The sequence below is a fragment of the Myotis nattereri genome (assembly GCF_964212035.1).
Source record: "Myotis nattereri genome assembly, chromosome: 15".
In the NCBI taxonomy this organism is placed as follows: domain Eukaryota; kingdom Metazoa; phylum Chordata; class Mammalia; order Chiroptera; family Vespertilionidae; genus Myotis; species Myotis nattereri.
This window is the reverse complement of record NC_138090.1, coordinates 49,753,970-49,811,738: the sequence shown is the minus strand read 5'-3', so window position 1 is coordinate 49,811,738 and position 57,769 is coordinate 49,753,970. Positions and strand designations below refer to the sequence as shown.

Genomic DNA, 57,769 nt, shown 5'->3' with positions numbered 1-57,769 from the left:
CCAGCAGGCTTCATGGTCCCCAGGGTGCAGCAGGGTCAGCGGCCACTGGGGGCCACCCTGCGGGTGACGGCTCCATTGTAACCGCACTTTCCCTTCCAGGAGGAAAACAGTGCACCCTCGCCAGTCCAGACACATGGCCTCTGCCCGCGCTCCTCTCCATTAAGTCCAGGCACATCTCAGTAAGCTGCCCGAAAGGGATAGAGGGGCGATGGGGTTTGTGGTCGTGGCTTTCTCTTCACCTCCAACCACTGCCTCCCACAATGGCCCTGCCCCTCTCCCCCCCCCCCCATGAGGCTCCTCGGGCACCGCATGGCACTGAGAGGGTCAGATGATTGAGATTTACAGAGCGAGCGAGCGGCCTTGATCCAGGGGAGGCGGGAACGGGACTCCGAAGCAGCGGTGTGCTGGTCAGTGTTGAACGCATCCAGGCGGGGGCAGCCCTACCGGGTAGCATATGCCAGTTCCCACGTGAAGTCACCTGACACCAACTTGGGAGGTTGATGCACACTGTCCCGATGCAGTTAGTTCACCTCCAGAGCGTATACTTGTAAAGTGTAAGCGAGCAATTAGGAAGGAATGAGTTTTGAGTCTCCTCTTTTTTCTTTATATTTTTATTGATTTCAGAGAGGAAGAGAGAGGGAGGGAGGGAGAGAGAAACATCAGTGACGAGAGAGAACCATTGATCAGTTGCCTACTGCACGCCCTGCACTGGGAACTGACATGTGCCCTGACCAGGAATCGAACCATGACCTCCTGGTTCATAGGTTGAAGCCCAACCACTGAGCAACCCTGGCCGGGCAAGTATCCTCTTTGTTTTTAACAAAATTAATTGTAAGTATAATTTTTTAATAATGGCTTGCAAGTCAAAACCAAAAAACGATCTGAGGATTAGCCAGTAGACTCCATGAACTGTTTTGCGCCAGCCCCAGCACATCACTGCTCCCTTGGAATTGTCTAGGACAGCGGTTCTCAACCTGTGGGTCACGACCCCTTTGGCGGTTGAACGACTCTTTCACAGGGGTCGCCTAAGACCATCAGAAAACACATATAGAATGACATATTGTTTTTGTGATTAATCACTATGCTTTAATTACGTTCAATTTGTAACAATGAAATTGGGGGCCACCACAACATGAGGAACTGTATTAAAAGGTCGCGGCTTTAGGAAGGTTGAGAACCACTGGTCTAGGAGCTTTAAGAGTCTGCCCTCAGACTCAGGGCAGCAGCTGAGGACTCCCAGGAGCAGAATCCTCTTCCTCAGAAGCCAGGCAGAGCTGTCCCCAGCTGCCCCGTGCGTGTCCCACAGCTCTCACCCCGTTGGCAGTGATCCAACAGGGACTCGCCCGGGCACCCCCACACCTTGCCTCCAGACACTGTCGTGGTTCACCCGTGAGCTCCAAAGACTTCCCCAAGGCAGGAACCAGACCTGGCGCGCTGCTCCGCGGGGCCCGGGTCCAGCGTGGCGCTGTGGGTCACGTCAGACCCCTGGTTCCAAGGACACGGACCCCAAGTCCAGTGAGGGAAGTGACACTGACAGTGGCAATGTCGCTCACAGGCCGTGTGAGCTCCTACTTAGATCTTGATCAAACAAACCAGTTGTTAAAGTTTTTGAGACATTCAGGGAAATGTGGACATCGATTCAATTCCACTGTCAGTGTGATACTGGTATGTAGTTTTATTTGTTTAAAAGTAAGTCTTGCTCTTGCTGGTTTGGCTCAATGGATGGAGCGTCGGACAGTTCACCATCCTGGTCTCTGTGCTTATGTAGACTTGACATTTTCCATAATACGCGTTTGGGAAGGGAGGGCCTGCCCTCCGCGATCTCCCAACCGCTCTGCCTCCACCCCAGGACCCTGGCACGGCTGGTCTAACAAGGGGATCAGGACAAAGCCACCACTACTCGCCTTGACGATGACTTCTGTCCCAGGCTAACCGGAAGGCCATGGGCGCTGAGAGAGCCCCTGAGAGCCAACCTTGCAGTGAGTGTCCCCCTCCCCACACCCCCCTACACCCCCAGGCTTGGTGGGGTTGGAAACGGGAAGGCGGGGCAGGAGGGCTCTGTGAGAAGGATGCCCCTGCCCAAGGGTCAGGCAAGATCAGGGCATCAGTAAGTCTACCCCCCGCCCTCTGCCCCCTCGCCTGTCCAGGTCTGGACTTCTGCCGGGGGCCCTGGGCATCCCCGGGGCAGGCGCCACCCCCTCTGAGACTCGGGGAAAGTTTTAATACCCCCACTCAGGGTCTTTGGGCCAGCTCAGAGGAAAGAACGCACGCCCTGCCCTGGCTGTGCAGCTGCTGTCGCCATGAGCGGCCCTCGGGCCACGGAGGCCCCAGGGAGCCGGGCCAGGCCGCTGGCTGCTTCACACTCGACCTGAACCCCATTAGGATCATCCTTGTGGTTCTAGAAGCAAACCAGACACGGCAGGGTTTCCTCCCGTAGACCGTTTCTGTCTGGAAGGATTGACATTTTGTCTGGAAACTCCATCATGAAACCGGACTATCCCACCATTAACTGAAGCAGACATACTCGACCTGGGGAGGCCCAGGCCTGTCCCCCCAGCGGCCACGCCCCCGGTTCTCACAGTGTGTCTGCGGCTCCTACCCACAAGCTCAGGGAACCTATTCCAGATGTCATCTAACCCGTCCCACCTCACTCCATACCCTACCTTTAGCCCTAATGCCCGTCTCAGTATTACCAGCAGCGGCTCTGAAGGTCTGGTTATTTCTGCCAAAGCGGTCCCCAAATGACTCAATCTCCCGTCCCCCAAACCACCTCTGTCCTGTGGCCTTCCTGCCCGCTGCACCCAGGTCCCCACCCTGGACCGTGTCCGGTCACCCTTGGGAGTTCCATCCACCCTCGCCCTGACCCCACAAACAGCGGGCAGTGTCTGCAGACACCTGTGGTGTCACAGCCTGAGGGGCCGGTCGCTACTGGCATCTGGTGGGTAGAGGCCAGTGACGCTGCTCAACACTCCACAGTGCAGGGGGCGACCCCCACCAAGATGGCCCAAGTGGCAGCAGCGCTGGGGAGGAGAGCCCAGCTGTGGCCGGGCAGGGCGGGAGCCTCGCTGCTGGGGCCAAGCACAGGCTGCCCTTCTCAGGGGGCGACTCCCAGCCTGGGCCGTACACTGTCAGGTTATCCCTGGACCTGGCTGGTGGCTCAGCTGGTTGAGCATCGCCCCACATGCGAGAGATCTCAGGCCCAGCTCCTGGGCAGGGCGCGTGCCTAGTTTGAGGGTTTGACCCCTCAGATTGCGTTCGGGAGGCAACCAATCTGTGTTTCTCACATCGATGTGTTTCTCTCTCTCTCTCTCTCTCTCTCTCTCTCTCTCTCTCTCTCTCTCTCCCTCTCCCTCCCTCTCCTCCCCCTTTCCCCTCTAAAAACCAATGAACATGTCCTCGGGTGAGGATTTAAAATATATGTTGTTGTTTTTTTAATTTTTTTGTTTTGTTTTGTTTTTTTATTTTTTTTTAAGTATTTGGCACATGGGACTGAAGGACACCTGTAGTCATTTTATCGGGAGCAGGAGACTGGCCAGGTCCGCCCTAGGGAGAGCCCTCCTCTAACTCGAGGCTGGCTCCTGAGTCCCGCCTCCTGAGTCCCTCCGGCCTCCCCCCCTCCCACCCCCGCTCCCTCTGACTCCTTGAATGGGTGTCTTGGGGAAGGCCTCACCCCACTCCTCTTCCTTGAGTCCAGGAGGTGAGTGGGGTGTGCCCAGAGCCAGAGGGACTTTGGAAAGCAGTCCTGTAGGGGGCAGACCAGGGGGTCAAGTCAGGGCCCCCAGCGGGGCCCCCAGCCGCTCCTCACTCAGACCGCCCCCGGGAGCCCTGGGCTCAGCTGCCGCCACCGATTCCGTGTCCTTATTTGCTCCGTGTGGGACTTTGCCATGAGGCCGCGGAGCACTGGGGCCCCTGGGCAGGGGGCACTGCCCATTCCCACCGGGGGGAGGGGGGGCTCAGGGGACCCGCCTTCCCCGCCCTGGGCCAGGCTCCGCTCCCGCTGGGGTGTCTGGGGCTGGAGAGCGTCTTTGCTCGAGGTACAGCTGCTGTCACTGCCAGTGAGACCTAACCTGCGGCCCCGCCTCCTCCAGGTCACTGAGTGCGGCAGGCGGGGGCTGCCCTGGCCACCCCTCGCCACCCCTCGCCCCAGCTCCTCTCTGTCCAGCGCAGCCTGTGAGGCCCCGGGAGGCCGAGCACCGAGTGGAGGGCCCTCGGGGCGGGCGTCCCTGGGACCGTCCCTCTCGCTGCTGTTGCCCGACCGTGCCCTCGGCCTCCGAGCTCTGTCCGCTCGCCGATTCGGTTTCCTTCCTGGCCGCTGCCTCCCCGCCCCCCAGCCCTGCATCATGTGTTTCTGACTCACTTGGATGCACACACAACCCCCCCCACCCCCATCAGACCACATCCCTCTCTGATTTACTGCTTGGACTTTCCAGCCCTCTTCCTGCTGAGGATCTGCGGCCCTCGGCCTCTCCTCCCCCCCCTCCCCCCCAAAAATCCCCCGAACTGGCTCCCCACCCCCACCCCCTGCTGGGGACCCGCCATGTTCCCCCTGACAGAGCCCTCCACAGCCACGATGCCCCTGCTGCCCGGGTGGGACTCCCTTTTTTCTTTCGTTTTTTTTTTTTTTAATATATATTTTATTGATTTTTTACAGAGAGGAAGGGAGAGAGATAGAGAGTTAGAAACATGGATGAGAGAGAAACATCGATCAGCTGCCTCCTGCACACCTCCTACTGGGGATGTGCCCGCAACCCAGGTACATGCCCTTGACCGGAATCGAACCTGGGACCTTTCAGTCTGCAGGCCGACGCTCTATCCACTGAGCCAAACCGGTTTCGGCCTTTTTTCTTTCTTTTTAATGTTTTCACTGATTTGGGAGAGAGAGGGAGGGAGAGAGAAACATCGGTGTGAGAGAGAATCATCCATCACTTGCCTCCTGTACACACCCAACCAGGGATGGAGCCTGCAACCCCAGCCCCTGCCCTGACTGGGAATTGAACCGGCAGCTTTTGGGTGCAGGGGATGACGCCCAACTGTCCGAGCCCCCCGGGCCAGGGTCCGTGTGGGGATTCCTGGTAGCGGGTCCTCTTGTTCTCAGGGCCGGAAAAGTGCCCCAGAGATGGGGCGGCAGAGACCAAAGGCAGAGGCAGGAACTGCTGGGCTGTTTCCAAGGTGCCCGGCCCCTGAGCTGAGACCGAGCGTTCTCCGTGCCGGGATGGCCAGGCCAGGCCCACGGGCACTCACTCGGGCCCCTTCCACACACACACACACACACACACACACACACACACACACACGCGCGGTGGCAGCAGCTGGCATTTCCCGAGGAGCAGGTTCTGGCACTGGCCCAGGTGCTGGTCATGGACTGACCGGCTTCACTCCCTCGTCCTCCCACTTGACCGCTGTAGATGGACGCGGGCCGGGACTGAGGCGGGCACAGAGGGACTCAGGCGGGCACAGAGGGACTCAGGGGCTGTCACAGGGAACATACAGCCCGAGGCCCGAGGCCCCTGTCCCCTGGCCCAGAATCCAGGAGCGGGGAGAGCACAGAAGGCAGACACAGGACCCTGCCACCAGGGCCCAGGAAAGGCCCTTAACATGGCTCGTTTCGCATTGAGTTCCGGCCCTCCCACCGCCCCAGACTGTCTATTTGGGGCGAGAGGAAGAGGTTAGATTGATTTGCTTCCTCCCGACCCCTCTGCCCCCTCCGCCCCCCTCCAGCTTCAACTGGGCTCTGAGGGACTCAGGAAAGCAGTTTCATTTCCCAGAGGGAGGGCGGGGCTTGGCTGATTTAAGGACCAAGGAGGCGAGGAGGCGGGCAGAGGAGAGGCAGGGCTGCCAGTGCGCCATCCTCGGGCAGCTAAGGTACAGAGGAGGCTGGGAGAGGTGGGCCCACAGACACAGAGACGGGGAGATGGGGGGGGGGTGGTGTGAGGAGAGGAAAAGAGGGAGCAGAGAGACAAGGAGGCAGAGGCAGAGAGAGGGGTGCAGGGAAGGGGAGCGGAGGGCACACAGGCGAGCACAGAACAGGGGACTTGGGGACCGGGGTCAGGGGACACGTGCCCAGAGAGAGTGGTGGCCACAGCGAGAGGGCTGAGGCGGGAGCCGGGCAGCCCCACAAGGAGTCGCGCTGGGTGGGACCGGCCCCCATCACAGTGGCCCTTGCTTCCCCTCCAACCCAGACACCACCTCCCAGTGCGAGTCATGGCCTCCTTGGGTAAGTAAGCTGAGGGGGGCCCTGCGGGTGGGGGCGGAGCCTGCCTCCCCCCCCCCCCCGCCCCCCATACCCATGGCCTGTCCTCTTCTCAGCCTGGCGCCTCCTTGCCCTGGTCCCCGTCCTCCTCGGCCTGGTGGCCTCCCTCCAATGGAAGACCGTCCGCAGCCAGGACCCCTTCGAGGTGTGCCTGCACGACCCGGACTATGAGCAGCTGCTCAAGGTGGTGACCTTGGGCCTCAATCGGACCTTAAAGCCCCAGAGGGTGATCGTGGTCGGTGCCGGTGTGGCCGGGCTGATGGCCGCCAAGGTGCTCAGCGATGCTGGCCACAAGGTGAGAGGTGCTGCTTGCCGTCTACCTGGAGTCTTTCCTGCTGCCGCTGCAGGGGCCTGGCCACGTCCCTGTGGGGGGCGGGGAAGGTGGGAGGCGGGGAGAGGGAGCTGTGCTTTCTGGGGTCTACCCAGAGGGAGCCTGTGCTGCACTGCATTGGGGGGGCGGGGGGTTTCGACCCCCAGCCCCACTCGCATCCCAAGGGGAAGTCTGGGGCCCTCCACACTCCTGGGGGAATTTGTGTCGGTGCCGATGGACACCCTGCCCGAGGGGAAGTGCCCCCTGAGGTCTAACCACCGTCCCTCTCACTGAAATCCAAGAATGAGGATCGGATCAGGCCAGGGACTTCTGAGGAATTTCCCCTCCCTGAGCTGGGAAGTCCCTCTCTAACCTGACCCGCAGCCTTCCTGCTGCATCGGGAGCTGTTGTGTACACGCTGCCTGTGGCATCTGTCCTCCCAGCAGCCCCTCCTCCTCCCCATAAAGAAAGGGTTTGGCTCAGTGGATAGAGCGTCGGCCTGCGGACTGAAGGGTCCCAGGTTCAATTCCGGTCAAGGGCATGTACCTGGGTTGCAGGCACATCCCCAGCAGGGAGTGTGCAGGAGGCAGCTGATCCATGTTTCTCTCTCATCGATGTTTCAAACTCTCTATCCCTCTTCCTCTCTGTAAAAAATCAATAAAATATATTTTTTTAAAAAGAAAGAAAGAAAGGGCCCCTGGTGGGGTCCAGGTCTGTACAGCTGGGGGATGGGAAGTGGGGGTCTGGCACAGGGTAGGTGGGGGGGGGGGGGGATGGTGTCAGTGGGAGGAGCCGAAGGGCCCTGTTCCATGCCCGCATCCCTCAGGTCACCATCCTGGAGGCAGCCAACAGGATCGGGGGCCGCATCCTCACCTACCGGGATGAGAAAACGGGCTGGATCGGGGAGCTGGGAGCCATGCGCATACCCATGTCACACAGGTGAGGCCTGACCCAGCTCCCGCGGGCCCTGCTCTGAGCTCCCCCTCCAAGTCCGTTCTTCTCCTGATCCCAGCCCCACCACTGTGCCAGCAAGTCCAGCTGGACCCCTAGCTAGCCCCGCCAGTGCCTCTGGACCCCCAGCTCTGCCTGCCCTGACCCGGGTCCCTTCCCTACCCCAAGCCTCCATCCAACCCCAGTGAAAGCCAACTCCCGCTCCAAACCCGGTCCTACACGGGACTACCCTCAGCCTTCCAACTGTTCCCATTTCATTCCTGGCCCCAGCTGCCCCATATCCAACCCCACTCCAGCCTCATGCCCCTCCCCAAACCCCGTCCCCAGCTGCCCTACCCACCCCCTTCCCTTCTTCACGCCCCCCACCCCTGCCCCCAGGAAGGGGAACCCCGCCTCCCCTGTCGGACTGCCCCAGCCTTGCCTGCTCCCTCAGGATTCTGCACGTGCTCTGCAAGAGCCTGGGGCTCAACCTGACCAAATTCATCCAGTACGACGAGAACGCGTGGACCCAAGTGGGCGACATGAAGCTGCGGAACTACGTGGTGGAGAAGATGCCGGAGAAGCTGGGCTACGACCTGCGCCCCCAGGAGAAGGGCCACGCGCCTGAGGACATCTTCCAGATGGCTCTCAACAAGGTGGGCGCGCCCGCCGGTCCCGCAGCCCTGCCCCCCACGCTGTCGTCCTGTGCCCCCTTATCGTCCCTCTGGCCAGCCTTTCCTTCTCCCCCTCACGCCTCCTGGTCTCCCATGGCCGCCTCTTCCATCTTTAGTTTCCCTGCAAACTCTGCCAATCCCCAAAGCTCCATCACCCTGTGGTCTCTGATCCCTCCCCACCCACCCACACACTGTCCTGGACAGCCTCACCTCTTACATCTGTGGCTTAAACCTTGATCTGCAGGCAGATGTCTTCCAGACCCATCTCCTGAGACCCACATCTATGTCTGTCTCCCCCTGGCCACACCCAGGATCCTGATACTGCACTCAGTCTCTTCCTTTAAACCTCTCATACTCCCGGGTTCCCCAGGTCACATAGTCCTGGCCCCAACTTGGGCCTCATCCTCTCCTCTGGCTCCTGCCTGGCCTGCCTGGAAGACCCCTTCCCCCATCCCTTCCCCCCCTACCCCCAGGTAACCCTGCTCATCCCTCAAGAACCAACTCCAATGCCCCCTCCTCCAGGAAGCCTTCCCTGATGCCCTCAGGGAGGAGCTGGCCCTCTCCCTTCTCTGGCAGTTCCTAATTGTCCATCTCCCCTTCCGGACAAGGGTGGGTGCTGAGTTCAGGCCATGCTGTGTTGGCACCTCCCAGTTCAGTGAGCCTAGAGAAATGCGAGGTGATGGTGAGGGAATGAGGGAGGAAGGGCACAAGGGGGAAGCCAGGTGAGCAAAGAAGAGGGCAGAAATCAGAGGCGGTCAGGAGATGAGCCTGGAGCAGAGCGGTGGAGGACTAGCCAGGGGGGAAGTACAGGGTGTGGGGGTGGGAGAGCTGAGGGTGGTCTGGGCACTGGATATTGTCCTTAGAACCAGAGCTTCCTTAAGAAATGGTGGTCCAGGGGCTGGTAGGGGCCTGGGATGCCAGGCTGAGGGCATAGAACTGTGGCTGCAGGTGCTGGGGAGCCCTGGGAAGCTATGGGCAGTCATGCCCCCTCAGCAGTGGCAGAAGGAATTCCACTTCAGTCAGTGCCCACAGTGAACCAGGAGGTAGTTCCTGGGCACCAGAATGCCACAGCACTGAGAGGTTCTGTCCCTGCCTGCACGGAGCCACGCCTGGGCCGGAGGCAGGCGAAACAGTGCCCGCCTGGCCGAGCATTTCGGTGCCAGGTGTGCCGGGGAATGAGGGGGGCATACGGACTCAGGAAGACGTCCCAGGGGGTGACATCGGAGCAGCAGTGGAGGGCAGGGCTGAGGATGGCATGGGCAAAGGTCTGGCAGTGTGAACGCGAGTGGTGGAGGCCAGCCATGAGCAGGAGCGGGAAGGAGAACCCAGATTTGGACCCCAGGCCCAGCCCGCCATCCTGCCCCTCAGCTCCAGCTGTCTGCTTGTTCCCCTGCAGGCCATCATCGATATCAGGAAAATGGGCTGCAGAAAGGCCATGAGGAAGTTCGACAAGTTGACACTCCTGGTGAGGGGGGTCTCCACGTCCCTGTCTGAAACCAGGAGCAGGAGGGAGCCCATGGGCTTTGGCCCTGGAGCCAGAGGGCAGGAACCGGGGACACAGCCCTGGCGACCTCCTGCCAGGCCATGGGGTTGGACATGCCCCTCTCGGGGCTTCCCTTTCCTCATCTGTCACAAGAGGAGGGGGACCGGATCTCTAAGGTCCAGGGAACCTAAGCTCTCCTCGCATCAGGGGATGGGGAGGCTGAGCTGGGAGGGGCCCTGCAGCAGTGGGGACGGAGTTGAGGTGCAATGCGGGGCCCTGACCAGCACCTGCCCCCCAGGAGTACCTCCTCAACGAGGGGAACCTGAGCCAGCCCGCCGCAAACCTCCTGGGGGACGTGATGTCCAAGGACCGCTTCTTCCATCGCAGCTTCTTGGAGGCCCTGCGGGCCCACGGTTCCCTCAGCGATCGGCTCCGGTGAGGGGCGGGGCCGGGGGCCAATGCGGGGAGTAACGGAGCGGCGGGGGCCACAATATCGGGCAGGCGGGGCTGGCGAGAAGGGTGCAGCTTTTAGGGAGAAGGGGCCACGTTCACCCCACACCCCGGGGTCTCGAGGAAATGGATTAGAAAGGTTCCAGGAAGGGCGTGGCCCAGGCAGAAGGGGCGGGATTCTTGAGTCACATAATTCTGTGCTTTCCAGTCCCCGTTGGGGGGTTGGGGGGACTTCAGGAAGTGGGTGGGGTTCTCGGGGAGCAAGCAGGTGCCAATTACGGGCCAGTAATAGGAGGTGATTAGAGGGAGGGCTCCGGGCAGGTGACCAGCGAGCGCACCACAGGGAGGGGCCAGCCAGCGGAAAGGGGCGGGGCCGAGAGCCCAGGTCACGCTCCTGCCCGCCCCCCCCCTCTCCGCCCCCCCAGGTACAGCCGCGTCGAGGGCGGCTGGGACCTGCTGCCGCGCGCCCTGCTGAGCACGCTGTCGGTGCCCATCCTGCTGCGCACGCCGGTCGCGGCCGTGAAGCAGGAGGCGCACGAGGTGCACGTGCACATCGGGACCTGGCACCGGGATCGGAACCAGAAGACCATGGTCGCCGACGTGGTGCTGCTGACGGCCACCGGGCCGGCGCTGCAGCGCATGAAGTTCTCGCCGCCGCTGCCCCGCAAGTGGCAGGAGGCGCTGCGCGAGCTGCACTACGAGCCGGCCATCAAGGTGTACCTGAGCTTCCGCCGGCCCTTCTGGCACGAGGAGCACATCCAGGGCGGCCACTCCAACACCGACCGCCCGTCGCGCGTGATCGTCTACCCGTCGCCAGGGGAGGGCTCGCTGCTGCTGGCCTCGTACACGTGGGGGGACGCCACGGCCCCGTTCGACGGCCTGAGCACGGAAGACACGATGCACTTGGCCCTGGATGACGTGGCGGCGCTGCACGGGCCGATCGTGTACCGGCTCTGGGACGGCACCGGCGTGGTCAAGCGCTGGGCAGAGGACCCGCACAGCCAGGGCGGCTTCGTGGTGCAGCCGCCCACGCTCTGGCGGGCCAAGGAGGGCTGGGAGGAGTTCGACTGGACGGACCCCTACGGTCGCATCTACTTCGCCGGGGAGCACACTGCCTACCCGCACGGCTGGATGGAGACAGCCGTCAAGTCGGCGCTGCGCGCGGCCGTGTCCATCAACGGCCAGACGCACAGCCCGATCAACAGCCAGAACTCCCTGCACAAGGAGAAGGCTCTGCACGCGGAGGACGAGGAGCCCGCGCGCGTGGCTGAGGGCCCCGTGGACTGCCAGCCCCTGTGCAGGTCTCACACGGCGAAGACCACCTACCCTTCAACCCTGCGCCGGACAGCCACTCCCAACGCCACCAGCCGGACGCCCGAGTATTAAATTTTCGGAAAAAGCCTTGTGGTCCTGTCCCCTCCCTGGCTCAGTCGCCTCCCCGCTTTGCTTTGAGCAAAGCCGTGCGCCAGGGGTAGAGGGGCCTTGCCTCCCCCCTGGTCAATGGTAATCACAGGCCCGCCCGACGGTGACGGCACAGGTGGGCTCGATGCGAGTAACAAAAGGCCAGACCCACAGTGGATCAAACACGAGTTTATTTTCCTCAAGTACCACAACGCTGGAGGCAGGTCCTCAGTGTCTGAGCAGCTCTGTAGGCCCTTCCATGTCAGTTATGTCCAGGATGTGTCCCTGCACTATAAGGCTGCACCCAGCACCCCAACCTCACTCCACCTGCCTCCACAAGCCCCTCCCCCCACACCACTCACCCCCAAGGGACCTCCTCTTAATCTCATTGGCCGGGTTTGGGGTCCGCGGTCAAACACCTGCTCGGCTGAGCGGTCAGAGGGGAACACGCACCACCCCCTCCCCTTCCTACACCTACAGGCGGCCAACCGGACACAGAAATGTCAGTAAATGAAACCAGCTAATCGGAGGGCGGGGTAGCGGGGCGGGAGCCCCGCCCCTTTGCTGGCTCCACCCCCAGCCCGTGGGTGTGGTCACGGGGCGGGAGCTGGATAAAGTGCTGTGCGCCGGGCAGGCTGCGGCCGGGCCAGCCCAGCCCAGCCACTTAGGAGCCCACGCCGACCTCCTCTTCCTCCTCAGGCAGGATCTCCAGGCTGCTGTCCGGCTGCGCAGCTGCGTCCGCGGGGAGCGGCGGGGCCGGCGGGGTGCGGGTGGGCGACAGCGGCAGCGGGGAGGCGGGAGGCGAGGGGCTGTGCGGCGCTGCGGGCGGGACCAGGCCCAGGACCTCTTGCACGTTGTGCGGCAGCTCCTGGAGGGTGGGGAGGGGAAGCCAAGTCAGAAGTTTGCGGGGCGGGGAGTGGGGCTGTTGGGAAGGTGGGGGACTCACCGTGCAGGCGGTCAGCTGCCGGTAGAGGGCCTCGGCCCTCGTCAGTACGTCCTCCACGCTCAGCTTCATGGTCAGCTCGTTGATGTGCTGGGGGGGGGAGGGGGGGGGAGTGAGTCAGGCCGGCCTCGGGCCCTCAGCCCCACCGCCAGAGCGCCCACTGAGCCACACAATGGAGAGCTGGCCCCCTTGGGTCGCACAGTGTAGCTGGGGGGGGGGGGGGGGTCGGGTCAGGGGAGGTCAGCTCTCCCAGGCTTCTTGCCAGATGCAGGATCAGGAAGGGAAAGCGCGCTGAGCTCCACCCAGTGGGCTGGCCGCCCAGTTCGGGTGCTGGGGGAGCCCACAAGCACAGACCACAGGCTCCGCGAGGACACTGCAGAGCCAGGGATGGGGCCGGGCAGGAGAACAGAGCTGGCCTCAGGGCTGCCCCGCTCAGCTAACCTGCTCACACAATCCTACTCTGAGTCCCCTTCCAGACGCTGTGTCCCATGTGCACGGTCAGGAGGGCGGGGCAGCCTCACCTTGAGGATCTCATTGGAGCCGAAGCCTGAGAGCATGAGGGTGTCCCGCTCCATGTCCAGGATGGCGCAGGCCACCAGCAGGTGCAGATGGGGGCCCGGAAGCCCCGTCCACAGCACCTGGGAGCACCGGAGGGTCACAGGCCAGCCTCTGCCTGAGGTCCTACCCAGGCCTGCCCCTGCCCCTGCCCACCTCCCCCAGCCCCCACCCATGCCGGCTGCCCACCTCCCACAGCCGAAGAACATCCGGGAAGGGGAATTCCCTCTTGAACCAGATGAGCAGCCACCGGAAGCAGAAGCAGAGAGAGCCAGAGTCCTGGGAGTCTAGAGGAGGACAGCGGTGGAGGGTGGTGCTAAGCAAACAGCAAGCTCACAACCAGTGCCCGCCCCGTCCCAATTCACAGTGTGCCCGTCGGATGGCAACTAAGACCCGGCGGTGAGACCCTGCACCAGGCGAGGTGGTAACTCCTGCCCCGCGTGGGAAGCCTCTGGGCCGAGGCAGGAATGCCGTGTCAGCGGGAACCGTCCCCATCCTGCCTTCCAAACCCCGGCGAGGTGAGCCGTCCCGTGCTTCCCACGCACACACGGAGGGACAGTGAGGCCCAAGAGGTGTGAGGGAACGTCGAGCAAACACGGGAACTGGTAGAACTTTCCCGGGAAGTAGCGACGGGGACAGACATTTCAAAAGCTGTAAAAATATCTACTGCCCGAGATACAATCTCACTTCCTCGAATTTTACCTAAAGAAATTATCCAGACTCTATTTGTCACGATGAAAAACTGCAAATGTCCAGGTCAGGTCAAATCTGTTCTTGTACATCATCTTAAATCATTAAGAGGGATAAAACGCTGTGCGGTCAATACAAGTGGTGGTTCTCAACTTTCCTAACGCCGCGACCCTTTAATACAGCTCCTCATGCTGTGACCCAACCATAAAATTATTTTCGTTGCTACTTCATCACTGTAATGTTGCTACTGTTATGAATCGTCATGTAAATATCTGATATGCAGGATGTATTTTCACTGTTCGTGACCCACAGGTTGAGAACCTCTGGTTAGAACATTTTTAATGGCCCTGCTGGGGTGGCTCACTTGATTGGATGTCATCCTGGGCACCAGAAGGTTGCTGGTTCGAGTGCCAGTCAGGGCACATGCCTAGGTTGCAGGCTCAATCCCTGGTAGGAGGCTTGCAGGAGGCAGCCAATCAAGGTTTTGCTTACACCAACGTTTCTAGCTCTTTCCCTCTCCCTTCCTCTCTCTCTTAAAAAAAAAAAAAAAAAAGTCAATAAGAAAATCTTTAAAAGAAACTTTTTTGTTGTTGTTGTTATTCCCTATCCGAGTATATTTTTCCATTGATTTTTGAGAGTGGAAGGGAGGGCGAGAGACAGAAAAACATTGATGTGAGACACATCAATTGGTTGCCTCCCACACTCACCCCAACCAGGGCTGGGGATCAAGCCTGGGCCCTCCCGGCTGGGACTAAAAGAAACTTTTTTTAACGCCTGCAACCCTGGGCATGTGCCCTTGACCGGAATCGAACCCAGGACCCTTCAGTCTGCAGGCCGACGTTCTATCCTCTGAGCCAAACCGGCCAGGGCAACTAAAAGAACCTTTTAATGACAGAGGCAGCTAATGTGCAGGTGTCTCCAGAACTGGCATGAACTTTCTAGGTCTTGGTTTCCGCTCCAATACATCTCCCTCCCCCACAGTGAGCCTACACTTCACGGAAAAAATACCCATAAAGTAAGCCAACTTGTCACCTGCATCAAAAGAATACTACTATCAATAGCAACTTCCATTTTCTTCCTCTTATCTGAATTTCTTGCATTTTTTACACTGAACAAATTCCAAGACACATTTTAAGGCCAGAATGCAGCAGTCCCAGTGCCAGGAGTCCAGAGAACCAGTTTCCAACCCCGGGTTCAAGGCGGGTGGGAGTTCCCCCAGGAGCCGGGACTGATGGCGGCAGGCGGGGAGCGGGTGGACGCGCGGGCGCACACCTGCATTTCGGGGTCTGCTCCAAGCCCCCGCCCTGCTTTCACCGGTAGGTTTTGGACTCTGGGTGTTGCCAGATGTTTCTCTTTTTAGGATCAGGACCAAATGTCCTGGACACCGTCTGGGGCTGCTCATTCCCAGAGGCTCTGTGACGACACCTTTGTCCCTGCCGCCCCCCCCCCCCGCCCCCCGAGACACATACCCAGGAAGTCACAGAGCGGCGGGTCCAGCACCCGGAGGAGCAGCAGGAGCTGCCCGAGCTGCCGCTTCATGGTCTCCTGACTCTCCTCGAAGTTCCCGTGCTGTGGGGGAGGCACGGAGGCGTCGCACCCCATCCTGCCCAGGCGCCCGTCGCCCGTCGCCCGTCGCCCACCCCTGCTCCGAGCTCACCACAAGCTCCATGAAGCCACAGAAACACCAGAAGGCGTCCACCTCGTTCTGAACGACGTAGAGGATCGGGGAGAGAAGGTCGCTCATGCCCTGGACGTAGCCTGTGGGGACGGGAGGTCAGGGCCGGCCCAGGCCCTCAGCGCCCCCCGGGGCGGCGCCGCCCTGCCTGGGCGCCCACCGAGGTCGAAGTGGTACATGCAGTAGGTGAGGAGGATGTCGTTCAGCAGGCCCAGCCCCGGGTTCTCGGGACCCTCGTAGAACTTGTTGGTCCTGTCCGTGCGGCTCACGTCTCTCTCTGTGGGGACAGGGTGCAGGGTGCCAAGGTGAGAAAGTTGGGGGGGTCCCATCCCTGCTGGCCATTGGCTGCAGCCCCCCTCCCCTCTCCCCAGGCAGGTGTGGGCCAGTCCCCACCACCTGACACTGGAGGGAGGGCTGCTCCCCACGCCCCACGTCCTCCAGCGCCTGGTCACTAACCAGCCAGACGGGAACTGAGGCCCAGGGTGCGGTCACTGGCCAGGATCCCACGGTGAGAGGACGGCGAGCGGGGCTTCAGCCCAAGGAGCCTGGCTCTCCTCCCTCCCCGGCTTCGCCTCGGCCCCTGCTCACCCCATCCCCCTCGGACGCCCTCACCCCGCCCCCGGGAGGCGCGGCTCCCAGCCCCCGACCCACCGATGAGGCTGCGACCCACCGATGAGGCTGCGGTATCCGTGCAGCAGCGAGTTCCTCCGCTCCTGCTCGGGGCTCACCGACTTCCACTGCAGCTTCATCCGGAAGTACTCGTCCCTGAGGGGCGCGGGGCGGCCTGAGGGCGCCTGCCACCTCCTCCCTCCTCCGCCTCAGGCTCAGCCCGGCCCCGCCCAGAGCCCCTCCGGACCAGGCAGAGCCCCTCCTGACAGCTCAGGGCACAGACCTCCGGGTGTGGGGACCGGGCCGCACAGCAGGGGCACAGCATATACAAGGGGGCGGGTGGCCCACAGTTCAGAAGCAAAGCAGTGACCATGGGACAGTGCGGCACCAGGACACACGCAGCGGCGGGACAGGCCCGGCCCGGCCGCCGGTCTCCCCCTGCACAGGTGCTGCCCAGCACGTGACAGGCTCAAACCCAACGTGCGCCGTGCCACGTGCTGGGTGTCGTGCCACGTGCTGGGTGCTGTGCCACGAGCCGGGCGCCCTGCTGGCCGCTGGGACGTGCAGATCAAAACCGCCAATCAAAAACAAACAAACAAAAAACCCGCCAATCAGCGTGGGGGGCGGGGCGCCGCGGGGGGCGGGGCTCCGTGCTGGGCTCACTCACGTCTTCTTGCGCACGTACGCCTTGTGCTCCTCGGCGGAGCCGTCCCAGCTGAGGTAGCCCAGGAGGAACTTCCAGGCCTCTCGCCTCAGGCCGGGGCTCAGACCCTGGGGGCAGAGCGGGCGGGAGCTCAGAGGGGGCCCCCAGGCCGCCGGCCGGCCCAGCCCAGCCCCCCACCAGCCCGGCGCCTCACTCCTGAGAAGATCCGGGCTCTCAGCTCGGGGACCTGCTGCAGGCGGCCCTCGGGGCCCACGTGGCGGGCCCACTCCTCCTCTGTGACCGGAGGCGCCCGCTCCACGGCCGGCCGGGGCCCCAGCTCCACCTGTGGGACACCGCAGTGAGCCCCGACTGTGGGGGACCCCACAGCCCTCCCCCGCCGCGTCCCGGCCACCCTAAGGTCCCCTCAGCCCTTCCTAGCGCAGCAGACAGGTAATGCTCAGGGCGGGCGGGAAGCAACTCCGTCCCTGGGTCAGGGACAAAGTCACCCCAAGTCTGGAAGGGCCCCCCAATAACAGCCAGCACCAGGAGCACAGGCTGTGAGCACCTTCCAGTCACTCACGCCACCCGATGAGGGAGGTGCTGTTATTACCCCCCCTTCTCCGGGGAAATGCAGGCCCCGCCCGCGGCCGCAGCCCAAAGCAATGGGGTCCGCCCTGCTACTCACACAGGAGATGACCTCGAACCCAGGCTCGGGCTCGTCGTCGGGGACCGGGTGAAGGTCGCGGGGGGCCCCCTCCGGGTGGGGCTGCAGGGCTCCCCGGAAGAAGTTGGTCACGCGGGAGAAGCTGTTGAAGGTGGTGGAGTAGGGGTCCTGGAGGAAGCGCTGGGGACGGACGGAGGGCTGGTCACACTCCGCCCCCCTCCTCGCTCCCACAGCCCCCCTCCGGGCACAGCCCTGGGCCGCTGCTGGGGACGCACGGACACCACGTTGGAGCTGTCCTGGTCGAAGAGCTGGAGGTGGTGGAAGGAGTTGGAGAGCGCGGAGGAGTCATGCGGGAAGACGAGGTAGAGGCGGGAGTCCTGCGGGGAGCTGGAGGGAGGGTCTGGTGACGCACAGGTGGAGGCCCCGCAGTGCTCCCGCCTCCCTCCACTGGGGACTCCCTCCTCTCGGGCCTGAGACCACAGCTGGACGCCAGGGGTGGGCACGGCCAGGGCGGATGAGGGCCTGCCCCCTCCCTGGTCCGGGGACTGACCGCCCCCTCCCTGGTCCGGGGACTGACCGCCCCCTCCCTGGTTGGGCGCGAGAGGCAGCAGCCAGGGAAGCTGTTGGAATGTGAGGAGGGAGTTGCTTTCTGTCCGTCCATCCACCGGCTGCTACGCCAGGGCTGCTGGGCCCTGAGCGTGAGAAACTCCAGCATCCTGGGACCGGGCCTGCCTGACACCAAACTACCCTCTGACGTGGCGGTTACTTGTGCTAATCAGTTCCCTTTCCTGCCTTTGAATCCGTTTGAGCTGCTCCTCTCCCAGCTGAGGGCCCTGCGGCCATAGAGGGCAGAGCCTGGCGCCAAGGGGCATGCTCACCTGGCCAACAGCAGGTAGCGGCTGAGGACGCGGAGCAGGGCGCGGGTGCCCCCGCGGTGGAAGTGCAGGGCAGGCAGGGAGCCCCCGGCCTGGGTCACCAGGACCAGGTAGGCCCAGCTGAGGCCTGGCTTGGACCGGCGGATGGACTTGAGCTCCCCCAGGCTCACCCAGAAGGCCCAGGAGTCCCGGGGGCAGCTGGGCTCCGCACCTGGGGGTGGCACCGTGTCGGGAGAGGTGTGGGGAGCCAGAGGGCACATGGCACCTGTCCTAAGAGCCCACAGGAGCCAGCCCTAGGCCCCACCCTCGGGGAGCTCTGGGTCACCTCACATTTCCATGGAAACACAAGTGAATAAAATGTGAACAGAGCCCTGCCCCGGGGGCATTTGCCTGCTCCACATCGGCTCCCTGGCCCTCACTCTGCCCCTGCCCGTGTTGCCTCTGACCTCTCTCCACTCCAGACCCCACCCTGGAGCCACAACAAAGGGCCAGTGCCCACGCCAAGTGCCCCTCAGAGCCAGGCTCTGCACTGCCTCTTCCTGGAAGGGCTCCCCACCCCCGGAGGGATCAGGTGCCTCCCTGGTGCCCCTCCTGCAGCACTCAGACGGCCTGGACTCCCTGGGGATGCCCGCAGCCAACCAGAGAGCCTGGCAGAATGAGCAAGGCTGCAAACCCTGGGACACTGGCCACCCCCACCCACTCTCCTGGGACTGGAAGGCCGGGGGTGGGGGGAGCCATTTTGACTGTGGGCAGTGAAGCCCATGGTGCCATGACACCACCTGCCCCCCAGGGGTACAGCTCAGCCTACCCCTCGTGGGTTCTGAGCGGCGGGGCCGTGGCTGCACAGTGCTGATGACAGCCCAGTCGGGTTCGTAGCCGGGGTCAAAGGTTGGCTCGTCCTCCGAGGTGCAGGAGTCCCCTCCACTGGCATCCTGGGGAAAGAAGGGAAAAGAGAGGGGCTGTGGATTCAGTTTCTGGGTCGGAGCCGTGAGGCTATCCTGGAAGGTAGCCCCGTTGAACAAAGAGGGAAACTGAGGCACAAAGAGGGCACCAAGGACTGGGACTGGGCCAGGACTCAAGCCAAGTCTCCTGGTGGCTGTCATCAAAGCGTCGCCGCCTGTGAGCAGGTGGTCCAGCAGGTGGGCTCTGCCGGGGCTGCCGAGGTCTCAGTGCTGGGAGCAGGCAGTGCTCACCAAACCGCGCTCAGATCCCCGCGGGCCCACCAGGACGTGCCCACCAGGACGGCTGCGACAAAGAAGACACTCAGGGTGGGGTGGGTGGGGGGGATGTGAGGTGCGGCAGCCGCAGTGGAAGAGTGCAGTGCAGTTCCTCCAAGCGTGAAACGTGGAATCACCGTGCGGAATCACCCAGCACCTCCACGCCGGGCATGAACCCCAGAGAAACGAACGTAAATGCCCATGTGGGAACTCGGACAGTATTCCTAAGAGCCAAGAAAGGGAAACAACCCAGTGTCCGCCAGCTGAGGAATAATCACAGCGTCAGAGCCACAGAATATTACTCGGCAATAAAGAGGAGCAAAGCTCTGACCCACGCTGCAACACAGACGGACCTCGAAAGCACCCAAAGCAAAGAAGCCAGACACACAGGACCGTGAACTGTGTGATTCCGTCTATGAAATGTCCAGAACAGGCCGATCTGTGGACAGAAAGGAGACTAGTGGTCGCCAGGAGCTGGGAGAGGGGAGAAGGGAGAGCAACTGCTGACAGCTAGAGGGTTTCTTCGGGGCACGCACCGCGGAATGTTCTGGAATTGGACACTGGCTACGGCTGCAAAATCGTGCGAATACTAAAATCCACTGACTTATGCAATTCAAAACTCTTAAGTTTTACCATAAAATTGAGCTTGCGGTAAGTAAATTCTATCTCGATAAAAGAAAAAAGTAGCCGGCTCACAGGTTATGAAAATAAGGTGAGGGGTGACGTTAGAATCACAGCAACATGAGAGGGTCCCCTGGTCTCCCCTGGAAGTCGCAGCAACAGGTTTCCTCAGGAGGCTGAGCGGTTCCCCACCCGGTGAAGCATCCGAAGGTGGGGAGTTGGAAGGAACGGGGAGGAGGGGAGGAAGAGGAGCTGAGATGGGCATGGATGTGGGTCTCAGGAGAGGGGGGATCAGGTTGCCCCCTGCACTCCCTGCAGCCCAAGGAGATACAGGTGTGTTCCCTGCCTGCGTGGTCAGCACCTGCTGCTGCTGCAGCTGAGCCCAGTGACAGGGAGGAGCCAGCACAGAGGTGCAGCCATAGTATTTTGGCAGCCACTACTGCCAAACAGAAAAACAAAGCCACAAGCTGGCCGCCTCCCCGCTGCGGGCTAGCAGCGGGCCCCAGAGGCTATAGCATTGAGTATCAGGCTACAGAGCACATTATCTGCAGCCCTGAACGCTGGGGAGGCATGTGGCTGATGTGGCTCAGTTGGTTGGGCATCGTTCTGGGCACTGACAGGTTGCCAGTTCGATTCCCGGTCAGAGCACATGCCGCTGGGGAGGACTGCAGGCTTGATTGCCTCGAGGTGCAGGAGGCAGCCAATCAATGTCTCCCTCTCGTATCTAAAAATCAAATTTTTTTTAAATCTTAAAAAAAAAAAAAAAAACTGGAGAGAAATAAGCATCTTTCCCTGAGCAGGAGGAGCACACTGTGGCTAATCCCAGTGATGGGTGGCACAGAGGTGAGGCAGCTGAGGTCAGGCAGTCGCCATTACTGGGAGAACAAAGCCACAAGCACCCCAGCCAGCCTCTCCCCCGTCACTCCGCCCCGACTCATCACCGCTGTACTGCTGCACTGGGATTTCATGGGTCTGGGGAACCCCACCGCCACATTCCCCCAGAGGGGTGGAGCCCTGAGGCGGAGGCGAACTGTCAGAGGAGACGCCTATTCTGAGCAATCCTGAGAAAAAAGAGCAAAGCCAAAAGTATCACACTCCCTGACTTCAAATTATACCACAAAGAGACAATAATCAAAACAGTATGGTATTGGCAGAAAAACAGATACACAAACCAATGGGACAGAACTGAGATCCCAAAAATAAACCCCTGTGTATATGGGCAAATAATTTTGACAAAGGAGCCAAAACACATCTAATGGAGAAAAGAAATCCTCTTCAATTAATAGCGCTGGGAAATTAGAAAGCCCTAAGCAAGAGAATGGAACTTGACTGTTGTCACAAAAATGAACTCAAAATGGATCAAAGACCTAAAAACTACATATCCCAGGCTCCCTTGCAGCTAGAGTGCCAAACACAAGACAGAGTCTACCAATCCGATACACTAATCTCTGGAAAGTGGAAATTAGGTGAGGGCAACTTCCTGCCACTTTGGCCTGTTTGGCTGATGAGCAAGGAGGAGACTCATCTGTCTTCATCTTCCTGCCCTCGGAGAGGCAACGGGGGCGGCGGTGGGGCCAGCTCAGTCTTCCAGGCCCCGTCACTAGCTTTGTAGCAGCGCTGACGACTGTGCCCTTGAACTCGACAGCGCCAATGCTGTCCCATATGCACAGCCCTCATTCTGGCAGTGGTGGCGGCCCCCTCACAGGTGAGTGCTGAAGCGTCAGTCCCGTTCCTCCCGCCCTGGTGCAATTCTGTCAGCCTCCACGCCTCTGCACGTCATCCGTGCTGCTAAAGTAACGGGAGACGAACTCCTGCACCCAACCCTGCATGACGAGAGCGACGACACCAGAGGACGCAGCCTGGGTCTACCGTGGCCATCTCTGCTGCTGCGCCCAGGCTGACGGAGCCCCCCAGCAATCGCTTCCCCAGCATTCCCTGCGGTTCTAAGTGGCCTACAGACCCACTCTGCTGCCAGAGGGAACTGAGATGATATCTGTGGGGAGTCTGAGGACGGAAAGTTCCTGGTAAAAAAGGCACCTACGGGAGTGATCACCCTTTGGTTCACCTTTGGGTGTTGTCGAGGGAGAATACCGTGTTTGGAGCTGTAGCAGGGCCACGAGGGGAGGGCCAGGAACTGGCAGGGACACCTGCCCACAAGACTGCCGAACCAGCCCCAGCAACGCCATCTCTGCCCTCCGTGCTATTTGCCAAATAGCATCTCCCTGCCTCTCAGGCAAACAGCAGGATCACAGCTCACTGAACTCTCCTGGCTGGTGGGGCCGTGCAACGAGTTCTGGCCAAGGGGCTGGGACAGATCACTTCCAGGCTGGATTTTAATCTGGCTCTTTCTCTGCCACAAGGAATGGCGACTGTTAAAATGCTGGCCGCGCCAGCAGCAGGCTCCTTGAGTACTTGTGATGAGCAGAGCTCACTGGCCAACCTGCAACTCACACGTAGGGTGAACAAACACAGTCAAAAAGGCCGGAGCTCCAGAGGCCCTTTGGGACCTAAAACAGCCTTGAGGATGGCTAGGACACGCACGGGGTGGCAGCGCAGGATGGAGGACACTGGGTCCTCACACACGTGAACCTGTACTTCTGGGCTTTTTTTTTTTTTTTCCCTCAGAGAGATTTGTCGTTCCACTTGTGTATGCGTTCATTGGTTGCTACCTGTATGTGCCCTGACCGGAGATCAAACCCACAACCTTGGTGTATTGGGATAAGGCTATAACCACTGAGCTACTCAGCCAGGGCAGAACTTCTGGGCTTTTTAATGGGAGAGCAATAAGCTTCTACCTTGTGTAGGCCCATTATTCCTATTTCTGTCACTTACGCACAGCCAAATGCAACTCCTAACCAGTGCAGAGGGTTTCTGGGAAATTTCATTTTTCTTGACGAGGACAGATTGGTTGGTACCACGCTCGCCCCCTTCTTCTTGCCTTAAAAGGTAGGTGCTCTGGCTGGAGCTGAAGCAGTTATTTACAGCCATGAGGGCAACCACAGTAGGTCTCAGTGATCCAGGCGCTGATGGCAACCATCAAGAGGCCACCAGCTAGACGGTCAGGGTGTCTGACCTCTTAGAGTGTTGCGTCTGTTTAACCTGCCATCAGCCTGGTTTTGTGTTCCTTGGAGCTGAACGAATCCTGAATGCCTGTCTTCCCTCCTGCTGAAGCTCACCTGTGGGTTTGCTATTTGGAAGTAAGAGTGTCAAGGACGACAACAGTATTCTCTAGAACAGCCAGACTGCCTTCCAGCTTGGTGACAAATGCAAAACCCTGGTCCTTCTGCCCCAACTCCCTGGGGGCAGGTGCCTGGGATCGCCATTTGTACCCCCCAGGTCATTTGAGACCCCATGGCCCCAGCTGAAGCTTCCTCCTCTCCCCCTGGCCCATCACACTGCCCCCTCCCTGACCTAGCCTCCAATCTCCCTCCATTTGGTCCTTTGGCCCAACTCACACATGCCCCCATCAGGGAGCTTTCTACACTCACACCTTTCTCCTCCCGCGGTTGCCCCCAGGGTCCCCAGGACAGGATCCACGCTTCGGAGCCTAGCATTTCAGGCCCAACCACCTTTCAGCAAACCCCTCTGCAGAGACGTACCACATCCCCTGAGCCGGAACCCACTTCCTCCTGCCCCTCTCATCTTCAGAATCCCAGCCCACACGTCTGCCCCCCAGGGAGAAGCAGGGCTCTAGAAGCAGCTCAAACACAAGTTCCAACAACCTCCTAGGTTTTTTAATCCCGGAAAAGAGGCTTCCTCTCCCTGTGCCTCAATTTCTCAGAAACAGAATGGTCGTGAGGGCTTAGGCAGGGTCTGGGCAGGATTCGTCTCTGGGTGCCAGCACCGTCCAGCACAGGGCCTGGCAAGGAGCAGCCCCAGGAGACACGTACTGCAAAGGGCGAGGTCCTGGACTGGGGGAGGTAGGGGTGCCTTGGACGTGGGCGAGTAGCCTCGGTCGGGTCCTGTTCCCTCTGCGGACATGACGGCAGGGCTGCCCCAGAGGGAATGCCACCCTTCTTCAGTTCTTATGGGCTAACAACCGTGCCACCCAATCCACAGGCCCAGCTGTCTTCTTGTCCCAGCGGGGCTCTCCCAGGAAGCAAAGGGGGTACAGGGACAGGTGTCCCCGCAGCCACAAACCCGCTTTCTTCCCGTGAATGGGCATCTTCAGCCCCATCTCACAGAGGAAACCAAACAGGGTCACATCTGCCCCGAGGGTAGGCCTGGGACTGCACCCAGCACTTTCAAGTGCCTTCCACTGCCTGGGCCTAGGACAACGCCAGTGGAGAAGCGGCAAGCGAGGGAAGCCTACCTTTTTGGAGAAGAGGATCTGGGTGGAATCTCCAGCCTCCTCCACCGGAGCCCAGTGCAGAAGGACGTCGTTGTCCTGAGGGAGGGGGAGAGAGGTTAGAGGGGCTCTCTCCCCTCCTAACTCCCCAAACCATACTGGCAAACTTCTTCCCCATTTTAGGCTTTCAGCTTGACAAAGCCTTGCCCCTCTCTCCAGTCCACACCCCGTGCATCCTCCTAAGGCAGCGGTTCTCAACCTGTGGGTCGCCAACCTGTGGGCTGCGACCCCTTTGGGGGTCGAACGACCCTTTCACAGGGGTCGTCTAAGACCATCGGAAAACACATATATAATTACGTATTGTTTTTGTGATGAATCACTATGCTTTCATTATGTTCAATTTGTAACAATGAAAATACATCCTGCGCATCAGATATTTACGTTACGATTCATAACAGCAGCAAAATTACAGTTATGAAGTAGCAATGAAAATTTTATGGTTGTGGGTCACCACAACATGAGGAACTGTATTAAAGGGTCACAGCGTTAGGAAGGTTGAGAACCACTGTGTCTCATCGCTGACAACCAGATGGCACTCCGCCAGATGCAGCCTCCACCCCGCTCTGGTCCTGCCCGAGCCCTGCCCCCCCCCGGCCCACCTTCTCCACAACACGGACGACGCCAGCGATGAGGGAGTCCGGGTCCTGGTGCTTCTTGGCGCTGGTGTGCAGGTACACGCCTCCCTTCTCAAACACCACCTGAGCACGGGAACCAGTAAGGGGCGGGGCCCCAGGGCAGAACCACACCGAGGGGCGGGGCTCAGAAGGGAGCCAATGGGAGTGGTCCTGGGGAGGGGCTATCCTCCCGGTGGGCGGGGCCCGGGAGTGGCGAATCCCAAATACCAACAAACTAGCGAGGCGTTGGGCCCGGAGGCAGAGAAGGGGTTAGGGATCGGGGTTCGAGGGGGTGTGGATTCCAGAAGGGGCGGGGCCTAGGAGAGCACCCCAGGGGCAGGGCCCGAAGATAAGGGTCTTCCCCGGGGCAGAGGCGGGGAGGGAGAGCGCGTTATCGGCGGATGGTGTCTCCGCCGGGGAAGGGCCGGGCTCCCGAGGCGCGGCGCGGCCCGACGGGAAAGCCGCCCCAGCGGAGGGGCGGCCCCTCTAGACGGACGCGAGGGAAGGCCTCCGCCGTGCTTACCCTGTAACCGGCTCCCTCCATAGCCGCGGCCGAGGACCCGCTGACCCGGCTCCCTCCTGTTCCGGGTCAAGGTGCTGTCACGTCCGGATAGGAGCCTCCCCTCGGTCCCTGGAGAGTGGTAGCGCCCTGGCCCGTCCTGGAAGGGGAGTGGGTGTCACTATTTTTCTAAATGGGGTGGTGGAACTTGCGCCACGAGCGTTCCAGTCACGAGGGTTTCGGTCCCGGCGCGGACGGCGGGGGCGGAGCGAGGGTGCGCAGGCGCAGTGCCCCCGTCCTGACCGCAAAGTAAACAAGGAGGCGGGGCCTGGAGCCCCGCCCCCGCGCCCCAACTCCGAGACGCCTACTCCTTCCCCTGGGTGGTGCCCTGGCATCGAAGCCGAAGGGGTGCCATTTTGCTTGAGGGCGCGGGCCAGGACCGTCCGCTGAGGCCATGTTAGTGCGGGGCGGTCTCATCCCTCTGCAGGGCACGAAGCGAGGCTCTGGGAAAGAGAAACCGGGAGAGGAAAAGAAGGTGAGAGAAGCTGTGCATCGCAACAGGCGCTGAGGGATTCGGGTTAACGGGTTGAGCCCGTCAGCGTCCCCGGGAACGAAGCGGTCTCAGACGAAACCACGAGTCACCGCCGGGAGAAAGCCTTCCGGGCTGCCATATTGCAATTGGGCAAACCGAAGCAGGAAAGGCTGGCCTGTTGGATCTTTGCCAGTCTCCGTGCCGAAGGGGCTAGGCCTGAGGGCGAGCCCTTATTCATTATGGTCAAATGATACTAGGCTGGTTGCCATGTCAGTAGCGGGCATGGCTTTCTTCTACTTCTGTGGAGAAGGTTGATTATAAGTGAGGGACTGGTCCCGAGTGTTTATGTGCAGGCTGCCATATTGCTGGGGGGGGGGGGGGTGTGTTACTCCATCTTTCTTGTGGGCAGTGAAGTCCCCGCGGCCGCCATCTTTGGCTCGGGCGGCCCCCGCGGAGGAGGCGGAGTGCGCAGCGCGGAGGCGGGCCAAGTGCCCGGAAGTGACGCTCAGTGCCGCCATGTCTTTTGAGGGCGGCGACGGCGCCAGGCCGGCCATGCTAGCTCCGGGCACGTGAGTGGAGGCGGCGTTGCGAGCCACGGGGTGGGGAGGACTCGGCGGTCGGAGGAGAGGGGCGCCGGGGGGGCGAGCCGCCTTCGGGAGTGACGGAGCCGGCGTGTGCCCAGGGGCAGAGGTCGCCCAGCGCCCGCTCGCTGAGCGCTGGGGAGCGGTGGCTGGCATGGACCGCCGGGTCTGAACCGAGACGAACCCTGGGCAGCCGTATCTTCCGGTCTCCAGGTCCATCAGGATTCTCTGACTGTGAACCTGGTCTCTAGGGTTGGGGGGTGCTGGGGGGACCGTCTCGGGACGCCCTCACCCGTCTGAAGGAGGGACTTCCGGCTCTGTCCCCCACCGGGGCGGGATTTCCTGTTTTCTTTCTGGAGAAGGGTCTCCGCTGGCCCCCGGGCGAGCTGGGGGCGTCTCCGGGCGGTGGAGAGAGACCCCAGGCAGTCACCCCGCGCGGGTCCGCGGGTGCATCCTCGAGTGCCTCCCACCTTCGAGCGGGAGGCTGGGGTGGCGCTTGCAGTTTGACAGATGGTGGGAGCGGCGCTCCACTAGCCTCCCTCCTTCCTGGGGTCAGCTTCCTCACCTCCTGACCTTCTAAGAGGCCAGTCCTCTCACCTCTCCCTGCCCTCCCGGGGGACAGTCTCCCTTCCTTTCCCTCTCTCCCTAATCTTAAACTGCCCCCTTGATGGGAGGGCCTTCTCCATCTCTCAGCGCTTCGCAGGGTGCAGGACTAACTCCAGCAGCTGTAGGGACTGGAGACTCCCCAAGTCTTCGTTTCTTTCCTCTTGGGTAACTGGTTCCAGTGAGTCCCCAGAGAGGTCTGCCTGGAACGCCTCCTTTTTGTGCATGCTCTGAGGTGGGGGGTGGGGGGGCTTGCCCCCATTACTCTCTTTGCAGCCGGGCGTTATGTTAAGGCCTAGGAGAGAGAGGAAGCTAACCCTGGCGATCCAAGGAAGTGAGAACAGCAGGCCTAGCACTGCCAGGCTGTGTGACCCGGGACCAGTCACTTCCCGCCCCGGCTTCAGGGTCCTCCCTCCGATGGGGTTGAGCGGCACTTAGGTTTTGGTGCTGGGCAGACAGCAGTGTCAGCCCTGTCTACCCTGTCTAGCTGGAGCCTCCAGGCCAGCGCCGGAAGCTCTCCGAGCCTCACTTTCCCCTTCTTGACTGGGAGGTTATACACCTTTCCTCACAAGGAAGGCAGGGTGGCATCCGGTGTTCAGAAAAGGGTGTGGCTTCAGACCGGCCGCCTGGCCCTGGTCCCAGAGCAGACTCTCCCTGGGCCTCCGTTGCAGTGTGAACGGGGTAGAGCTGGTGAGAGGGTGGGATGAGCACGTGGGTGGCACCCTCGGGCCCCTGCCTGGCACAAGGCAAGTGCTCCGGGGCCTGTCGGGACGGGTGCTGGTGGTTCTCTCATTGTGTGTGCCTTCGGCCAGGGTGAGCTCTGGGTGCCTCGTTTTAAAGAATGTTTCTTTATTGTTGAACCTGAGTGCCTCAGTTTTGAGAAACAGTTTTTTTAAAAAATACATTTTTATTGACTTCAGAGACAAAGGGAGAGAGATAGAAACATCAGTGATGGGAGAGAATCATTGATCAGCTGCCTCCTGCACGCCCCCCACTGGGGATCGAGTTGGCAACCTAGGCATGTGCCCTTGACTGGAATCGAACCTGGGACCCCTCAGTCCGCAGGCTGACGCTCTACCCACTGAGCCAAACCAGCCGGGGCTTAAGAAACAGTCTTGTAGGAAAGACAGAAGTTTTGCGGGCTGAACCCAGGTGCAAACCAGAGCTCGCACACCATTTTCTGACCAGCCCCACCCGCAAGGCGGTCGTGCTGGGCCAGGCTTGCTGCGGGCTCAGAGATGAGCCCAACAGGCCTGCCCTCAGGGGCTCCCACACTGGCTGGGGAGATGGATGTGGATCCAGACAGTACTCCCCAGAGAGAGATGTCCTCGAATGGGTGTCAGTCAGATATTGGGGAGTCCACAGGGCAAGGTGTGGGGGCTGCCACGATCTAGAGGTGAGGGAAAGAATGACAAGTAAATGGAAGGCCCGTGGTCCAGATGTGGGGGGAAGACACCTTGACCTCGGCCTCAGAAGTCTGCAAGGGGCTGTGAGCTTGTCATTGGGGTTCTGGGGAGGGGCAGGGGCAGCTCCAGGCTGGAAGGACCCCTGCAGGGCCATGTGCTGGCCGGACTGGAGGCTGGAAGGCACTGGAAGAGGCTGGATGGGCAGGGCAGCGCTGTCCAATAGAAATACAATACTAACCGTACACCTAATTCAATATCCCCATAAGCCACGTTTAAAAAGTAAAAAGAAAGCAGATGAAGTTCATTTTCACTATGTAATTTAGTCAGTTTGCCTAAAATACCATTTCAACAAGCAGTCACCCTCCGATTGCTCTCGAGGTACAGTGGGGCCTTGACTTACGAGTGTTCCGACTAACGAGTTTTTCGAGATACGAGCCGTCTCTTGGCCAATTTTTTGCTTTGAGTTGCGAGCTAAAATTCGGGTTACGAGCCAGCTTCAGATACCCCACCGCTAGTTGGCGCAGCGAACGTCACAGTGAACGCCACATCAGCCCAGCATCACCTGTCTCACTCGTTCACTTTAATGATTTGGCACACGAGTAATTTGAGTTACGAGCTCCGTCACGGAACGAATTAAACTCGTAAGTCAAGGTCCCTCTGTATTTTGCATCCCAGTGTGGCTCACACACGCAGCACCTGTCACTTTGACCTGCCCCGTCTCCGGTGCTCCTCGCTCACCTGTGGCCGGTGGCTCCCAAAGGCCGGTCCAAGAGGAGAGACGGGGGCAGGGGGCACAGGGCAGGGCAGCGGGGTGGGATTGGGCGGTTGAGGTCTGATGGGGGAGGAATTCTAGGGGAGTGATGGGTTTGGGGGAAGATGCTGAGCTCAACTGGGACAGGTGGATGGGAGGGTGGGTGTCTAGGGACAGGTGGACACTTGGGGCTGAGTGGGGTCAGTGCAGTCCACCCAGTCTCACCCCTCTGTCCTGCTCTGCCCGCAGGGCGCGGATGGCGTCGGGGCGCCCCGAGGAGCTGTGGGAGGCCGTGGTCGGGGCTGCTGAGCGCTTCCGGGCCCACACAGGCATGGAGCTGGTGCTGCTGACGGCTGCGCCGCCCCCGCCACCCCTGCCTGGCCCCTGCGCCTATGCAGCCCATGGCCGCGGGGCTCTGGCTGAGGCTGCCCGCCACTGCCTCCAGGACATCGCCCTGGCCCACCGGGCTGCCGCTGCTGCCCGGCCCCCCATCCCTCCACCAGCACCACAGCCACCCAGCCCTGTCAGGAGCCCATCGCAGCTTGCCCTGCCCAGGGAGGAAGACAAGGAGGAGGAGGACGAGCTGACAGAGACGGAGCCCTCTGGGGAGCGGCTGGGCGTCAGCGATAACGGAGGTGAGAGGCACGGACGGCGCGGACCGGGGTGGCCCTGTGCTTGGCAAGTTGCCTGCGCAGAAGGTTTTCCGGGAGGCGTGGGACTTGCTTATCTCTGAGGCCTGAGGTTCTGTGGAAGCCGGAGTCTCATAGAGCCTGTGTGCCAGGCTGGCCTGCTGCCTGTGAGCCCCCGTGTGATCTTGAGCAAGTCATTGTCCCTTCCTGAGCTTCAGTTTTCTTACACTGTGCTGGGTCCAACCTATGGGACTCCTGGTCTAGCCAGAGAACTGGAGACTGTGCCCTGTAGAGGCTGTGGGGTTGGGGGTAGGGGATCTCCTGAGCTGGAATCATGAGCAGAACAGGGTTTATTTCAAATCAGGATGCCTGATGTCTATGAGAACAAGATAGGCGTTAAGGGGGAGCCAAGGGAGGGAGCAACAGGCAATTTTAGGGGGAAACTCGAGGTTGGATGCTTCCCAGAGACTGGACTGTGACATTAGGGTTTTGAAGAGTCAATAGGAGTTTGCAGGGGGCTCAATAAATAGGAGTTACTTGTTCGTTTTTGTCACTCAATAGCTGGCTTCTAACTATTGTGAGGAGAAAGCCTGCATAGGGTTAAGGGCACAGATTCTGGAGCCATATGGCCTGAGTTCAGATCCCATCACACCATTGATGAACTGTGGGACTTCAGGCAGGTGGCTTAACCTCTCTGTGCCTTTAGGTTTCCATGATGTCAGGCAGGAATCATAATAATCTTATATTTCTGTATTTTGAATGAATAACCTGTATTTTGAGTGAGTTCATCCCAAACAGACCTTACAGAAGGGGTGGGGATAGTCGGGCCCATGGTCTGGCCCTGCCAAGGCAGTAGGGGTGAGTTAATTAAATGTTTGACCAAATATAGCAGGCTAATTTTTAAAAATATATATATTTTTATTGATTTCAGAGAGGAAGGGAGAGGGAGAGAGAGAGAGAAACATTAATGATGAGAGAATCATTGATCGGCTGCCTTCTGTAGGCCCCCTACTGGGGACCGAGCCCCCAACCTAGGCATATGCCCTTGACCGGAATCAAACCCGGGACCCTCCAGTCTGCAGGCTGACGCTCTGTCCACTGAGCCAAACCGGCTAGGGCAGTGGTCGGCAAACTGCGGCTCGGCAAACCGCGGCTCGAGAGCCACATGCGGCTCTTTGGCCCCTTGAGTGTGGCTCTTCCACAAAATACTGACTTCTGTGCATCGGCCACAAAGTTTCAGTTGCACTGTACGTGCGTGTCCGCACATGGTATTTTGCGGAAGAGCCACACTCAAGGGGCCAAAGAGCCACATGTGGCTCTCGAGCCGCGGTTTGCCGACCAGGGGGCTAGGAAAAGCAGGCTAATTTTTAAGTTGGTAATTTTGTATGGCCCGTGAGTGATGTTATAAATATCCAAATGGCCCTTGGCAGAAAACAGGTTCCCTGCCTTACAGACTTCGTTCAGCTAGTTGCTTCCACCTGAGAATGTAACAGATAGAAACTAGATCTGTTTCTGCGGATGACCAGGCAGATAACCAGGGGAAGGGTGTTTGAGGCAGAAGGAATAGTGTTCCAGAAACCCCGAGGTTTGCAAGGGCCTAGCCGGTGCAGGGAGCAGGGGGCGGTGGCTGGAGGAGGCGACCTGACTGGCTGGGCCTGTACCGCCATGCACAGGGCTCTTTGTGATGGACGAGGATGCCACGCTCCAGGACCTGCCCCCCTTCTGCGAGTCGGACCCCGAGAGCACAGACGGTAAGTGTCCCAGTTGTCCCCACACCCTGGGTGGGGGTGGGAGTGGGTGTCTGGGATGGAGGCAGGGGCAGAGGTGAAGTGTACCCTCTCTCTCAGACGGCAGCCTGAGCGAGGAGACCCCCACTAGCCTCTCCGCCTACGCCGTGCCCCCGGCCTCAGCCCTGCCCACACAGCAGTACGCCAGGTCCCTGCCTGTGTCCGTGCCCATCTGGACCTTCAAGGAAAAGAGGACAGAAGCACGGTCATCGGATGAAGAGAACGGGCCGGTGAGGGGCAAAAGGGGAGGTGGGAAGGGCTCAGAGCCACCTCCTCCAGGAAGTCCTCAGACATGGGTGCCGCATTTCATAGGATTAATCCTACCTCCCACATCACCAGGCAGGTTCTTGGGCCTGAGCCATGCAGTGTTGACGATCACGGCCTCACAGCGTGTCCCAGTGTCTTGTAGACAAAGTCTGCTCCCATTTCCAGCTCCGTGTATAGAGGAGATGCTGCACGCAGGCACAAGGATTTGGGTATCCCCTCCAGCTGGGGGAACCGAGGCTCAGGGGGACCGATCACCTTCCTTACACACACCCTTGTCCGCTGTTCCTCCTGTTTGATCCTACATGTGCAGTTCCTGGGGTGGCCTGGATGGGTCATCATCGCCCATCACTGAAGCTGCTGAAGCACAGGGGAAACCGAGGCACCGAGAGTACATGTGACTTCTCCAGACCTCAGTCTGTAAGGGGCAGTGCTGGAGTGGCACCAGCTTCCTTTTGGAAAGGAGCTATGGGCTCCATGGGAGGCGGCCATGGTCCCAGATGGACCCTGCCCGAGACTCCTCAGTGTCCGCATTTACACTGGCGGGTCCAGCAGCGGCTGCCGCCCTGGGTACCGCTGGTGGGGACACTGTTAACGAACAACGTTCAAGGCCTGAGCTCTGGGCTCCAGGCTGGTCTCTGAACGGGTCTTTGTCGGTGGCCTCTCAGCCTGCTGAGGGCCAGGCCCAACTCGGGGTAACAGGGACGGTAAGGGAGGTGGACTAGGTGGGGCTGCAGGCAGGATGACAGGACCCTCAGGCGGAGGCTGGCATGGAGAGGGATCCTCTCTCCAGCTCCGGCCACATGGCAGCCTGCCCTCCTGAGCTGTCCCTGTTGATCTTCTCAGACCCTGTTTCAGAGGAGGAGACGGAAGCCTCCACCAGGGGGCGAGGTCCCTGTGGACAGCGAGGGGGTGGCAGTAGCCTGACTGGCACATGACTGGATCTCCCACCCAAACCCTTAGAGTGAGACCCTCCTGGTGCACACAGCCTGATGGGCAGCAGAGGAGCAGCACTTCCACTGTGAGAAGGATCTAGAACGCAGTGGTCCAGGCCAAGGAGGGGAGAAGGGCAGGAAGGCTTCTTGGAGGAGGTGGTATTTGAACCGGGTAGGAAGGTCCGATATCGAGCAACTCGGGGTGAAGGGCCTTGCGGCCATGGGCATGGCAGGGGCAAAAGTACTTGGGGGGTCCCCGGAGCCCAGGGTGCAGGCGCTGACCGCCAGGGTTGCAGTCTGAGGAGGGACACGTGGGCGCCATTGGGGGTGCTGACGCATCCATGTCGTCTCCGCAGCCCTCCTCCCCAGACCTGGACCGCATCGCGGCGAGCATGCGCGCGCTGGTGATGCGGGAGGCCGAGGACACCCAGGTCTTCGGGGACCTGCCACGACCTCGACTAAACACCAGCGACTTCCAGAAGCTGATACGGAAATACTGAGGCCCCGGAGACAGCCTCTGGCCCCGTGTCCGCCGGTCCTACACTACACCCCGCCCCCCGCCCCCCCAGGCCCGCCAATCGGAGTCCCATCCCTTCCAGCCTTCCACCCCCTTCTGCGCCAGGCGGGGGGCCTGTCCAGCGCTCCACAGGCTGTCGCCCCTTTTCCTGCCCAGCGACAGATCGTTTCTATTAAGGGACTGGCTTGCTCTCCAATCGGGAGTGGCTAGTTCTAAACCCTAAATGGGTGGACTCGCGTCGTTTTCTGCCTAGCGACAAGGGCTTTGCTCGCACGGCATTGGCTCTAACCCTGTAAAGAGCGTAGCCAAGGCCCAGGATTGGGTGGTGGCGCTCCACTTCAGACGGTGAATGGGCAGCTTCATTTGATTGGCTGGAGCCCTGTAAAGGTCTACACCAATCTGCCAGTCACCACGGGCCCTTCCTAAATTCTTCTACCTGATTGGGTCCAGCCTCCTGGGGGCGTGGCCAAGCCCTTCTGTGCCCAGGATGAGCCTGTGACCTTAAATTTAGGTTCTTGACACTACAGGGGCTAAGGTTTTTTTACTAAGTCCTGACAGCTGGGCTCTGGCCCCTCAGGGATGGCCCGGCCCTGCCCTGCACCTGACACTCACTGGGTCCATCCCGTAACAGCCTGCCAATCGGAAGCCCGTCCTTCCATCCAGGACGTCCCCGGCTCCCGCCCTCTCCCCTTCCCCCACAGGTGCCTTAAAGGGCCCTTGTCCACCCAAGGTGGGGGCAGGGGCCCTCACTCTCCGGCCCTGATGTCGGGGGGAGTTGGGGGGTGGGGATCGCGAGTTGGGAGGGGCGCTCTGAGATTAAAGAGTTTTACCGCTGTTACATGAGCTTGAAATATGTTGTGGGTGTTCATTCAACGAACTTTCTGAGGTCGAATCAGCAGCATCTCATCGCTGTAAAGTCGGGAGTGGGAATTGTCCCCATTTTGCAGGTAAAAAGGGACATTCATGACCCCCCGTCCCAGTCTTACGGGCAGGGAGGGGCTGAGTGTTGAAATCGGGATTTGAACCTACATAGTCCCAGCAAAGCCAGGACACCTCCCGCCGAGCCCAGCCCGGGGGTTTTCTGCCATAAAACAGCTGGAGCTTAGGGAACCCGTGCCCCTGGGCCGAAGGCAGGGCTGGGTCAGACAGGCTGGTCCTCCGTGTGTCCTCAGCCACCGGCGGCACGCTAGTGGGCAAGACTCACACAGGGCTACCTACCACCCAGACACGTATGTTGTTTACGTGTATTAACTCCTTGAGTCTTCCCAGTAACTCCACGAAGTGTAAACGACTATTCCCACTTTACAGATGAGGAAACTGCAGCATGGGAAGTAGGGGTCCTGTCGGGGGGTGAGGGTTTCTTCGACTGCCAATGATCATTAAATGGGGAAGAAAACTTCTCGCTGTAACTATTTCCAGCAACGGGAATGAAAATTCGCCTTCTTGGTGGAAATAGAATCTGCCACAGAGGCTCGCCACCCCCTACCGGCGTGAGCCTCACACTGCAGCCAGAGAGACGGCGGTCAGAGCGCGGAGGGACCGCAGAGGGGCCGGAGGGCTGGGAGGGGCGTGGCTTCGCCGCGGGTGGAGCTCTGAGGCCCCGCCCCCTCGTGCAGGGCCGGGCACTTCCGTCCGCAGAAGCACCGGAGCCGCCGGCGGAGCTGCGGGCCGAGTCCTTCGGGCCGGGCCTCCCAGGTCGGAAGCAGGGAGTGAGCGGAGCGCGGGTGAGCGTGGGGCCCAGGCGGGAGCGCGCGAGGTCCTCGGCCTTTGCCCTGGAACATAGGGGTCCCTGCTCCCCGAGGACCACCCGGGCGTCCCCTGGGAGACGGCGCGAGCCCTGGACCAGCGAGCGGGTCGGATTTCCAGAGCTTCAGCGGCTGCAGGGAATTCCCTGTGGAGGGACGAGAGGAGGCGGGACTTCCTGTAGCAACTGAAGGCGACCTGCCACCCAAACCTCCACCCGCTTGCCCTTAGGCCGGCGCCCAGGATGGCCGGGATGGAAGCCAAGGGCCGCCTGTGGCTGGAGAGCCCCCCTGGGGGAGTGCCCCCCATCTTCCTGCCCGCGGGCGGGCAAGCCCTGGTCCTGGGCCGGGGCCCCCTGACCCAAGTTACCGACCGGAAGTGCTCCAGAAACCAAGGTAGGCAGGGGCGGGGCCCGAGCTGCAGGAGGTGTGGCCTGTTTCCGGAGCGGGAACACTTGGGGGAAGACGGACAGTCGGTTCAGGAAAGAACATAACATCGAGCCAACAGGCGGAAGTGTATGGTGCAGCCCGTCCTGGAGTTGGCAGTGCCTCTGGGGGCACAGGAAGAAAAGGCTGTGTCCGACCGGGATGCAGGCTCCTGGGGGGGGGGGGGGGGGAGGAGAGCCTGTCTCGAGACCGTTGTCAGTGGGCAGAGCAGGATGCTCAGGCCGCCGTGAGCGGCGGAGTCAGGCTGCGACCCTTGTCAAGGAGAAAGCCCATCTCGTGGCGGAAAGTCCGTGCAGCTGAGCAGGGACGAGTGGTAACGGCCAAGCCCCGGCCCCGCACCTGCCACCGGTTCTCTACAGAACAATGCCCGCCCTGCCCCCAGGCCACGACCAGCGTCACAGGCAATCCCAAGGCCCTTGTCTGGTTACTGCTTGTCAAGGGGCGAGCCAAGCCCATTTAGAAATGAGCTGCCGCCTCCTCCCCGAGTGGGTGCTGCAGCGCCGCCCTGTGGCCGGAAGCCGGCCGTGCTCCCGGGTAAGGAGGGATGTCAACCCGCGGGGATGCACAGCCTGACTCCACCCTCTCCACCCGCAGTGGAGCTGGTCGCAGACCCCCAGACGCGGACCGTGGCTGTGAAACAGGTACCAGTTCCTCAGCAATGTCTGGAGGTGGGGTCGGGGAGGGGCCGTCGGGAGCCTGTGGCTGGAAGGGAAGCAGGTGTGTCCGCTAAAGCAGTCCCCGAGGTGTTGCCTCCTCAATGCAGCCGCCTTCTACATCTCAGTTGGGTAACACCGGACACCTGCAACTTTCCCAGAGCCCTGATTGGTGGTGCACAGGGAAGAGGCAGGGCTTAGGGGTCTGATTGGCATGTAGAGAAAGGCAAGCCCTATCCTGGGTTGATTGGAGGTTGGGGGGCGGGGGGTGGGGGGGCGTGGAGCCGGTCCCAGCTCTTCCCTATTCCTTTGCAGCTGGGAGTTAATCCCTCAACTGCAGGGACCCAAGAGCTGAAGCCGGGGTCAGAGGGCTCTCTGGGGGTGGGGGACACGCTGTATTTGGTCAACGGCCTCTACCCGCTGACCCTGCGCTGGGAAGAGGCCCGTGTGCCAGAATCCCAGCCAGACACTCCACCCGGCACCCCTCCGGTGGCCCCAACCGAGGAGGAGGAGAAAGAGGAGGAGAAGGAGGGAGAGGAAGAGGATGTTGCACAGCGGAAAAAGCGAATGCGGAAGTCATCCCCTGGCTGGGAGAGCTTCGAGAAGCTGCTAGTGTTCACCGCACCCGGGGTGAAGGCCCGGAGCAAGGTGAGGGCCAAGCTGGGACCTGAGGGAGCCACCGACTCCTGGGGATGCAACCCCAAGCTTGCTGTGTGTCCCTGGGCAGGTCACTCAACCTCTCTGAGCCTTCACTTTTCTGAGAAATGGACCTGATAAATTCAGGGGTTGTAAGCATTGAGGGAATCGATGTATATCCGCTCCTGCCTGATCCATGGTAACCACCCTGTAACCATAGCAACAGTGGGATTATTTTTAGCAGGAGCTATTATGATGAGTATTTCTTAGGTCCAGAGAGATGCTAATCCATATGCTGTTACACCACGTTGAGCCCCTTTTTTCTCACCAGTAAAATGGGGACTCCATGAAAACCAGGGGGCAGGGCCCGGTGTGCAGTTAGCACCTGAGCCTAAGCTTTTGTCTCCTTTCCATGGTTGTTAGCCCTTAAGGTGGAGGCGGTCAGGGTAGTAAAGGAACTCCGTTGTAAAGATGGGAGTCCTGAGGGTGTAGGGAGAATAGGAGCAGTAAAGGGAAGATTGCAGGCTCTGCATCAGGCATCGGGGATGCCTCCTCGCTGTGCTTGTCGTCACATAAGATGTACAGGCTCCCTGACTCAGTTTCCCCCCCTGTGACAGTGGTCACGGCCTCTGCCTCACAGGGTTCATGTGGACCAGCCCGTGAATGAGGGGGTCAGAGGTGTCACTGTTCTTTTCTTGGTGATGCCAGGTGGCCGGCTTTGACCTGGATGGGACCCTCATCACCACACGCTCTGGGAAGGTCTTTCCCACCGGCCCCACTGACTGGAGGTGATAAGCAGGACAAGGGGGTGAGTGAGGCTCCCTCCGGGCCCCAGGTCACCTTGTCACTTTCCTGCCCACCCTAGGATCTTGTACCTAGAGATTCCACGTAAGCTCCGGGAGCTGGACGCCGACGGCTACAAGGTGTGTGCGTGTGTGTGTGTGTGTGCGCGCGCGCGTGTACGTGTGCGCCCGTGGGCCCCAGCTGTGGGGCAGGCTGGGGCATGGTGAGGGCACTGAGACATACGCATCTGCTCCCCAGCTGGTGATCTTCACCAACCAGATGGGCATTGGGCGTGGGAAGGTGTCCGCAGAGGAGTTCAAGGCCAAGGTGGAGGCTGTGCTGGAAAAGCTGGGAGTCCCCTTCCAGGTACAGCTGCCAGGAGGCTGCATGGGGACAGAGCCCAGAGAGGGGCCGGGTCCTGGGTGTGATTATGGGAGAGAAACCCATCAGAAGTGGCAAGTTTGGGGGCAGGGGGAGCGCTCCTGATTGGTGAGGGAGGGTGGAGCCTCCTCGGGCCTGAATGTCCTGGACGGACTTGGGTGCTGGAGCGGGAATGGTGTCTGACCCCACCTGGTCCGCAGGTGCTGGTGGCCACGCACGCTGGCCTGTACCGGAAGCCAGTGATCGGCATGTGGGACCATCTGCGGGAGCAGGTGAGCCACGCCCCCCACCGCTCTCCTCTCCCCTCGAGGCCCCACTCCCTGCCCAGCCTCCGCCCTCTCCTCTCCCGTCGTCCCGCCTTCTGTGTTGGCATGAAAGGCCAGTGATCTTCAACCGAGAAGCAGGGTGGTGGTCAGTCCTCAACCCCTTCATTCGATTGATGTCCCATAGCTTGGCCCCTGCCAGGGAGGGTGCAGACGGTAGAACAGCGGAGGCAGCGAGGCCAAAGCCAGGGTGGAGGTCTGTCCGGTGCCACTGGATCAAGGGCTAAAGGGCAAGGGAGGGAGCCATGGGGAGTCTAGGTTCTGAAGAATCTTCCAGACCAGAGTCCCAGCAAGGGCGAAGTCTGAGCCCCGAGTGCGCAGGGACAGTCGGTGAGGAGGCCCTTATGGCGGAGGGGAGGGAGGGGGGCAGGCAGGGCCGCCTGTGGACGCTCTGGGCCGGACTTCACTGGGGGAGGGTTGTCAACAGAAGTGAGACCAGCGCCCTCTGGCGGCCGAGAGAGAACATGTCAGGGGAGCCCGGCAGGGGAGTCAGCCCAGACTGATGAGGCCCCTGCTCCGCAGAGCCCTTGCTGTTCTGGGGGGAACAGGTGTGGGCGCTCCTTAGGCCTGTTGTCTTTCTCCTGCCCCCCCACCCCCCAGGCCAACGAGGGTGTGCCCATTTCCATTGGGGACAGCGTCTTCGTGGGAGGTAAGGCCCGGGGTGGGGGACTGTGGCCCCCGGGGCTGGTGGTGGGGCTGGTGGTGGGGCTGGTGGTGGGGCTGATGGTGGGGCTGGTGGGGCTGGTGGTGGGGCTGATGGTGGGGCTGTTGGGGCTGGTGGTGGGGCTGTTGGGGCTGGTGGTGGGGCTGATGGTGGGGCTGTTGGGGCTGGTGGTGGGGCTGATGGGGCTGGTGGTGGGGCTGATGGTGGGGCTGTTGGGGCTGGTGGTGGGGCTGGTGGTGGGGCTGTTGGGGCTGGTGGTGGGGCTGTTGGGGCTGGTGGTGGGGCTGGTGGTGGGGCTGATGGTGGGGCTGTTGGGGCTGGTGGTGGGGCTGTTGGGGCTGGTGGTGGGGCTGGTGGTGGGGCTGTTGGGGCTGGTGGTGGGGCTGGTGGTGGGGCTGGTGGTGGGGCTGGTGGTGGGGCTGTTGGTGGGGCTGGTGGTGGGGCTGGTGGTGGGGCTGTTGGGGCTGATGGTGGGGCTGTTGGGGCTGGTGGTGGGGCTGGTGGTGGGGCTGTTGGGGCTGGTGGTGGGGCTGGTGGGACTGGCGGTGGGGCTGGTGGGGCTGGCGGTGGGGCTGATGGTGGGGCTGGTGGTGGGGCTGGTGGTGAGGCTGTTGGTGGGGCTGTTGGGGCTGGCGGTGGGGCTGATGGGGCTGGTGGGGCTGAAGGTTGGGGCGGGGCTCGGGCCCTGAGGCCTCTGGTGTGTCCTCTGTGCCTTCCAGACGCAGCTGGACGCACCGCCAACTGGGCCCCGGAGCGAAAAAAGAAAGACTTCTCCTGCGCAGACCGCCTGGTGAGCACCCCCGCCCCCCCGCCCTGTCCCAGCCCGTCCCCCACTGGCCTGACCTGCCTCCTCCCCGCAGTTTGCCCTCAACCTGGGCCTGCCCTTCGCCACCCCGGAGGAGTTCTTCCTGAAGTGGCCGGCGGCCCCCTTCGAGCTCCCAGCCTTTGACCCGGTGAGGCCCGGGGCTGAGTGGGGGAGGGAGCGGGGGCGGGGCCTCCCCCCTCACGACCCATCTCCCCCAGAGGACAGTCTCCTCCTCGGGGCCGCTCTACCTGCCCGAGTCCAGCTCCCTCCTGAGCTCCGACCCCGAGGTGGTCGTCGCCGTGGGATTCCCTGGGGGTGAGACGCCCTGACCCCTGACCCCTAGGAGCTCTGACCCCCCCCCCCCCAGCGGCTCCCACTGACACTTCCGCCCCCCCCCGCCAGCTGGGAAGTCCACCTTCCTCCAGGAGCACCTGGTGTCCGCCGGCTACGTCCACGTGAACAGGGTGAGGTCCCGCCCCTGCCCACCTCCCTGTGGATCTGTTCCCCTTGTGTGTGCTGTCCCTCCCCCTCTCCCCCATCCTAACCCCCCCTGTACCCGTCCACCCGTGACCCGCTTGCTCCCTGTGCCCAGGACACCCTGGGGTCGTGGCAGCGCTGTGTGGCCATGTGTGAGGCGGCCCTGAAGCAAGGGAAACGGGTCGTGATCGACAACACAAACCCGGATCCCGCCAGCAGGGCCAGGTACCAGGGCCCCTGGAGGGGAGGCCCCTGGAGGGGGGGCCCGGGCCCCTTACCAGCCTGGCCCTTCCCTACCCCAGGTACATCAAGTGCGCCCAGGACGCCGGCGTGCCCTGCCGCTGCTTCCACTTCAGCGCCACCCTGGAGCAGGCGCGCCACAACAACCGGGTGAGTGCCCACGCCCCGCTCCCGGCGCCCCCCACTCCCCCCTCTAACCAGCCTGCCTCTGCCCACAGTTCCGGGAGATGACAGACTCCTCTCATGCCCACGTGGCTGACATGGTCATGTTCGGCTACAGGTAGGCACTGCTGCAGGTGGGCCCTGTGGGTGGGCACGGGGCTCAGGGGCCTCGCCTCCCCTCACCGCCCTCTGCCACCAGGAAGCAGTTCAAGGCCCCGACGCTGGCGGAAGGCTTCGCCGAGCTCCTGGAGATCCCCTTCCGGCTGCAGGTGGAGCCACAGCGGGAGCGCCTGTACCGCCAGTTCTCCGAGGGCTGAGCCGCTGCCGGCCCTGCCCCCCAATAAATGCTAGTTTTCTTTCAGCTTGGCCAGCACGTTGCTGGGAAGAAGGGGGGCACTGCTGGGGGCCTCGCCCCAGTGGAGCACGAGGCCCACCTGAGGGCGCACTGCCTCTCCTGGCCGCCGGCGCTGAGAACAGTGGCCCGTGGGCTTTTAAAAGACTTTATTGGGGAAACGTACATGGATGGCACTGTCCTCGGAGACGTCTCAGGGCGCTGTCCGCCGTCTCGGGGGGCAGCTGCGGTCTCCAAGGGCCCTGCTCAGAAGCATCCGACCTGGAACGGGGCGGAGAGGGACGGTCTGGGTGGGGGCTCCCAGCAGCCCCTGGGCCCCCTACTGGGCGACCTGGACCTATGAGCTGCAGGGCCCTGGGGGCCAGGGATGGCCTCCCCCTGCCCAGCAGAGCCCTTTCCTCCCTGCTGCAGGGGCCGCTGCCACCTGCCATGCATCTGGTCTTGTCAAAGCCAGGGTCACACTTCTTCCCAAACCCCAGCAGGCCACACTCCATGTGGCTGCCACTCACCAGTGTCACCGGGGGCCTCGTCTGTGACTCCTAGAGGGGCCCAGGCCGGGGGTGGCCACTACCCCCCCATCTGTGGGGGAAGAAGCCAGGCGTCAGCAGCGGGCCGGGCCGGAGGAGAAAGGCTCTGGGCGCCCTGCTCCCGCCTCACCCCTCGCTGCTGCTGCTCCTGCTCCAGGTTCCGCTGCAGGACCTGCTGCTGGTTGGCAATGACGCGCCGGATGCCGTTGACGAAGTTGCTCTGGTCGTGGGGGATGAGGCCGATGAAGATCTTCTTCTCCGAGGAGTACAGCAGCATGAGCACGCGCACCTCGCACGAGGCCTTGTAGGGGAAGTGCACGCAGCCGGCCTGGGGGCGCAGGGCAGTGTCAGGGCGGCCCTGGTCACAGCTGCCCCCACCCTCGGAGACGGCTCAGGGCGCTGTCCGCCGTCTCGGGGGGGCAGCTGCGGTCCCCAAGGCCCTGCTCAGAAGCACACAGGCCGGCGTCCCTCAGAGCACATGAGCCGAGCGTGTCCTAACTGCTCTGTCCTCGCGGCCCTTTCCTGCTCCCACTTGGGGACACGGAGACGGAAGCCTAGAGACGACTGTCCCAGGCCCAGCTGACTGCACAGAAGAGCTCAGGATGCCAGCCCCTGCTGTGGGGGCGCCACAGGGGCAAGTACACAGGCCCCAAAACGGGGTGCAGCGTTCCGGGTCAGCCACGCAGGGACCTCCCTGGGAAGGACGCCCGGCACTAAGGCTCCCTCATCCCATGCGACGCCCGGAAGCGGCCGAGCTCGGAGGCTGGGAGGGAGGGAGGCCGCCGGCCCAGACCAGTCAGGGACGAGGCTTCATGTAATAAGGATCCCGGTGCAGAAGGCACAGGGCCACGTGCTCCCCACCCAGTTCCCTGGCTCCTCCCTGCTCAAGGCCAGGGGTCGTCACAGGTCAGCCAGCCCAGGCTGAGCTCGAAGACTTGCAGGTCCCCAGAGCCTGGGGGGGAGGCCTGGCTCTGTCACTGCCTCTGGGACAGGACAGGAGGACAGGAGGAGGCCCGTGGTGAGCCCAGCCCAGTGCACGCCCCTCCCGCTGCCCCTGAGCCCACAGTGATGACATGGACGCACCAGCGAGCGGGCGGAAGGCCAACCTGGGGCACACGGGCCCCGAGCTCTGTGCTCCCCACTCTCATCACAAAAGGAACGCACAGCAGCCCCCAATACCCAGCCGCACGCCTGTGGCAACGCCAGCGACTCCAAACAGGTTCCCCGTGTGACAGACGTGGGAACAGTGGACAGCGAGGGTGCAGGCGGCCGCGGGGAGACTGCGGCCCAGTCCCACCAGAAGTGCCGCCCGACTGGAAGCAGACGCCGCCCCGCCTGGCCAGGGGCCTTCTGGAGCCCGAGATTTTACCCTGGGAACCTGGAGGGAGCGTGCCCGCCCCTGGGAGCACAGGTGCTCCGTGAGGTCACCGCAGAGCTAAGTAAACGCAGACGCAGCAGAGGGGACAGGCCAGCGCGGGCCTGCGGGGCCCCTGCCCGGCACCTGGGGAACCCGGTTCCTCGTCCGTAAAATGGGTCAGGACAGCACGGCCTCGGGAGGCGCGTGGACCAGGAGCCCGTGCGTGGCTCACAGCAAACATGACATCGCTGTGGGCTGCTGCCTCCCCAGCGGCTCTGCAGACAGCCCCTCGGTTCATCTGTCGTCACTGAAACGCCCTGGGCATCTGTCTGTCTGTCCTGCGGGCCGCTCCCGGCACTCGCTCCCGCCCCACCGCCCACTCACAAAGCCGTTGTCCATGATGCGGCACAGGCTCTTCAGCGTCTCCAGGTCCTTGGTGAAGTGGAACTGCACCAGGCGGGAGTTCCGGAACAGCGGCACCAGGGTGGTCTGCGGAGGGGGTGGGACCATCCACAGCTGCCCCGCCTGCCCCGCCCCGCCCCGCATGGTGCCCGCTCCATCCCCACAGGCCTGTGACCCCCCCCCCCCCCCCAAAGCCAGGCCGGCCTCTCCGGCCCCCGAGCCTTCAGGAGCCTCCCTCCACCCAGCAGGCCCTCCTCCAGCTCAGCTCCCACGCCACCCCGGCCCCAGGTCTGGCTCCGAGCCGCCCGGCACTCACGAGCAGCTGCTGCGGGATGAGCTGCATGTACAGCTTCCTCGGCCACTGCTCCGTCCTCCTGCGGGCACCAGGGCACCAGGGTCAGGAGGCCGGCCTCGCCCAGATGCCTCCTCCACCCCCAGCCCCACACTCACAGGATCTCGCCCTGGTTCACGTAGACGTGCGACGGCAGCCACCTCTTGGACCGACTGTTGGGCTCAGGCCTGGGCTTTGGGGGACAGGAAGGGGGGGCATCAGGAGTGGGAGGGGTCCTGAGCCAGGGGGGTGCGCGGGTCCCCAAGCGGCCGGCCGCCCGCCCCAGGGCTCACCTCCTGCCACTCCATGACTCCGCTCCACGCCAGGAACTTGTTGTTGACAATCTGCACTGGGCCCGCGACACCACCGGGTCCCACTGCCTACAGGAGACGGGGCGCGGTGTGGGCTGGTGCCTCAGCCCCCCAACCTCCCGTCCCTGCCTCTGTCCCCTGGGCCCAGCCTGCCCACCGCCTCCCCCCACAGACCAGCCAGGGTTTCTCAGCCTCCAGTCTGTCCACAGCCCCAGACACTCCGAGAGCCGGGCCTGTTCCTCGCCTGCTCTCAGACCTCCCATGGCTCCCATGTGCCCAAGACAAGTGCCAACCCTCAGCCGGGGGCACAAAGCCCACAGGGTTTGCCTGTAAGAACCGGCAGCTACAAAATGTCCTACACCCGGGGACACGGGAGAAGGGGACATTGGTAAGACACCTGGTCACCCTGCAGGGCCTCCCAGCCTCACACCACCCTCCATGGCCAGTGTGCCCTGGCCTGCCCCCACCTCCCTCCCCCTCTCCACCTCCTGGGAGCCACTGTCATCCCTCCCGGCCTTCAATCTCACTGGCATGAGACACCCGGGCGCACCTGCTTGCGGGTGGTGATGACCTGCCGGATGGCGTTGACGAAGCCGCTCTGGTCGTAGGGGATGAGGCCCATGAAGATCTTCTTCTTGGACGAGTACAGGAGCATGAGCACGCGCACCTCGCAGGGGGAGATGTGGGGGAAGAGCATGCAGCCCGCCTGGGGGGAGGTCGGAGGTCAGGGACCCCGGGGCACTGCTGACGGGCCGAATGCCCTTCCCTGACCCCACGCCTGCCCGCACGGACAGAGGTCCATGAGCCGACCCCCAGGTCTCGGTGTGAGAGGCCTGCACCGCACCCCCACCCTGAGTCAGGTCGGCCGGGGACCCACGTGTGGGTGTGGGTGTGGGTGTGGGTTAGGGGTCTGTCCCCCACACCCCGTCTCAAGCCCGCCCCATGGAGCTGCCGAGGTCGCTGCCTGTGCCAGGGCAGCTGCCAGGAGGGCCAGCCACCTGCTTCCTCCCAGCTGAGACCTAAGGTAAGTTACCGCGTGTCTGGACCTGACTCCCCGTGAAACCTGTGCCAGCAGTGCACCCAGGAAATGCCCACAGTGCTCCTTGCCCGAGATGCCCGTGCCCTCTCAGTGGACGTGGGGGAACGTGAACCTGACATGTCCCCACTGGGGTGCCGGACAAAGGGGGGAACACCTCCCACAACGCCCCGCACCACCTGCCTGACGTCTGGTCCCCTCCCTCACGGGACCTGCCTCTGGCCTCCCCGACACCTACTAGGACAAGAGTGACCGACAGGCCTCAGGGTGACGCCCACCGTGCCTGCAGCCGGGGCCAGGCACCAAGCAGGCCCTTCGAAGGCGTCAGACAGGAGACCCACACGTCACCCCTGGCCTGTCCGGGCTCTGAGGGAAGGGGGCCCACCTGGGCATCGGGGTCGGGGCACACACGGCACCCGCCCCCTTCCGGGGGGTGGCCCGATCCACAGAGGAACAGGGACACAGGGGACCCCAGAGCCGAGCCCTCCGGGCTCCTGGGCAGAGGACTTGCTCCCACATCAGGCCACACCCCTTGGGGAGGGTGCTGCTCACACCAGGCCCGGGTCAAGTTCAACTCCTGACATCCGGTGTCCACATCCCAACACGTCTCAGCAGCTGGCCGTTACCGAGCACTCACTCTGCCCGCCAATCACCCACGTGACAGACCCCGCCTCCCAGGGGCCCCGGGAAACACCCACTTGCCGGGTGAGAAAGTCGAGCCCCAGCACAGACCAGTCCCTCCTGGCTCACTCCCGTCACCCCTTTCCCAGGCCCCTGGCTCACACCCGGGAGCCCGAGGCGGGTGGGCGCCTTCACAAGAGCGACTCCCCTGCCCCTAGGAGAGCTCACCCGGGGCCCAGACTCGGGCTGTCCCAGCTGAGCCGTCACCAAAGTGCCCGGGGGAGCCCCTGCCCCCCTCAGCCGCCCCCGCGCCGCCCACTCACGAAGCCGTTGCCCATGACGCGGCAGAGCCCCTTGAGGGAGTCGCAGTCCCGGTTGGTGAAGTGGAACTGCGCCAGCTGCGAGTTGCGGAACAGGGGGCCCAGGGTGGTCTGGGGGCGACAAGGGACAGCTGGGTCACCACTGGGTGGGGTGCTCTGGGGAGCAGGCTCGGGGGGCTGGGGCGGGTCTCACCAGCAGCTGCTGCGGGATCAGCTGCATGATCAGCTTCTGTGGCCACTGGTCGGTCTCCCTGTGGGAGGAGAGGGTCAGGGGGGGTCCTGGCCCCCCAGCCGCCGGCCCACTCGCCCGCCCGCCCTCCCGCCCACGGGGACTCACAGGTTCTCGCCCTGGTTCACGTAGGCCTGGCAGGGGAGGGTCCGCTTCAGCTTCGCGTTGGAGTCAGAGAAGGGCCTGCGCTTCTGTGGCAGGAGCGAGTCTCAGCTCAGACGCCCAGGAACCTGTGGGGCACCCCCCCCCGCCCCCCCCCCCCCCCCCCCGCCCATGGGACGCTCACCTCCTGCCACTCGAGGACGCCGCTCCAGGCCAGCAGCTTGTTGCTGAGCCGGTGCTCGCTCACCGCCAGGCCCCCGAGGGCCAGCCCCGGCGAGGAGGGCCCGATGGGGCCCAGGGCCCCGAACACCCGGGCACCTTGCTGTGGAAGAGGGGGGACCCCTGAGGCTGGGCAGCCACAAGGGCAGGCTGTTCCCCACCCACCCCAAGGGCCACCCAATGTTCAGACCCAAACTTCCCGCTCAGAAACACCCAGACCACGTCCAAACCCCTCGGACCCAGGGCTGAGACCCTGCCTGGCTGACCCGCTGCCCCAGCCACTAACATCCGCCCACGCAAGGTCCCTCGAAGCCGCCAGCCTGCCCCCTTGGCCTTTCCTCGCTGGGCTCAGCCTGGAGCACCATCCCGCCCCCGCCCCCCCCAGGAGGCGCCACCCACTCACCCTCCCAGCCTGATCCCTGGGTCCCTCTGCTGAGGCCCAGCTCTCTGGGGCCCAGGGTCTCCTTGCAGCCCCCGCAACGCGCAAGCCCTCCTGGGCTGTGTCTGTCTGTCTGTCACACTGGGTCGCCCCATCCTGCCCACGCTCAAAGCCCTTCCTTCCAAGGCTCCTCATGACTAAGTCCAGACTCTCCCTCTGGTTCCCGCCAGCCTCTCCAGGCGGCTGCTGCTGCTGTCCCTCCCGCACCCCAGGGTGCAGCCATGTCAGGCTGACCCCAGGCAGGCGGAGACGCGGGGCCAGAAGCACACACAGTACAGAACCGCGCAGAGCAGACTGTGGAGGAGGAGGTGACGACACCTGGAGGGTCTCGAACACAGCGGCTGGAGAGCGTGTGCAGAAACCGAACGTTCCAGCAACAAAACCCAACCCGGCAAAGCCACGCGCTCACTCACAGGGTCCTCTCCCAGCCACCTTCAAACCAAACATCTCAAAGCAAACAGGCCAGCTCCCCAACTCCCGGCAGAGGAACCGTGACAAAGCTCACTCCGAGGGCCCCAGGCAGCGAGACAAGCAAGTGAATAAAACAGCGCCTGCTGCCTCCACCTCTTGGCTAGTGGGCGTTTCCAACTTTCCTACAAAGCGCACAGGTGTCTCCGGGCCGGGAGCGTCTTATTTGGGAAGGGAGCTCGAAGCAAAAACACCTGAGCGAGCATGCCCTCGGTCTGGGGGAGAAGCCTGGTGCAGAGGGGGTGTTCGCCGCCCAGGGTCTGCGGTGGCGAACGGGTCTCCACGCCCCTGGGTGGCGGCACCGCTGCCGGGCACAGGCCTCGGGAGGCGCAGTGACAGCACCCGGCCCGACAGACCAGCGTCTCCGGGAGGGCAGGGTGACCCCCCAGGACCCGAAAGAGGTTGGGGTCTGGAGAGTGAGCACCCGGGCGCTGCCTCAGCCGGGAGCACCTGCAACAGCAGGGGGGCAGGTCCCGGCGAGGCGCAGGGCGGCCCTAAAGGAAACGTCCCATCTGGGCAAGTGTCTGCGAAACTTGGCTTCGCCCCGACCTCTGCTCTGCTCTTTCCTGCGTGGGGGCGCCTCGCCAGGACTTGGAAGGGGGGGAGCCTTCGAGGAGGGGGGTTAAGGGTCCAGAAGCGCCTGTGAAACGTCGACGGGCCGGCTGGTGAGAGGGGAGGCCGCGCAGGACGGGGAATGTGGGGGGGGGGGTGCTCCGAGTCTGGGTGTCCAGAGGCTGGAGGCAGCTCGTGTGCAGCTGCCACAGCTCCGGGCCATGCACGGCGCGGGGCCTCGGGGGAAACGCACCTCGGCGCGAGCGTGCGAGCAGCGGGACGTGCAGCTTTACCGACAGAGCAGCTTTGTTCAGGTTTTGAAAAGTATGTGCGTGTTTTAAGGCCGGGTGGCTTCGTGCGCCGGCACAGCTCGATGTTTATGTCGAAGGTCTGGGCATCCCACACCTGGGCGCACACGCCACGGGCGCCGCGCACAGCGCCCCCGAGCGCAACACCTGGGCGCGCGAGGGCAAGACGGCCCCCCTCGCCGCCGGCCCCCAGACCCCTCCTTCGTCTCCCCATTTCCTGTCCGGAGAGAGGCCAACTTTCCAAATGGAAAAACAAGCGCGCGCACCGACCGTCCACGGTCGGCCCGCCAGCCCCCCACCCGCGTTCCGACCCGGCCGCGGAGTCAGCAGTAATTTGAGCCCGCCCCGCCCCCGTACCCCACCCCCGCCGCCCCTGCCCGAACCCGTAACAAAGGGGAGAGCCCGGCGCGTACCACCGAGGGGTTCCACGGGGGAACCCGGCCCCCGGCGGGACCACCCTTCGGAGCCACCTGGGAGACCCCAGAGAAGAGGGGGCCGCGGACAAAGACGGGAGCCCGGGGGGCGGGGCCGTGGAAGGCTCTGGAAAAAGGGCGGGGGGGCTCACCATGGGAGGGGCCGAGCGGGCCCGGATCCGCGGCGGCTGCGGGCCCCGGGGGCTGGCGGGCCAGGAGCGTGAGCGGGCGGCGCGCACCGGGAGGGGCCGCGGGGGGCGGCCGCGACCCCCGAGGGGGCCCCCAGCGCCGGAGCGGTGCGGAGCGCGGCGCGGACGGACCATGACGGGCGCGGGCCGAGCAGACTGTGCGGATGCCACAGGCCGCGCAGGGGGCTGCGGGCTCCACCGACTGAGGGGCGCGAGTAGGCGGCTCTCGGGGAAACGGGATGGGCCGTACCAAGCGCGGGGGCCGCGCCGCCGAAGAGGGGTCGTCGCGGCCGAACCACTGCGGGGAGCGGGGGGAGCGCGGCGCATACCAAGAGCGCCGAGAGGGGCGTGGCCAGCGTGTACCAAACTGTGGCGGGGGCTCCGGGAGCGGAGAGGGTGTGCGGGGCGGGGAGCGAGGCGATTGGAAGGCACAGTGGGCCTCAAGCGAGGGCGGGAGGACCCGAGAGGACGTGTGGGAAACGACTTCAGGGGACCCTGGCGGAGGCCATACCAACGGGTGGAGGGGGAGTCGATAAACGTAGAGGACGATACCAAGTTGGCTCCGGGGTGAGGGCGGGATCCGGGAGATTTTAGCCCGAGTCCCCGACCCGCGAAGCCCGGGGACTGCAAGAGATTCCAGGAAAAGAGGGAGCAAAAAGGGCCTTCGGGCGGGGAAACCTGCCTAGAGGTTTGGCGATACGGGTCGTACCATGCACAAGGGGAGGACTTCAGGTTTGAAGGCCGTGACGTGGCTAGGTCGGCAGGAGACCACAACTCCCAGCGGCCCCCGCGCGGCCAAGGCTAGACCTGGGCCGGGGGAGACACGGTGGGCCACAGCTGTGCGCCCATTGGCCCCGCTCCCTAGGCTCCGCCCACCGCCCTCTCGCCTCTGTAGCGCCGCTTCTCGCACCCGCCTCTCAGGACCATTCATTGATTCCCTCCCTCCTTCATTCAAGTAAATGACTGCATGTTCACTTAGCAGTTGTGTAAGATTTCTTGCTTCAATTTCCCTATTTCTTCTTTTTTTTTTAACCCTCACCCGAGGATATGTTTATTGGTTTTTAGCGAGAGAGGAAGGGAGGGAGGGAGACATGGATGTGAGAGAAACATTGATCAGTTGCCTCCCTTAAGGCCCCACCTGGATCTAAAGGAAACCTAAGTATGACCACAGACCAGGTCTGTCAGAGCCCATGGCCCAATGGGGAACGCATCATCGCAGTTCTCGATGTGTGAAATAGAGCCAGTGCGCAGAGAAGCCAGGAAAGTGACCTTTGAGCAGCCTGCGGTTCTACATGGGCTGGAAGCGTGTGTTACGAAGAGGGAACAACGGGGTACAAATCCCAAACAAGGGAGGCCAGCGGGGTGGAGCGCAGTGGGTGGAGGACAGCAGTGGAAGTTGGGAGGGTCCAGGTGCCACAGCAGGGTCCCTGTAGCTTGGGATGGAATTTGGATTCTAGTCTCATTTTGCTGGGGAACTACCAAAAGGTTTCGGGCAAGGGAAGGACAGTCTCACATCTTAAAGAAATCGTTCATCGAATGCACGGAGTCATGCACACAGTATCAATACAGAAGCTGGGATCCATAGTCACCTCTGAGGAGACATGGCAGCAAATTGGGAGTGGGGGGCGGGGGCACAGCAGAGTGAAGGAGACTCCGTGTACTATTTCAGACAATTTGAAATTTTTAACATGTGTGTCACCTATTGAAAAATAATTTGAAATATTTAAAGCCTTTTTCAGGGACCCCTCTGGCTGCTGTGTTGAAAATAAGATTGTATGGCATGAGTGGAAGCAGAAGGATAGGAAGGGGACTGGCAAGAATCCCGGCGAGCCCTGGCCAGTGCTGCTCAGTGATTAGAGTGTTGGCACCAAAGGGTTGCAGGCTTGATTCCCAGGATTCCCAGGCAAGGCCACATATCTGGGTTGCAGGTTTGATCTCTGCCCCGATTGGGAAGCTTGCGGGAAACAACCAATCACTCTGTCACATCTATGTTTCTCTCTCTCCCCCTCCCACCCACCCTCCCACTCTCTCTCTCTAAAAATCAATGGAAAAAGTGTCCTCCAGTGAGGATTATTTTTTTTTTAAAGAATCCAGGTGAGAGGACACATGGGATGGGTGGCAGGCAGGCTTGCCGCAGTGGAGGTGGTCATTTTCACAATTTATTTTCAAGCTGGAGCCCACAGGACTTGTGTAGAGAGTGAGAGAAAGAGAGGGGCGAAGGTTTGTGCCTGTTCAGAGGTGGCATTTGGGGAAAGGGAGCTGACCACAGGAGGGACAGGTTGGGGCGGCAGAGGCGGGAGGCAGGAATCCCTACTTGCATTTGAGACGTTGACTAAGTAATGCAGACAGAGGAGTCTGGAGATGAAGCAGGGAGTCCTCAGCTTTTGAGGGGAGAATGAATGAGATTACAAAGATCGTGTGTGTGGATGGAGACTGGGACAGCACATCCCTTTAGAGGTCAGGCCCTGAGACAGAGGAGTGACCAGTAAATTTCAAGCAGCCCTGCTCTGGGTCCTATTCCCATCCACGCAGCCACCTGCCCAAGGATTTCCCAGGGCTAATGGAGCCCAGCCCTGAGCCCCCACTGTGTCCTAGACTGTGGCCAAATGGAGAGACAGGGATCTCTGAACCCAGACTTCAAATTACATGTCAACATGTACCTCCAGAGCCCCGATAACCACCGTGTCCGGCAGGAAGGAGCAAGGACCACAGGGACAGACACCTCCCTGATCTCCCGAAATCCTCGTTTCTCACCATTATCTTTGGTTCAAGCCATAGAGATCTCTTGCCAGAATGACAACCTCTAACCTTGTCTCTCATGCCACTAATCCAACACTCCAGTGGCTCCCCAAGGCCCTTAGAGTTAAACACAAACTCCTCACCACGGCCTAAGGCCCAGCCTCATGCGCCCCTGCTGCATCTCCAGCCTGACCATCCTTCCTGCTCTCCACCTCGTCCCTGTCTTCCCGTCCTTCAGGTCCCATCAGCACATGGCACTGCCGGGGCTGCCTAAACAGGAGAAAGGGGGGCCAGGAGACGCTCCAGCACGACCAAAAGGAGAGCATGTCAGAATGAGGAGTGAAAAGGGAGGCTGAAATTCCACAGGAAACACTACAGCACAGCTCTCTGGGGCCAGCTTGCTCACCCAGTGCGACAGTTTGAAAGACGCTGTTCATGTCATCTGTAAACCTGGTGCCGTTAGCAGGCTATTCTAAGATAGGCTGCACACTGCCTCAGACGTAGCTGTTACCGCCCTGACTGCTTTGGCTCAGTGGATAGAGCACCGGTCTGCGGACTGAAGGGTCCCGGGTTCGATTCCAGTCAAGGGCATGTACCTTGGTTGCAGGCACATCCCCAGTGGGGGGTGTGCAGGAGGCAGCTGGTCGATGCTTCTCTCTCATCGATGTTTCTAACTCTCTATCCCTCTCCCTTTCTCTCTGTAAAAAATCAATAAAATATATTTAAAAAAAAAAAAAAGTAGCTGTTACCAAATCCTGTTTAGGGTTATGGCAGTTGTTCCTAAGTTAATAACTTAGTCCCAGCAAACTATAATAATAAAAGCATAATATGCTAATTAGACCGGACGTCCTTCCGGACGACCTTCCAGATGAAGCTGGGGCTCTGAGGGAAGCCGGTGCCGGCAGCCGGGGGAAGGAAGGCCTACTCTTACACGCATTTCGTACATCAGGCCTCTGGTATAATATTAATGCGAGAATTGTTTATATGCAAACCAGGCTGCCTGCACTGGAAAGGATAAAGGTGAGCTGCTTTAAAAAAAAATGCTGCCACAGTCGCTGCAAGCAAAGCACCTGTAAATGATTGAACAGAAAAGCTCATAAAAACCCAGGAAGACCCAGCCTTCCGTTTGCTTCTCCTGAGTGTCTGTAGGTTCTCAGGTCACTTAAAAAAACCCAAACCAAACCAAACCAAAACCTGTGGAAATGACGACTCGCTGTGATTTGTGGGTACAGTGTACACAATATGCTGTATGGTAACTGGGAAGCCAATACTTACAAGAAAAGGTCTGGGGGCTACCTAGAGGTGTCTGTTGAAATGTTCTTTGTCACATGGAAAGAATTCCACTTCCTGGGGCCATTATGGTTGTGTGGGGGCACGGGATTGCTTCTGGCCAGTGAGATCTCCGCAAAAGTGACCTGGGAGTCCAGTCTGGAGCCTTTAATCCTTGGTGTTATTTGAGATCTTTCAGCCCGAGTGAGATCTCTACCTAGCAAGGGTGAGAAAACCCACCTTTGCGATATCGAGCTGTTATCGGGACATAACCCAGCCTACCCTGACACAGGTATGTCCCTCTCAAGTAATCCCCTTTGGCCAACTGTGGTTGAATCAAATCGACTAGCGTCTGAGTTCACTAGGAGGGCAAACGGAGTACGTGTAGGCTGGGTGTGCATGTGACAGAGACGAAAACATGAAGACAACGTGGACAAAAGTGGGGAAAAGGCTGCCCATGTGTTGGGTTTCCCGTTTTTCTTCATTTACAAAATCATGCCTAAAACAGCCCTCGCCAACCTTTCGGACCTCGCGGACCACCAGCGGTCCGCGGACCACGGGTTGGCGACCGCTGGTCTGAGAGGTCCGGCCGGTGCGCGCTCTCCAAAAGCTACACATTCTTCCTTAAACTTCCTCGTCACTAAGTGGGAGTCACTAAGCGTGGCTGGGAGCTTGGGAAGAGCCAGGACCACGTCTGGCTTGTTCACGGCTCCATCCCGGAACCCAGCACAGGGCTCTGAGGTCTAAGCATCGACTACGCCTCCAGAGGGGCTGGGGAGTGTTCGTGCACCAGGAGACCGTGTCCCCGCTGTCCCTGTGCTCGGCTGGGACTATGGAATCCTCACTGTGGGAGCACAAGCGTGAGCCTCACAGCACGAGCGTCACGTCCGGTCCCAGGCAGGTAAGAGCCGGTGTGCGCTGGGCCGTGGTGGGGAGTTAAGGACGCCCAAATAGGGAAGCTGGTGCCCGGGTGAGAGCATGAGACCCAGCCTGACAGGCTGTCATGGTGGGGGTGGGGAGAAGGGAGGCAATCCTTTAAGCCGCTGAGATTTACAGATTTGTTAACATAACAGTTTGATGTGACCACACACACACAGGCCGCTTAACTATTTATCTGCAATGTGCCCCTGGCCTGTAGCCATCGGCCTTGCCTACACTGTTCCCTCTATCTGGTGTGCCCTTCCTCTAGCTGTAACGATCAGAGAATAATCTGTACTATTTACTGAGCATGAAACTGCAAGTTCTCACTGATTCTTCAAGGTCTCATTCGAGTGTTGCCTGCAGGTCTGAGAACTGAGTCTGCAAGGTGAGCTGTCCGGCCACTTCCTCCTCCCAGGAGGCAGGAACCACACTGACCTTCTCACTGTCACAGCCCCAAACCCCATCAGGCCCCCAGTCAATATTTCCCAAACAAATGAACTGCAAATATGACCTCCCGTGTCAACTGGGCCCCTGCTGCTGCTTCCTGTTACTCTGTAAGGTTCCCGAGTACCTCCTGGAGACGGGTTCGCCCTCCTCCACTCTACTCGAGGCTCCCAGAACAATGGCCTGGTGTCCTCAGCCACACACGCTAGAACGGGCCAGGCTGGTGGTTGGTGTTGAAGCCAGCCTGCATCACTGACTTTTCTAAGTCCTCACCCAAGGACATGCTTTTTAAAATTTCTTTGAGAGAGAGAAGAAGGAAATAGGGGAGAGAAACATCAATGTGTGAGATAAACATCAACTGGTTGCCTCCCACATGTGCTCTGACCAGGGATCGAATCTACAACCTCATTGAACATCTGCCCAGGAACCAAGAGGTCACAGTTCGATTCCCAGTCGGCGCATGTGTATGTGGCCATGACCGGGAACGGAAGCCGCCACCTTTCGGTGTATGTGACGATGCTCCAACCGAGCCATAGTGGCCAGGGCTGTACCATTTAATTTTAAAACATTCGTGGAAAAACAACAACCGGTATTATTTCTTAAACAATAAGAACGCACTGAATCCTCACACACGAGGATAGGAGGTTGACAATCTTACCCCCACCCTTCAGAGGGAAACCAAGGATTGAGAGGCAAGAATCAGAGGTCACGGTTCGAGCAAAGGCCAAGGGGAAAGTCTCAAGACTTTATATTCTCAGCAGAAGCCCTTGGCCCCCACTTGCAAACACCTCACTTTTCTCTCCCTCCTGCCAGAAGCCCACTCACGGCCATCACCTCGGGGCTAGGACCCTCCCATCCTTGTCGCTGGGGCATCTCTCACATCTGCCTCTCGGCCACCTGCCCTCCAGCGTACTGTCCCAAAGGCTCTCAGGCTGTAAAGCCGACCTCCCCAACCCCAAGCCTTTCTCCTTACCTTCAGAGGTAAGGTGGGTGCGGTCCCGCCGGGGCGCTTCCTTCTGTGCGCTGGGAGGCGGGGGTGGGTAGACCAGATGTATTTTGGAGGGGGGCAGTTTGGCAGGTGTCAGTTTAAAATCTCGGCACCCCAGCCCCGCTGGTGTGGCTCAGTGGTTGAACATCTCCCCATGAACCAAGAGGTCAGTTTGATTCCCAGTCAGGGCAGGTGGGGAGGCAACCAATCCATGAGCCTTTCTCTCCCCCCGCCCCTCCCTTCCACTATATCTACCCCCCCCCGCCCCCCAAAAAAAAATTAGCCCTGGGCAGGTGGCTCAATTGATTGGAGCATCGTCCCATAAACCAAAAGGTTGCAACTCCTGGTCAGGGCACATATCTAGGTTGTGGGTTTGATCCCTGTTGGGACACATACGTGAAGCAACCAATCAATGTTTTTTTTCTCTCTCTTCCCCACTTCCTCGCTCTAAAGAAAAAATCCATAAAAACATATCTTCAGATGAGGACTAAGAAAATTAAGTAGGCTCTGGTGGGGTAGCTCAGGTGGTTAGAGTGTCATCTCAATATGCCAAGAGGGTGCAGGTTCAACCTCCCATCAGGGCACATACAATGCATGAATGAGTGCACAACAAATCCATGTTTCTCTCTTTCTCCCTCTCTAAAAATCAATCAATAAATCTTTTTTAAAAAAAAGTTAGCCTGGCCAGTGTTGCTCAGTGGATTGAGCACTGTCCCATGCACCAAGAGGTCACAGGTTAGAGTCCCGGTCAGGGCACACGACACGTGCTCAGGTTGTGGGCTGGATCCTGAGTAGGGGACGTACAGGAGGTAGTTGATTGATGTTGTTTCTCTCACTGCTGTTTCTCTCTCTCTCTCTCCCTCTCCCTTCCTCTCTCTCTAAAATCAATAAAAACATATTTTGAAAAATTAAACACTTCATAAGAACTCCCTGAATCCTCACACATGCGGACATGAGGTTGACAATCTTATCCCCATTCTACAGAGGGGAAGAAGCAAGTCTTCCTTCTCTGAGCTGGAAAGAGTGAGCTGGAGAGAAGAGCCACAAAATGAATATACTTCCCTATTTGCTTTCACCTGCTTATACATATCTCAGAAAACACACACGAGAAACTGGTGGTTTCCAGAAGGAGCTGGGACTGTGTTGGGTTGCTTTTGGTAACGACGTGTGAACCATATGAAGGTTTTACATTTGCAAAAAATAACTTCAATTTTAAAATAGTCAAATAAACAAAAATAAAATCGGCATACTCCTCAATCTTAAATATTTGCTGCTAGGAATGTATCACACAGGAATTCTTGCACATGTGAGAAAAAATATAGATATATGCTTCTCCTCCACAGTATCCTATAAAATAAAAGGGCAATATGCAAATTGTCCCCTCGACTGGGAGTTCGACCAGGGGTGGGGCCGGCCTGCCAACCACCTGGGGCCCCTCTCCCCGGCCAGCTTCCACCCCCAATCGGCTTTCACCACCCCGATGGGGGCGGGGGCGGGGGCGCAGGGCAAGCCACCAACCTCCCATGTCCCCTGGCCTGCCTGGCCCGGATCTGGACGGGCTGGCCGGACCCCACCTGTGCACGAATTCATGCACCAGGCCTCCAGTTTTGTATAATAGTGAAAAACTGCACAGCAAGCCAAATGCCCACAGTGTGGCAAGCAGCCTCCAAGATGACCCGATGGTCCCCACCTCCTGGTATTACCACCTTAATCCTCTCCGCTTCAGCGTGGGCTGGACCTAGTGACTTGTAATGAACAAAATACCACAGAAGTGATGGCCTAGCATTTCCCAGACTAGGTCCTGAAAAGCCTGCAGCTTCCCTCTGGGGTGCCCTCTCTCGCTTCTAGAGAAGCCAGCCCACCTGGGGAAGTGAGCTGCCCATGAAGAGGCCACCGGGCGAGGGAGGGAGGGAGGGAGGCCCCGAGGCCAGTCTCCTGGGAAGAAGTGAATCCAGCCAACGCACTGGAGTGAGCTTGGAAGCGGGCCCTCCCCCAGCTGAGCTTTGACGACGACCTTGAGAGAGACCTTGAGCCAGAGGCCCCAGCGAAGCTGTGCCTGACTCCCTGACCCAGAGCAACTGTGAGACTCTCCACACCTGTTGTTTTCAGCCACTGAGCGGTGGGGCCTGTTACACAGCGACAGAGCTCACACCGACGGGATGGTTTATGGAAATGGAACGTGTCCCTCTAATGCATGGCCAATGGCAACCGTTTAAACAGGAGAGTCACGTGTAATGACACGAATGGTTGGCCGTTACTCGACTGGGAAAACAAAAGCAAAATAAAGGTCAACACAGACACTGACCCACTTATGTAAAACATGGAAGAAACTATAAACGTGTCTACAACCACACGCGTGTAAATTCTAACGCCAAACTGATGGCCCTGCCTCTGGGAACAGTGGCTTGTTGGGTGTTTGGGGCAGGGGTAGGAGGAACGGTCCTTCACTTTTTGTTCTACGCAC

General features: G+C 61.0%; 5 protein-coding genes across 13 annotated transcripts; 3 read left to right on the top strand and 2 right to left on the bottom strand.

The window, feature by feature from the left end:
- The first annotated feature begins 1,752 nt into the window (after positions 1–1,752).
- Positions 1,753–11,491, top strand: IL4I1 (interleukin 4 induced 1). Of its 2 annotated transcripts, XM_081108671.1 has the most exons (8): positions 5,788–5,862; positions 6,180–6,214; positions 6,307–6,545; positions 7,387–7,499; positions 7,945–8,146; positions 9,561–9,629; positions 9,946–10,082; positions 10,523–11,491. In XM_081108671.1, exons 2-8 carry the CDS (start codon positions 6,202–6,204, stop codon positions 11,481–11,483), a joined length of 1,734 nt encoding a protein of 577 aa, XP_080964797.1. In that variant the 5' UTR covers positions 5,788–5,862; positions 6,180–6,201; the 3' UTR covers positions 11,484–11,491. The 2 variants fall into 2 exon arrangements, with proteins under 2 accessions (XP_080964796.1, XP_080964797.1); XM_081108670.1 differs by lacking the exons at positions 5,788–5,862; positions 6,180–6,214 and adding an exon at positions 1,753–1,979.
- A 176-nt stretch (positions 11,492–11,667) lies between these two features.
- On the bottom strand, positions 11,668–25,710 carry TBC1D17 (TBC1 domain family member 17). Its single transcript, XM_081108422.1, has 17 exons — positions 25,476–25,710; positions 24,938–25,036; positions 24,303–24,377; positions 18,961–19,084; positions 18,156–18,363; positions 17,553–17,664; positions 17,299–17,457; positions 16,828–16,956; positions 16,638–16,741; positions 16,032–16,126; positions 15,522–15,638; positions 15,344–15,444; positions 15,156–15,255; positions 13,186–13,283; positions 12,963–13,079; positions 12,445–12,531; positions 11,668–12,366 (listed from the first exon to the last, which is right to left on the bottom strand). The coding sequence occupies exons 1-17, from the start codon at positions 25,494–25,496 to the stop codon at positions 12,163–12,165; spliced, it is 1,950 nt and encodes a 649-aa protein (XP_080964548.1). The 5' UTR covers positions 25,497–25,710; the 3' UTR covers positions 11,668–12,162.
- Positions 25,711–25,865: 155 nt separating this feature from the next.
- On the top strand, positions 25,866–34,304 carry AKT1S1 (AKT1 substrate 1; the record flags this gene model as incomplete). Of its 4 annotated transcripts, none has more annotated exons than XM_081108420.1 (5): positions 25,866–25,986; positions 29,574–29,959; positions 31,627–31,704; positions 31,801–31,970; positions 33,296–34,304. In XM_081108420.1, the coding sequence occupies 4 exons, from the start codon at positions 29,581–29,583 to the stop codon at positions 33,437–33,439; spliced, it is 771 nt and encodes a 256-aa protein (XP_080964546.1). In that variant the 3' UTR covers positions 33,440–34,304. The 4 variants fall into 4 exon arrangements, with proteins under 4 accessions (XP_080964546.1, XP_080964544.1, XP_080964545.1 ...); XM_081108418.1 differs by lacking the exon at positions 25,866–25,986 and adding an exon at positions 26,500–26,552; XM_081108419.1 differs by lacking the exon at positions 25,866–25,986 and adding an exon at positions 26,551–26,777.
- Positions 34,305–35,061: 757 nt separating this feature from the next.
- On the top strand, positions 35,062–41,130 carry PNKP (polynucleotide kinase 3'-phosphatase). Of its 4 annotated transcripts, none has more exons than XM_081108212.1 (17): positions 35,062–35,180; positions 35,431–35,594; positions 36,240–36,286; positions 36,614–36,946; positions 37,643–37,722; positions 37,800–37,857; positions 37,976–38,083; positions 38,299–38,370; positions 39,022–39,070; positions 39,805–39,875; positions 39,946–40,038; positions 40,109–40,205; positions 40,293–40,354; positions 40,483–40,592; positions 40,670–40,757; positions 40,826–40,887; positions 40,969–41,130. In XM_081108212.1, exons 2-17 carry the CDS (start codon positions 35,444–35,446, stop codon positions 41,084–41,086), a joined length of 1,599 nt encoding a protein of 532 aa, XP_080964338.1. In that variant the 5' UTR covers positions 35,062–35,180; positions 35,431–35,443; the 3' UTR covers positions 41,087–41,130. The 4 variants fall into 4 exon arrangements, with proteins under 4 accessions (XP_080964338.1, XP_080964341.1, XP_080964339.1 ...); XM_081108213.1 differs by having other exon boundaries at positions 35,088–35,151; XM_081108215.1 differs by lacking the exon at positions 37,643–37,722 and having other exon boundaries at positions 35,071–35,180.
- Positions 41,131–41,255: 125 nt separating this feature from the next.
- On the bottom strand, positions 41,256–56,361 carry PTOV1 (PTOV1 extended AT-hook containing adaptor protein). 2 transcript variants are annotated; one of them, XM_081108217.1, is made up of 13 exons: positions 55,291–56,361; positions 46,542–46,679; positions 46,364–46,446; positions 46,220–46,277; positions 46,030–46,137; positions 44,600–44,755; positions 44,032–44,118; positions 43,858–43,931; positions 43,724–43,781; positions 43,390–43,494; positions 41,779–41,976; positions 41,631–41,700; positions 41,256–41,382 (listed from the first exon to the last, which is right to left on the bottom strand). In XM_081108217.1, the coding sequence occupies exons 4-12, from the start codon at positions 46,244–46,246 to the stop codon at positions 41,689–41,691; spliced, it is 825 nt and encodes a 274-aa protein (XP_080964343.1). In that variant the 5' UTR covers positions 46,247–46,277; positions 46,364–46,446; positions 46,542–46,679; positions 55,291–56,361; the 3' UTR covers positions 41,256–41,382; positions 41,631–41,688. The 2 variants fall into 2 exon arrangements, with proteins under 2 accessions (XP_080964343.1, XP_080964342.1); XM_081108216.1 differs by lacking the exon at positions 55,291–56,361 and adding an exon at positions 48,909–49,175.
- Positions 56,362–57,769: the final 1,408 nt, after the last annotated feature.

Bases quoted from the DNA above. Each gene is read 5' to 3' on its own strand.
- IL4I1 (XM_081108670.1), top strand. From the start codon at position 1,943: ATGGGCGCTGAGAGAGCCCCTGAGAGCCAACCTTGCA. The intron at 7,500-7,944 runs GTGAGGCCTGAC...CTGCTCCCTCAG, and splicing joins CGCATACCCATGTCACACAG to GATTCTGCACGTGCTCTGCA. The intron at 10,083-10,522 runs GTGAGGGGCGGG...CCGCCCCCCCAG, and splicing joins TCCCTCAGCGATCGGCTCCG to GTACAGCCGCGTCGAGGGCG.
- PNKP (XM_081108212.1), top strand. From the start codon at position 35,444: ATGGCCGGGATGGAAGCCAAGGGCCGCCTGTGGCTGGAGAGCCCCCCT. The intron at 38,084-38,298 runs GTACAGCTGCCA...CCTGGTCCGCAG, and splicing joins AGCTGGGAGTCCCCTTCCAG to GTGCTGGTGGCCACGCACGC. The intron at 39,876-39,945 runs GTGAGCACCCCC...TCCTCCCCGCAG, and splicing joins TCTCCTGCGCAGACCGCCTG to TTTGCCCTCAACCTGGGCCT.
- TBC1D17 (XM_081108422.1), bottom strand. From the start codon at position 25,496: ATGGAGGGAGCCGGTTACAGG. The intron at 25,037-25,475 runs GTAAGCACGGCG...TCCCGTGCTCAG, and splicing joins TGGAGGGAGCCGGTTACAGG to GTGGTGTTTGAGAAGGGAGG. The intron at 16,127-16,637 runs GTGAGTGAGCCC...CGCGCCCCTCAG, and splicing joins GCGTACGTGCGCAAGAAGAC to GGACGAGTACTTCCGGATGA.
- PTOV1 (XM_081108216.1), bottom strand. From the start codon at position 49,079: ATGGTCCGTCCGCGCCGCGCTCCGCACCGCTCCGGCGCTGGGGGCCCC. The intron at 46,447-46,541 runs GTGAGCGTCCCA...CTCCTGCCACAG, and splicing joins GCGTCCTCGAGTGGCAGGAG to AAGCGCAGGCCCTTCTCTGA. The intron at 43,782-43,857 runs GTGAGTGTGGGG...TGGTGCCCGCAG, and splicing joins GTGAACCAGGGCGAGATCCT to GAGGACGGAGCAGTGGCCGA.